Below are 60,948 nucleotides of genomic sequence, written 5' to 3'. Positions count from 1 at the left end.
ATTTACATTTTCCATAATTAATTTGACTATGTTAAACCATTAAAAGTTTGTTGCTGCATAAATTCACTCACAGATGATCATTTTTTTGAGTTCTACTCATCATGAATCGAATCATGAAACGATTCATAGAGAGATGAAATCTTGACAAACTAACCAAGAAAACTTCACTTTCACTTGTTTACATCACATCTTCAAAACATTCTTCAATTTGACAAGGGAATATTAAACTACTACCAATTACTCCTATGTAGAGATGTTTTATATGCGACATTATTGAGACTTGAAAGTATTAGTATCTGTAAACAAAACATACATTGCTATCTTTTAGAGAAAATACATTTTCAATATCTTGGAAGAAACAAATATTCTTGATTGTAAACCAAATGATCCTCATATGTATCCCAATTTGAAGCTTCTACAAAATCGGAGAAAATCATAATTCAACTTTAATAAAAGAGGAGAAAATGAGATGTTGATTGAGTGTTACAAAATTAAAGGTGTCAAAAATCATTCATCTACTTTAATAAAATGCTTCGTATTATATTATTGTTGTTGGACTCTTATTTTGTTTTGATAAATACATTATTTTTGTGCTCCTTTATTTCATTGAATAATTTCTCATAGCCCCACCATTTCTCAAACCACACATTATTCATTCAAATTACACGGTAAAAAAAGCGTACGAAATTCAGTAAATATCATAAAAGCAAATATAGTAGGGGTTACAAACCAATCGGAACAAAACTTGGTTTTGGAAAATACCATTTCCTATTAAAAATCACCTACTCTCTTGCTGTCATTTCTCACATTCCAATCAAACTCTTAAAAATCTTCAACCACATCCAAAGCATTTTGAGTTTGGCTATATTTTATTCGGGTTCAACCCGTGCTACAATTTTTATTTTTATTATTTTTTTAACTTAACTGTTTAATTTGAGTTTGATTATTGAATTGATCGTTTCAACCTGTACGTGTACCTAGTGGATGTATAGAGGTCTAGTTATAGTTAGCTATTGGGAAGGGATAGAAATTAGAACCATTGCACGTGGTGTAAAAAAAGAAGAAAAGGAAAATGGTTACAAATTCAGTAATATTTTAATAAATTATGTGTAATCAACTCTTTAAGAGTATATCTAGTGTTCTTTCCAACATATAATTCTCTCTTTTAGGTTCTTTCACAAATCATAAGTGGCCAAAGACACTTGTTAACGAGTACATCTTTGCTCCATTTAAAGAGCCTCTATTTATACCATTTCATTTCATGGATGTTACCATTTCACTCCTTGTTAACATGGCTAAAAAAATATTATCATACATGGCTAAAAAAGTTGGAGATCATATCATACCCCAAGTTACACGGTTTAGATATCTTGGGTCCATAGTACAAAATGACGGAGAAATAGAAGCTGATGTACACCATCGTATTCAAGATGGGTGGTTGAAATGGAGAAGAGCCTCAGGTGTTTTGTGCGATAAGAAAGTACCACTTAAGTTGAAAGGAAAGTTCTATCGGACAACAGTCAGACCGGCAATGTTGTATGGTACGGAGTGTTGGGCGGTTAAGAGCCAACATGAGAGTAAAGTAAGCGTAGCGGAGATGAGGATGTTGCGTTGGATGAGTGGTAAGACTAGACATGATAGGATTAGGAATGACATCATTAGAGAGAGAGTGGGGGTAGCACCTATAGTAGAAAAGTTGGTAGAAAATAGGCTTAGATGGTTTGGACATGTAGAGAGAAGACCTGTAGACGCCGTGGTAAGAAGAGTAGATCAAATGGAGGAGAGTCGGGTTAAAAGAGGTAGAGGGAGACCTAAGAAAACCATTAGAGAAACCATTAGAAAAGATTTAGAGGTCAATGAGTTGGATCCAAATATGGTATTTAATAGAACATTATGGCGGCATTTGATCCATGTAGCCGACCCCACTTAGTGGGATAAGGTTGGGTTGTTGTTGTTGTTGTTGTGTAATTGAATAATTACATGCCATTAAATCGTGACCTTTAATTTTGTTTCCATAAACTAAATTTTCAATTTATATTACTATGTATGTTAGGTCCCCTTACATCCCTAAAAAAAAAAAATTTGTATGCTTGATTTTGTGGTGATAAGAATTGATTTTAAGTGAGATTTATCTAAAAATGAGTTGAAGTTAAAATGATTTATGTTTAGATAAATTCATGTAAAAGTGAGATGTACCATAAATTTGTGTAAAATTCAATTATAGAATAAAAAACTACAAACTTAAGTAAAATCAATTCTACTAGAAAGCAACCAAACTTGCTAAAACCAATTTTGCCTCCTCTAATAATGGAAACATACGCATAGTCGACTGGGTCAAAAAAATATTGTCTCCATAAAAAATTTACATTACGGAACTCTAGAGACTCGAGACAGCTCTACTTGGTAAAATGCAACAAAATTTCAATTATTGGTGTAGACATTGCAAGTATAACTTCACTAAAATTAGTAGTAGTCGTTTATTCTTTTATACATCAATAGTGTATAATGAGAGTGTAACATCCAAAGAGTATACTGAGAGAATTCCTTTCTTATTTTTACGAACAAGGAGAGTATTCTTTTCTAATTGTCGCTTTTGCAAACAATTTTTTTTTGTCTAATTGATGTTTCTAATGTAACAGTAACATTAACTTTTATTCTGTCAATAATATCATTAATTATTAATTTCAAATAGTAAAGTAAATGGAATAAAATAATAAATTGTTAAGTGCGTACTATAAAGAAAAGATCGTGCTTAATTTTTAACCTTTTGAGAATGTAAGGCATCAAAAAGGAATAAAGAAATCCAAATTAGGTTGGCATCCAAAATTCCCTACAATCATATTATGAACAACCCACCACTGATAATGATATATACAAAATTCATGTTATGTAAATTATAACTACGCTCTGAAAAAGCTAGGAACTCGAGCCAAGAGCAGGCTGCATTCAGATCAAGGTATAAAATGATCATGATCCATCCACATAACCTTTCGTCTTTTGACCAGACGCCTTCTTCCTTGCAACACCGACCCCAACCGCCACAGCCGCTGCAAGTACAACTGCAATACGATGCAATGATAAAATCATTAAACAAAGAAACAAAAGCCACACTTATATTTTCTTGTGATTTAATTTTTTTCTTTTTCTTTTCAGAACTCAAAAGTAGAATTGGTCAAAAGAACATGAAACAAACGGGTGAATAATTGATTCAGATCAAGTCGCCCAATCCCAACAGCAACAGCGGAAACAAAACAGGTTAAATGGGAACACTGGGGGGACCCGTTCAATTGCATAAGACATCAAGGTTATACGTGACAAATCATTGGAAAATCAAAACGAGCCATGAAACCAAAAGAGATAACACATGAACAAATCACATCATCCAAAAGGAACTTAATCAACAACTAACAAGTAAACCTAAAAACTGATATACCTGAAAAAAACATACGAGAGACAAGGCTATGGAACTGCTTGCGGGCTTTTCCAAGTTCAGTTTCTGGAATGCTTAAATGAGGGTGCTCAGCAGCAGTTACAATTCGGCGAAATATACTGTTGAAATCCTCTAACTTCACACTGATTGGCATGGGAGCCTTTACTCCCATGTCCAGACTAACCTACAAAACAGATTAGTATGTCAACAGTTGATGGAGGATAAATCATAAAATGAACTCCAATAATCAGGTTTATAGCTACAATCTGCAACTAATGGATTGATTGAACATGCATAAGAACACAAACCTATATTAAAATGCACAAGAACTGAAAGTTGGCTAATTAATAAAGCTTAGCAGAGCAATCACAAACTACAAATCAATTTGTAGAGTCGATTTAAACTTCTACTTGAAACAGGTATAACAATATTTATGTAAATGAGGTATGATGCCTTATTTTTGTAAATTGAGATATAGCAATATTTCCAAAATCTTAGTTAATAGCTTGAAACTGCCATTCAACGATGACATACAATAAAAATCCTGTATAATGTAAATGCGCAGAAAAAATCACAAATCCAAAACATCTCAATATACAAAAAGCGAAACAAGAAAAATTAACTAGCTTTCAATCTGCATAATCAGTGATTCAAATGTCAATCTGAAGATCAAAGCATACATATACACGGACTACATCCAAGACTTGTAATTCACCACATTAAATATCTATTTATCTAACCTATCCAACAATTACGTACAGCAAAATGCATGCACAATTATGCATATATTATGCATATGACCATGCAAATGAATATGTTAATGAAACATACCCTAGTTGCCTCGTGTATGGCCATTGTAAATGAATCCTGATCATTTTTAGCTGCAACTATAAGACAGGGCACTTTAAAGCCAGTATCTTCTCCATGACGCACAATTTTTAACAAGAGTTCAGATGATGCCTTCCATGACAACTCATCAGACCTAAAATGAATATTTAGTTAGCTGAGCTCTAAACAAACACATTTTTCCAGGCACTTGGTATGAGTTGCCCGAGGTCCATACCACATGAACATGTAATCATGAAATTACATACAGTAGAGTGGTAAATTTGAACATAATGAATACCATGCAGACACAGTGACTTATAAATCTTATTTTTAAGTTGTTTGAAGCTTATGTAAGTACTCCGTTCGATTTCAACTATAAACAAAAAAAAAAAAAAAATTGGTGCTCTAACATTTTTTTTTGAGAGGGTTTGGTGCTCTAACATATAGAAATAAATTTAATTACTTTCACCCCTGTTGAATAATGTAATCCCTAGTTAATATAGCTTTTATTTTCCAACTACCCTTTTGTTCCCGTGGAACACTTTCCCATGAATGAAAGTGTATGAAATACAATTACCGTTTTGATAACATGAAGAAAAATAATTACGGTTAAATAAATTTTTAATTAGTGTAAAATTAGGTATTATTGTTTATAATAGAGACTAGAAGGGGTAATTCACAATTATTAGTTTGAAAAATCAACCCAGAATTTTTGGTTTTCATCTATAAGTTGTTTGATGAAGTTCATCCAAATGCAGAATGAAGTTTTTATAAATCCTTTTAATTTCAAATGTTGAAAAGTTGCTCGTTAATTAAAAAAACACGGAAACAAGTTATGATTTTTCAATTTATATACAGTAAAGGTACCAAGTAATGATTTAATAGTAAAACCTATTCATATAATAACAGAAAAAGGTTATCCATAATTTCTATTATATAACGGCATCATGAACTTTAATATCAGCAGTTGTCACCACTCACCTGTCGTGAACAAACATTGCAACGTCACAAGAGGCCAAAGACTCCTTATTGGTCAGTAGCTTTTCGACTCCAGCTTCAGAAATCTCTCTCAGCACAAGATATTTTTTGTTTTCCTGCAAACAAAATGATAAGCCATGAATTGGAAGATATCAATGCCAAGATATACAAAATGAATACATCAAATGAAGACTTTGATGTGGGATAAGGTGAAAAAAATTAAATGTTTTTCTCTGTCACATTAAGAAGCCAATGTCAAATGTCAATTACGTATCATTTACCGTAAACATATCAACAGCTTTTACACCATAACGATCATCGTAAGTTGGATTGTAAGCTTCAGAATACAGCCTGCATTATGAATTTAACAACAATAAGATGAAGTTCAATAATTAAAGTAGTTTAAGAAGGAATCTTCAAAACAACAACTAAAATACCTTCCAATCAAAGAATTCAATAATGCAGATTTCCCGGTCTGCATAGGCCCAAAAACGAAGCACTGAAATACATTTCTTTTTGATTGTTGTTTTTTGCGATCCACGTGTCGCCTCCTAGTCACATGGATAGCAGATGATGGATCACGAGGGTAGCCGATATATACCAAATTCTCCATGGTAAATCTTGGGTTTATAAGTGTCATAAGTGCCCACTGTTCAGAAAACATAATATGTAATATAAAAACAACGGTGATGCAAATTAAATGCTATATGCACTGAAAAGATACACAGACCAGACATACAGTCAGTCATACATCATGTAAAACTGAGTCGACCTTGATTCTCAAAATTCTTTTCAAATTTAGCGGTAAAACTTACAAACCAGCACACCACTCTTCTACAAACATTGTTCAACAAAATATATGGAAGAGGGACTAGAGACATGATAAAAGAAATGTGCACCTCTGACAAAAATGCATCAAGTGATAGTCCTCCAAATGCAGTCCTTTCTACAGCATCCATGTATGGATTTTCAATCCAGGGACTGCAATTAAAATTCATATAATATCAAATAACATTGCCAAGAGACCTAATTGATATTCAGACTCGGGAAATCAATCTACCTCTCTGGGGCAGTAGAAAACAATTCTTCAAGTTCCCGAGGTTGCAGCGTCCCATCCTAGAGGAATGAAAAGATCTGGTTAATTTGCAAATTGTATAACAATAAAGTCAGGTGAGAAAATGTCCAAAAAATGGCTGGGGAGCAGCATGAAAAAGTGAAATTATTTATTTTTTCAAGGTTGTTTACGCAAATGACATACGTGATCACTATCAAATTCATCAAAGACCGTCTCCAAGAAATCAATTGCTTCATTCGTCAATTCAACACTCTGCACATATTAAATCCAATGAGAATAGAAAATGAAATAAGTTCCCTATAGTCAACAAATTGAATACAAACAGGTATAACATATAAAGAACATAATACACAAGGTCACAGTTCATCTAAAAAAAACACCTGATCAGGTGCACGTTTCAAAGGGGGAATCAAATCATCAGCAAGCTTGATATCATCAGTATATCCGAACTTTCTGAGAACGGTCCAGGTTGTCTCAAGAGGCCCTTTTTCTATGAAAGTGGCATGAAGAAATAGAAATCCTGGTAAAGTAAGTCCTTGTTCATTCACACCTTCAGGCAGATGTTTTTGCACAAACTTCTTTACACCCAAAAGTTCATGTGGTTGGAAAGGAGCTTTGAAACATTTAACCTGCAGATAGTTTTCTTAGATTTTTAATAAATCTTAAACACAAAATAACCTACTATAGCATAACCTACCATAACATGATGTGAACAAGGTTATATTGAAGCTACAAGGTGTCAGACTATTATACTCCGATAATAAGCAAGCTACAAATTTGACATTTAAGAAGAGGATGAAAAATTATAACCTGGAAATTATTCAGTTCAGAATCGTTAAGGGCACCGTCCTTATCATAGTCACAGAGGATAAAAATCCGCTTCAGAGCCCGCCTACATCGAGGCTTTAGAGTCTGTGACTCCTGATCAAATAAAGGTCCTATGGGATACAGGGCAGCCTTTTGTGCAAAGAAGAAAACTTCAAGGACCTTCAACAAGGAAATATAATCAGAATCGTATGAACTTTAAAGTTAGATTTCAAAAAAGGATGAATTCGATTGCAATAGTATGAATAAAAGGTACCTGGATATGCCTAGATGCTGAACACTCAATGTATGTTTCAATCTCGCGGAACTGCTGCATTATTGGTGACATCAACTGTTCTAGGTTCACCTGCTGGTTTTCATCTCGCAGATCAAGCTTACACCCAACCAGTAGAACTGGAACTTTGACCTGTTCATGATTATAGTATACAGATGAATATTCCTCTGGATTATGACAAGGAAAACCAATGATATATTCTCTTTTGGACCTAACTGGTATGTCGGTTTCTATGTTCAACTATATTAAACAAACATAAAAAATGCAATTAAAGTTCTTCTAAGCAAATGAGTAAGACTATTGAACTGTTAGGATTCTTTTAAATAAAGGGAATTATTCATCACCGTAATTTTATTGAAAAGTACACAAGAAATTCTACTCTCTTCACACCGGTTAAACCGGTCTCAATGTCTAAGAATGATAAAAAGATCCTAAACTAAGTTGGGGAATTCTGATTAATAGACTTCTTAAAACAGAAATACAAAAAGGTAAACAACTAACTAACAACCTTAACAGTACCTATCCATCGCGCCTAACACACAAACAGCCACACAACTAACTATCAAAGGCCTAGATTAATTCTTATTTGGCCAAATACATCATGCAGTCCTTTAAGTTAGATGTTTATAACAAATTAATCCTTGAAGTTTTTTTTTTGTAACATAACTTAAAAACCAATTTGTTATAAACATCTAACTCACGGGACTGCAGGATGCACGGCCTTCTGATTTCTAACTATAGAAAATCCTTAGAACCCTTTCATTAGGATCAGTGACATCTTGTATAATAGGAACAATAAGCATAAATGAAATTACAACTTGAAAGGTTATGAAATTGTAATAACTTTATGACGTAACAACCATATAGTAAATGAAATTGTTAATTCAACATATGACAAATATAATACATACTGGAATCAAATTACAAAAGAAATAGGGAAAAAATTCCATTGATTACATAGGCAATGATAATCTAACCTACCCTCCAGAAGTTGAATACAGCACCCAATAAGCACCAAAATGATAATATGAATACAGATAAGCGATACAAACATTTGAACTATTAAATTTTCAAATGATTATACAACTAAAATCGCACATATAATTGTTAACACCAAATAATAGAATAGAAGCTTCTAGGATCATCACAAAGAATAAACTATAAATTTGCAAGCACAACAACAAAAATACACTTAAAAGTCAAAAAAGAGTTAAAGAAACAATCATTTCATAAAACAAAGCCATAAATCAAATGCATTTAGGCCCTGTTTGGATTGAGCTTATGAAAAATAGCTTATGCAAACAAATAAGCTTTTATGTTAATTTATAAGTTCTCACTAACAGAAATTGTATTTTCATAAGTTGTTTTTTCATAAATTACCTTAACAAAATTAAAAATAATACATAAAAGCTTATTTATTTGCATAAGATGTTTTGCATAAGCTCTAAAATAAGCCAATCCAAACGGGCCCTTAAAGCTCTCAGAGATTTTTTAACATTTGGCTAACACTCCTCCGGACCAAATAGCACGAACAAATTAAATGGATAGATGTCCAGCATATTTTCAATTTATTATAGTTTGCGGGATTCATTTGAAAATAGACATTAAGAATTGTTCAGTTCAACCACAGACAGAAGTAATAGCTTTATTATGTAACAACCCTTCGAGGGAGAAGATATAATATAAGAAATGAAATTATGAACACAGTATCTAGTCAATCTGAAACAAACTGCAATTTCATTACAAATTGTTAGGAAAAATCCTCTTGATTATAGAACAATAACCCATAATTTCGAGGGTCATAGTCCTATTCTGTTGTAGTAAAGAGTTTTGGTTAGTTAATGGATTAGTTAGTTGTGTGTTAGCGAGATAGTCGGGCAGACCCGATACTTGAAAGGAAAGATTGTAAGTTATAACCTGTAATTGGCGAAGACGAGGGAGCCAAACTGTGGCTAGATTTTGAAGTGTCTCGGGGCGATCACATGCATAAGTGAGGATAACTGAGTCAGCCCGTTGTAGTTCTTTATCGACTTTGTCAGTCCTCAGGACTGCAACAAGAATAAGAGCATAAGCATGAAATCGCATTTCATGAAGATATTGCAGAGTGTAAAGTTCTAAGTACTTCCTTATTAGGAAAATAGGAAACATAAACTACAAAACATGGAACAGGACACAATTTGAAAAATTGGAAGAAATTGAAACCTAAATAAGTGTCGATGATAAGAAGAAATTGAAATAATAATTTATACCTGGAAGAAGTGTCGATGATAGCGATAGGCACAATATCAGGATAGAGATTTATAGGTAGCCTTTCGAGAGGCAAATCGGAGGTGAAATTGACATCGAATTTATTGAAGACTGCGGTACGGATTAGGCTTGATTTTCCGGTTCGTTTGTCGCCGGCGACGACAATGCGAACTCCGGTAAAACGGCGTGAGTTGATGGAATTAGATGAAGCTTTCAGCATGGTTACAACCAACCCTAGAATCAAAATGCGAGCGAAAACGAGTGAGGGAGTGAGTGTAGAGAATTGAAAACACGAACCTCTTATATATGTGTGGCGAAACCAAAGAATTAAGAGAAACCCCAAAAATTTTGTTTTTAAGGAAGGAAAGATTATTTAGTGGGTTTAAAAATTTAAATGATAAATTTATATTGAAAACTTGTCAAAAAAAAATTATATTGAAAAATAAATAATAATATATATAAGGATATTTAATGATTTACCATTTTTTTTAAAATGATAAAATAAAAATGGTAAATCCTCTTTCTACCTAACAAAGAGATAAATCAAAATAAAACTCGGCTCAACCCAATCAGTCGAACCAGTTGAAATGAAACATATGGATATATCGGGTCAAGCAAGAATTCATATCGGACATCTAATTGATCCAACGAGAATCAAAGAAAATCGATGTGAACTGATAAAAACTCGGAGATTCGATCGGTCTTCGAGTCAAACTTATCTAACATTTTTTTCTTCTTCTTTTTAATACACATTAGATCACCTTTGACTCTTTTACCATGCTAACTATCACTTATGATCATGATCGTTGTTATGATCATGATCGTTGTTTTTACTTGAACAGTAAAATATTCATAGGATCGTAAACTAAAGACTGTGAATCGTGAATCGAACCATGTACGTAAAGTTGGGTGTAAGGAGGCCTTACCACTTCACCATAATGTTTGTCGGGTGAAAATCTAAAATATACTAACATAACATATGTAATTTTATTATATTTACATATATTTTCGAAAGAACATATATTGTTATGTATATTATAGATGTAAGGTGTTTCTATTTATATGCAAATTAAATTATTTCTTTTTTTTTTTGTGGTGGCCGGGGTTCGAACCCCCGGACCTTGCATATATTATGCATTGTCCATTCCAAATGAGCTAAGCTCACAAGGACAAATTAAATTATTTCTAACATTATATAGCAATTTGTTAATTTTTAAATATTAAATCATCTCGTTAAGTCCAATTCAATGTAAACACAATATTTATAGAAATACCTGTCCAGTGAAATATTTGTTGGCTTTATTACTTTTAATTTGTGAGTTTGATTTCATATTGATGGCGTCAAGTAAAATGTGAGATGTTTGTCTAATTTCAGGCGTCAATTACATTTCAATAATTTCACTTTTAATTTAATATAATAATTGTCCAAAATTCTAAATATTTTGATGAGATTAATTGATATACACCGACGTCGCAAAACTGTTTTTTGACTTGGATCCAATCGCATCGTAGTGTTACTTTAATAAGTTTGTTACTAAAGTATCTTCACTATCTACATACCATGATTTGATTGAATGCATTCCTAGAAAAAGTATATCCATTTTTTTATTCTATACAAGGAGCGAAGTCAGCGAACCATATGGGCATGTAAAATGTAAAATGTATAGGTCACCTTGCTTCTTCTCTAGGATTAAGAAGTGATTGAGGTGAATTCTCAAAAGAGATATAACAAGTACCATCAGTATATCTATTTTCAAGATAAGAGCTTGAACTCATGATATCAATTGAGGAATATGCAAGAGACTCCAAAAATTCATCAAACACATGTTGTGGATCAATAACTCCTGAATTACTCAAATCATCAGGCAACTCAACTTCTCCATCCAAAATCCTCATCATCACTTGTCTCATGCTAGGTCTTATAACAGGAACATCATTTAATTTGAACATAACTGTTGGAACATGTGTGGAAATTGAGTAAAAAGACTAAACACAAATTCCCATGTTGGGTAGTGTTGTGTGAATTGAAAAAAGTGGAAGTCCCACATCGGATAGAACACACACATTAGTAATGTTTATATAGTGGGGGTGTACCTCTAATTAATGGGGGTACATAAGCACTAGAGAAAAAATATATATTGATATATATTTTATTATTTGGAAATGATAAATTAAATAATTAATTTAATCATTATTAGAAAGTGCTTTCTTAGTCCCCAAGTTTTGCTAAAATATTTTGGTACATAATATAATATATTTTTGTACTAAATTTAATATATTTTAGTACTCAATTAAGATATTTTTGTACTAGATCTAATATGTGAATTACTTAATCGCAAAGTAATATGTTACTTGTTCCCAAAGTTTCTCATATTACTTGTTCTCAAAGTTTCTCACTTATTAGTTGTGAATTTTCTCTATAAATAGAGAGCTCACACAGTGCATTCCATACACCAAAGAGTTTCATTGAGTTGTCGGGAACTCTTTCTCTCTTCTCCCTTTTTTGACTTGTGTTGACGAGTCTTTCATCTCTTCTCCCTCATTCGACTTGTTTAACAAGTCCTTCTCCTTTTTCTACTCCTTTCTGTCCCTTCGGAATTAAGAGTGTTCTTAAGATCATAGTCCCTTTTCGGTTTAATGTCCCTTCGGAATTAAGAATGGTCTTAAGTTCATAGTCCCTTCGGTAATATATGTCCCTTCGGAATAAAGAGTACTTTTAAGATCATAGTCCCTATTTGGAATAATAATGTCCCGTCGGAATAAAGAATGATCTTAACGGTATATAAATATTATAACAATATATTTCTATTTGAGGAGAAATGGTGGTAACACCATATTTGAGTGGTCGTAGTACCATATTGAAAGTTTGGAGAACTTAAAGGTTAGAATGGTGGAAACACCATATTTGAGTGGTCTTAGCACCATAATAGAATGGTAATAATACCATATTAAAGTGGTTTCAATATTAAAGAGTGGTCTTAGTACCATATTTGAAGGTGTAATTCTCGAACGGTTTTCTACAGTGCAGTAGTTAACTGCACAGTTGTAGCTGGGCTTGTTTTATCCTGGAGGCGGCGTGGTTGATAGTCTACCTTGCACAATTTTGGGTAGTGCCACGAAACGTCTTAAAGAGAGCGACCTGGTCGTGACTCAACCTAGTAACAACTTCGGTAGATAATAGAATTTGGAAATCCAAATACAACAGTATGGAAATCCAAAAACAACATTTTTAAGACGTTTGGTACTGCTATGTCTACCGAAGAAGTTACTTATTGAGATTAAGTTGTCCCTAAATACTTTAAGGATAAATCAAGCTATAGAAATACATTTATCGACTGAAACGACGAAGTGCTTGTTGTTTAAAACAACAACACTAAGAAATTTGCATATGCATTTTAATGGTAAAGCATAAAGTTAATTGAGGATAGCTAAAGGTATCCCTCTGTACATCCATATAGTTTGGTGTTTGTTGGTTATGCAATGAACACCGTAAAAACTAGTAATCACATGGTTATGGAGAGTGAGTAGCGCCTTGCTTCCCTTCACCTTTTGGAGTAGTCTTTGACCCGTCCAGTTCTAATCAAAGATACTTTGTTACCGATCGAGGAACAGGAGGATAATTTACCATCTATATGGTCCCTGTTATATGTACAAAAATATGAACATTGAAAAATCAAGAATGGATCTCAGCGAAAAGATTTTTTGATGAACTAGAAATTATTTGAGAATTTTGTTCCAAATGTTTGAAACAAATATTAGAAAGAATCTGAATTTCAGATTTCTATTGAATAAGACTGAGTTGACTCAGACTTAAAGAGAGACTTGTGTATCATGCATTCTTGTGGGAAAAGACTGCACCTTTGATGGTATGTTCAAAATTAAAATTCTCCTTTGTGTGATTTTAATATTTGACATGTCAAAATTGATCATGAACAAAAGTTTAATTTTAAACTTGAGTAACTTGGACTTAATTCCAAAGTTATATGATTAGACAATTTTATTTATTGCAGTCAAGATATATGAACCAAAAGTTCATATAAATAAGAATTTAGAGAATAAGAATCTCTAAACATAATAAATTATGATATGTGTGAATTTGATGACACATAAATTAGAAATGATAAAATGATGTTTTTATCATATTTATTGATGACTGTGAATTTTGGAAAATAAAATTGACATGTTTGAATGTTCAATTTTTATAACGAAAATTGAAATTTATAGAGTACCCAAGTCTAAGGACAAAAATTCTAATTAAGAAATTTTTGAAGAAAAGACAATCCAACTTGTCTTATTTTTGAACTTGGGATTGTCCGGACTATATTTGGCTTCAGGACCCCAAGAGAGTTAAACTCACTAGTAGTGCCTATGAATGTGTATTCATTAGGTATGTTATAAATAACGAAGCATATAGGTTTTAGGACCTAAATGTTAAAGTGATCATAGAATTAAAAGATGCTGATTTCTATGAAGTAAGTACCCCTGTAAATTAAAGAATAGTGGGGGCACTAGTGGGGGTAAACTAAATTCCCTTCTAAAAATTAAGAACTAGTGGGGGCACTATATCTAATCACATTCATGTAATTAGAAATAGTTATGAAAACATCATACGAGATGTTATAGAACCTCAAGGAGGTAAGAAAGCAAGAATTGCTAAAGAGTATGAACTTGGTTTATACATTGGAAGAAGATCCATTAAGCCTTAAAAAGCTATATCCTTAATGGATGCTGAATTATGGCAAGAAGCAATAAACGATGAAATGGATTTTCTAGAGTCTAACAAAACATGACACTTGGTTGACTTGTCTCATAGTTGCAAAACCAATCGGTTGTATTTGGATTTGAAAAAGGAACTAAAACCTGATGGTACGGTTGATGAATCTCTCCTTGTAGTCAAAGGTTTTAGACAGAGAAAAATATAGACTTCTTCGACATTCATTCACCAGTCACGAAAATCATATCCATAAGAGTACTAGTCCCTTTAGCCGCCGTTCATAACTCGATAGTACACCAAATGGATGTGAAAGTTGCCTCTTTTTATGGTGAACTAGAAGAAGAAATCTATATGAAACAACCTGAAAGTTTTGCGATTCATGGACAAGAAAACAAGGTCTGAAAGTTAGATAATTATTTGTATGGTCTAAAATAAACTCCTGAGGAATGGCATGAAAAAATTGGCATTCTAATGCTATCGAATGAGTATAAAGTGAATGAAAGTGACAAATAATATTTGCACGATCACAAGTCTCTATAAAGACGACTTGCTCATATTTGATTTAAAGATTCATGTTATGAATTATGTGAAATCATTGTTTATCAATAACATTGATAAGAAAGACCTAGACAAAGTTGAAGTTCTTAAGGAAATATTATTATTTCACCGTAAACTTGCAATCATATATTATGATCCAAGTGTAAGAACACTTGAGATGGAGTTAAACAAACAGAATATGCGAGCATCATTGGCAGTCCTTAGGTAACCCACTGAATGTATTAGACCCGACATTGCCGATGTCGTAAAACTCTTGTGCAAGTTTACTAGTAGACGGATGAGAAGCATTGCCATGCTATAGAAAGAGTCATGAGGTGCCTTAAGAAGATTATGACTCTAAGATTACTTCACTAGGAGTAACCTATTGTACTTAAATGGTACAAGATATAAAATAGAACATCTTTCAGATGAATATTTAGCGACTAGTGTTTGCATATTGAGCATCACTAGAGGAGTTGTTTGTTAAAACAAATGATATTGACTCAGTCCACTATGGAATGAATCTGAGATGAGAACACTAGAGAAAACTAGTGAAGAAGCAAGTTGATAAGATACTTGCTAATTGAGATCCCTTAGTGGATAAAACCGTTTCCAGAAGTGTTAAATCATTGTGATAGTCTGCAGCTATTACAAAAATTGAGAATCGTTAGAGACGATAATTAAGGCATGAACACATAAAGGATTAGAGAGCTAGCTACTCTCAAAAGGAATGGTTAAAGTAGATCATGTACGTACTGATAAAGAATTAGTTAATCCTTTGACGAAAGGAATTACTAAAAAGAAAGTCCTAAACACATCCAATAGGATGGGACAAATGCCCAAAGGTCACAAGTGATGGTAACCCGACCTACATGACTGGAGATCCCAAGAAATAGGTTCAATGGGTAATAACAAGTCACAAGTGATAGAACATGCTATGATAAAAGTAAGAAAGCATGATTCCTGCAGCGATAGAAGGATGAGATAATAGAAACTCTTAATGAGATCTATACTCTATTTGGAGTGGAGTACATAGCTACAGGAGTACTCTTGATAGACTCACCTATATGAATGTGGAACTAAGGGCCGGTTCCTATGGGATTCGGGGCAGAATACCTAGAGCGTTCGTTAAAACCGGGATACACGTGCAAGGCCATAAACGCACGGGCTTTTAGAATACACCTTATGAAAAGGTTTGTGTGTGGGTTCTATGTCTGAGATAGAGTTCAATGCTGTAAGCAACTCTTGTTAATCAGAATTTTACTCGCTATGCAAAGGTTCAAGTTGTAGGCGACACCTTTGTTTACTAGCAAATCTTATAGAGACGTTTTTGACGTTATTTATGAAACCATTTTTTAAATTCAAGTGGGGGATTGTTGGAACATGTGTGGAAATTGAGTAAAAAGACTAAACACAAATTCCCATGTTGGGTAGAACTAGTGTTGTGTGAATTGAAAAAAGTGGAAGTCCCACATCGGATGGAACACACACATTAGTAATGTTTATATAGTGGGGGTGTACCTCTAATTAATGGGGGTACATAAGCACTAGAGAAAAAATATATATTGATATATATTTTATTATTTGGAAATGATAAATTAAATAATTAATTTAATCATTATTAGAAAGTGCTTTCTTAGTCCCCAAGTTTTGCTAAAATATTTTGGTACATAATATAATATATTTTTGTACTAAATTTAATATATTTTAGTACTCAATTAAGATATTTTTGTACTAGATCTAATATGTGAATTACTTAATCGCAAAGTAATATGTTACTTGTTCCCAAAGTTTCTCATATTACTTGTTCTCAAAGTTTCTCACTTATTAGTTGTGAATTTTCTCTATAAATAGAGAGCTCACACAGTGCATTCCATACACCAAAGAGTTTCATTGAGTTGTCGGGAACTCTTTCTCTCTTCTCCCTTTTTTGACTTGTGTTGACGAGTCTTTCATCTCTTCTCCCTCATTCGACTTGTTTAACAAGTCCTTCTCCTTTTTCTACTCCTTTCTGTCCCTTCGGAATTAAGAGTGTTCTTAAGATCATAGTCCCTTTTCGGTTTAATGTCCCTTCGGAATTAAGAATGGTCTTAAGTTCATAGTCCCTTCGGTAATATATGTCCCTTCGGAATAAAGAGTACTTTTAAGATCATAGTCCCTATTTGGAATAATAATGTCCCGTCGGAATAAAGAATGATCTTAACGGTATATAAATATTATAACAATATATTTCTATTTGAGGAGAAATGGTGGTAACACCATATTTGAGTGGTCGTAGTACCATATTGAAAGTTTGGAGAACTTAAAGGTTAGAATGGTGGAAACACCATATTTGAGTGGTCTTAGCACCATAATAGAATGGTAATAATACCATATTAAAGTGGTTTCAATATTAAAGAGTGGTCTTAGTACCATATTTGAAGGTGTAATTCTCGAACGGTTTTCTACAGTGCAGTAGTTAACTGCACAGTTGTAGCTGGGCTTGTTTTATCCTGGAGGCGGCGTGGTTGATAGTCTACCTTGCACAATTTTGGGTAGTGCCACGAAACGTCTTAAAGAGAGCGACCTGGTCGTGACTCAACCTAGTAACAACTTCGGTAGATAATAGAATTTGGAAATCCAAATACAACAGTATGGAAATCCAAAAACAACAATAACAATCCCAATCCCAATTTCAACACCATCACTACCTCACTTTCATCAAAATTTCCACTCAATTTAGGATCCACTACTTCGAGTATTCTTCCTTCTTTGTACTTTTCCTACACCCAGTCCACAAACATTAACTCTTCTTGTAATGCCTTAGACTCAATAGGCCTTCTCCCACAAGCAACCTCAAGCAGAAGTGCACCAAATGCAAAAACGTCTGAACTCGTAGATGCTCTTCCTGTTCTAGGCAACTCCGGTGCCAAATAGCCTAAAGGTTCCCACCACTCTTGTGGTCCCTGGATTAGCACCATGTTCATATAACCTTGCCAAACCAAAATCAACTAAGTTTGAAGTTTGTATGTCCCAACTAAGAAAGGATGACAAGAAATCATAAATGAAAAATTGGAAAAATCCAAAAGATGTGATTTGCTGCTAGTCTTTTTTTCTTTCTTTCTTAGACTAATGAACATTGACTTGAGATTAGGTCAATATACATACATGAATATAAACTTATTGGGAAAAGAAACTTGAGATAACGGTCTTTGTAAAGCGGAATTTTGTTTTCTTACATATTTTTGGTTTTTTTTTTTTTTTGTTGTTGTTACATTACATATTTACATAGTTAAAAATAGGCAAACAACAAGCAATAACAACCCCTATACAAATTTCACTATTAGTGTGTGCATGGGACCTGGTCAAGTCAAACATTCCACTATACAAATTTTATTTAATTTTTGATGGCAAAATGGGAGTATATATCAAAATATTAGTATGTCAGTAATGGCAAAGTGTTACGTTACTTTTTCCAAAATAATGGATACACCAAAGTCTTATAATAACACCATTGGACACCAAAGTGCTACGATTTTGTGGGTGATCAGAAACCAATGCCTCAAACTATCGTGGGTCATATTATTAGTTATATGGTGAACTCTATGTACGTGAACTTGTAAATTGGATGTATACATATGAACTGCGATTTTAACAAGTTACTTTTAGCCAATTGAGTTGTAGTTTTTTTTTTTTTTTTTACTATAATATTAATACGAAGTTTCCACTATCGTTGTTAACAATGAATAATCTCATACGGAGAATTTGTGTGGGACACACTAGGTGGATTCTCTCATTCCAAGTCTCAATTGGATTTTTTCCATATGCACAAGCCAAGAATCAAACCCCTACATGGTTAAAGGGCTCAAATCCCTTACCACTTGGATCAATCTATCGTCGATAATTGAGTTGTAATTATAGGATGTCTATGTGATTTCATATATGAAAAAAATATATTTCTACATGTTATATCTAAACAAGTTAAATAATTTTTAGTAATTAATAACAAACACCAACAAATCCATCATGACCACCGATTCCACCATTCCAAATCTTGTTCTCATCCCATGGTCTTGTTTACAAACTCAACCTATTCCACCACCACCCACACCTAAAAACAAAATTCCATCACTAAACACTCATCAAATACATTTGATCAAGCTTTGAGCAATGTTTGTGACATTCCACTAAGCCAATCCTAAAACCCTATGCTAAGGGCGATCATATTGCCATCACCATTCCTGAAGAGGAGCATGAAGTTAGGCTAGATACATGCAAACACAACTTGCAAGGGAGGATCATCTGACCTAAAAGTTCCTCTCCTATTACAATTTATAACTTAAGATCCATGTTCCTTCAAGAGATATTGAAGTTGGCACAAGCACTGTCTAATCTGTTTCTGCAAGTAGTTCACCTGTTGAAGCAGTGCTGTCAAAGAATGCAGATAATGTGGTTCCTACCGCTGATGGTGATGGGTTTCAACTTGTGATTGCAAAATCATCAAAGAAAGCATAAAACAAAGTTGGAAAACTGATAACTGATTACTGCAAAGCAAAGTAAATACTCCACCAGTTCTAATAAGGTTGGTTCACCCAAGCCTTTTAGATGAATTGCATCTATTGGAACTTAAGGGGTTTGGCCAATTCCCCAACAAAAATGGTACGTACTTAAGAAGTTATTAGTTAAACATAAACCTGAGTTCTATTTCATCTCAGAACCATGGATGTCTAGTTCTAATTTTCCTGTCAGATGGTTAAGTAACTTAGGTCTCAAGTTATTTGATGTTAATCATAGAAACAACATGATTCCTAATCTATGGTGTCTTCGTGCTACTCAAGTATCCCCTAGTCTTATTTTTGTGGATGACCAACAAATATCTATCAAAGTGGAAGAGGAAGGGAAACATTTTTATATCAGAAGAAGAAACCTATGGTCAACACTTTCAAATATTCAAAACCAATACAACATGCTGTTACGAATCAGAGAATCCCAAGGATAATAGTCATAGTGATCCGCGAGGAAGAGTGCATAGCGATATTCATGAGGTAAGTAACCATAGAGACTCATAGGAGAATCAATAGATTGATAAAAGATATATGAAATGATACATGAGTGTTCCTATATATAGAGTTTAGTTGTGTAACTAACTCTAACTAACTCTTAACCAAGCTACTAACTCTAGTTTACCTATCAACTAACCATAGTTGATTATTCATACTCTAATAGTCCCCCTCAAACTCAAAGTGGGAATTTTACCAATTTGAGTTTGAAACACAATGAAGATTACAATTTATTCTTACTAAAGTAACTAAGTAAAATGTGGTAAAACTAACAAATGACTTAAAAAAAAATATGAAAACATAGGAAGCCAATATTGAAGCCCAACAATTTGATGAAGCCCAGGCCCAATGTGAAAATCTGATCCTCTCATAGCCAAAGCTCTAAACAGAAGAAAGGAGAAACACAAGACTACTATCAGAACCTTCTGTAGCGTGTACCAAATGTGCTTTTTGATAATCACTTTTCCATAAACTGATGATGCAAAATAACTGATGCAAAGAGTGCTTCAGTAAGGCTTCTGTATAACTGATGCAAAGCGAGCTTCAGTAAGGCTTCTGTAACATGAAACAAGAAAGTGCAATTATCCCCTTGATATTCTGCAGAAGCGCTTTTAAACCAAGAACGACTTATGCAAAACGCACTTCTACCAGAAAACAGCTTTTCCAAAAAAAACTGAATCAAAAGAACTTCTCCATAACACGCTTCAAGCTTCTATGAATGCTCTGTCCAATGCGTAGCTTGCGCTTCCTCTCTGTGATCTCTATCCCACGGTATCCACCACAAACGGAATTGGATTCGTCGAAGAGCTTTGAAAACGAAGAACTGCAAACATGAACCAAATCTTCCGCCGGGATCGAAATCGACGATAAATTCGTCATGTAATTCAAAAATGCGAACCTGATTGTTGAGAGCAGAAACGAGTTGTTCAGCCTGTTTTCCGGCGAACAACCACAAGGCGAAAGGCCTCACGGCGGCGACGCCGTAAACATAGCTCCTCAATCTCACCGGTAATGTGTCGATGACGAAATCTTCCGATTTCGCGAACGCTTCAGGAACGACGAACGGATTCTGTATTTTCTTGATTGCTTCAGAAATCACAAATGTTGTTTCATGATGATTCGTTGTCTTGTCGCCTTCCGAAGCTGCAAAGGCAAATTCGTCGTCATCGACGATGTTGCTTTGGAGACTTCAACACAACCCTTGGTTCTCAACTTCTCATGAAATAAGGAGCAGTTTTCAATCTACGTAGCTGGCTATGGAAGAATTTCAACATTGAAGTGATGCTAATGGCTTGATTCACTTGCCCACTAGGGGTGACGTCTATACTTGGTCCAATGGTAGAAAGGGTGGACATAATATTCAAAAGAAACTTGATAGAGCCATAGTTAATCATGATGGGATAGGTGCTAGCAATTTAGTTAGTGTTACTACTCTAACAAAGATGAGGTCAGACCATTTTCCTATACTTTTGGAGTTCACAAACCATGATATTCAAATTTCATCAAGATTTAAATTTATGACAATGTGGATATCACACCTTGAATGTGTCAATGTTTTTTTTTTTAGAGATTCGTTGATATATGAGATGAAAATCTCCATTGTAATATTATTCACAGATGATAACGCTTTATTGTCTAATGAAATGAGATTAATGTTTTTCTCTATATATAAAAAAGGCTTAATTGCACTTTTTGCCCCCTATCTTTCCAAAACCGGCGGTTACTACCCCTTAACTAATTTAAATACAAAACAGCCCCCTAAGTTTGGATTCTATGGCAGTTTTGGCCCCCTGGTGCTTTTTTGACTTGGTCAGTGATGACGTGGCACCCAAACCCCTTATGTTTGGTGCCACGTGGATATTTGTTTAATTTTTTTTTTTAATATTGCAGTCTTTTTTGGATTTTTTAAATAGGAGGAAGGAAAAAGAAAATAGAAATCACGTGCCCCAATTTCCCAAAATCTTCAATGGTTAGAAATTAGGGTTTAAAAACCCCCAATTTCCCAAATCTGCAAATCGACCTCAATCCACCTTCTTCTTCAACCTCAAATCGATTTCCTCCTTCTTCTTCTCCATTCTTTGTGCGTGTTTCTTTCTTCTTAAATCAATTTCAATTTCGATTTCGTTTTGGGCTCTGTTTGTTCATCTGAATCACATAACTACACAGTTTTTGATCAGTTTTTGCTGGAAACCAAAAATGGTTGAATATTCATCTTCATCCATTACTGGCTCAACATTGAAGCACATAACCAAGTTGGTTTGTCATTGTGGTGTTGATTCACCATTGGTGACTGCTTGGACTGATGAGAATCCAGGGAGGAGGTTTCACGGCTGTGGAAGGTATTTTGTCAGAAGAAAATGCAATTTTTTTAGGTGGTATGATCCTGAGGTACCTGATAGGCAGAAGAAAATAATTCGAGCACTGTTGAGGAAGAATGATGAATTGAAGAAGAAAGAAAGAAGTCTTGTAATTGTCATAGTTGTGTTAGGAATGATGATGTTCATGTTTGGCCTTTTAGCTCTAGGGTTAGCTATGAAACAAGGTTGATAGTTGTATTGATGTTGTTAAGTTTCAAGTTGTTTTTTATTGTAAAGAAGCTGAATGATGTTGAATGTTTGTAACCTTTGATTTCGGCAAGTTAATGAAAATGTTTGTAACCTTTGATTTCGGCAAGTTAATGAAAATGTTTGTAACCATTGATTTTGGCAAGTGAATGAAAAATGTTTGTGGTTATGAGCATTGAACATATGCAAGATAATGACATGAAAATATGACATAGAGGACAGAGTAGAACACATAAAAAAAAAGCCTGATATTATGTCGCAAAATATCATATCCAAAAGTAAACTTAAGTTACAACCAAGCATGTTTGAATGCTAAATAGGTTCCAAAGTAACAGAACTTAAACTAATGTGTTCCAAAATAACACATGACATCAAGTTTCAATACTTCACTATTACAACCCAAAATATAATGCCAACAAAAGAGTACTTAAATTGCAATACACCCCAAAATATAGAATAAGTCTCTAGAGGCATATGAAATAGGTGGCACTACTTCTTGTTTACTGACTGCTGTGTTCCAATAGGCTCCATTTCATCAGACTTTCTCTTCAGACCAATGTTCCTGCACTTCTTGATTTGCACAGAGTTGCTTGCAGATGGCACATTGTTGCTTGCAAGTTGTTTGTTGATGACAGTGTTCAAGAAAGTTGATGGTGGTCTAGAATTGGTTGCAACAGGTGGTGCAGCAGGTGGTGCAGTATTGGTTGCAGCTTCTGTTGCTTCTGTTGTGGTGCTTGCTGATGCAGCTGATGGGCCAACATTTTTGCTTGGTCCTTTCTTCTTAGCTGGCCCTTTCTTCTTGGGTGCAGGTGGTGCTTGAGGTTGCTGAACAGTTGGATTGGTCTGAAATATGCATAATACAAGTTAAATACATATGACAGTTGCATATTTAACACATTACAGTAAAACACATTACAGTTTTTACCTGATTCTCCCCTGGTGCAAGCATCCTGTCACCAAGTTGTTTACCATAGCATGTCCTAGCATTATGACCAAGCTCACCACATCTTCCACACTTCAGACTGTGTTGATTTCTTTTGGGCACAGATTTACTACTACCAGAAGCAGATTGAGAATGTTTCACCTTCTCATCATTACCTTTTTTTCTTTGTTTTTTGGGCCTACCTGGTGCCCTTCTGACATATGGTGGCAAGATGGGTGGAAGGTCAAGTTGTGGCCATAATTTTGGTCCATTACAAGGCAGTATCAGGTTGTTGTAAGTATCCAAAAAAGTAGATTTCCTATATAATTTCAAGTTAAATTGTAAGCCCTTTCTAATGTGTTTAATAAACTAAAATAAAGTAAAGCTAGAGTAAGTGTACTAACCTGTACCAATGAGCCACATAGTCATCAGGATTTTTCTGATTATACCATATGCAAGCAATTGCATGTGGACAAGGTATGCCAAACAGATCCCATTTTCTGCAGCCACATGAATTTTCTCCAAGATTCACAGCATATGAGTCAGTGCCATTATAAACTGTGAATCTAGCATAATTATCATCTCCACTCCAACTTGGAGACCAGCCCTCAGCTTCCTTCTTACACCTATCCAACAGCTTGTTAATCATTGGACAGATTTCACCATCATACCTTAACATATAGTCTCTTAGTTTTACTATCCTATCTGTGATATACATTTTCAGCCCATCAACAAGAGATATAACAGCATTCTCTCTTATATCAACTATTGCACTATTAAATGCCTCACACATATTGTTTACTTGTAGATCACAACAAGTGTAAGTACTAAACCCAGCCCTTGACCAACTACCTACAGCATGCTCACTCATCTCCTTCCAAGCAGCTTCATTAATGTTCTTCAAATTCTCCATTGCCTTGTTAAATTCAACCATTGTAGTACACCTAGAAGCTTTCCACATTGCCTCCTTCAATTGCTCACCTGGATGTCTCTTCTTAAAGTTCCCATACAGATGTTTAACACACAATCTGTGCTCATGAGCATCAGGAATTGATGCAATTGTATTCACAAGTCCCTTCACATAAATAAACAATATTAAAGCATAAATAAATAACAAGACAATTATAATTAACAGTTCAAGAAATGCATACCTTTTGCTGGTCTGAAATGAAAGACCATTTTTTAGTTGCAATTCCATTCAAGTCAACCAATAACAGTTCAAGAAACCAGTCCCATGCATCCTTTGTTTCAGCTTCCACCACTGCAAATGCAATTGGTAACATTTGATTGTTGCCATCTTTCCCAATTGCTGCTAGTAAATGTCCTCCATCTCTTCCTTTCAGAAAACACCCATCTAGACCAATTAATGGTCTACAAGTAGTTGCAAATGCCCTCTTGCAAGCATAAAAGCACACATATATTCTCTGGAAAACAGGCCCATACTCACTATCTTTACACTGAATCTTCACACTGCTACCAGGATTGCTCCTCAACAATTCCTCAGCATAGTTTCTCAGATGCGCATATTGCTCATCTATGGCACCATGGATAAGTTCCAAAGACTTCTTCTTAGCCCTATATAACTGATAGCTACTTAACATTGCTCCCCACCTTTCTTTACAAGCGTCCCTCAATTTCTTTATCCTAATACGAGGTGTGAGTTTCAGGATTGGTATCAACTTCTTAGCTAACAAAGAAGTTCTAATCAATCTAGTTCTCCCACCGTAATGACACTTATGATCAGGACAATAAGTTGTTAAAACAAAGTATGTTTTAGGTGGAACCTTGCTAAACCTCATGTAAAAAGGACAACCATCAGCACACTTAGCCACAACCCTCTTCCTATCACTTTTCTTAACATAAATATTTTTCCTTTGTTGCAAAGCAAACTCTCTCACAGATGTCCTAATTAGTTCACCACTTGAGAATACATGTCCCTTCACAAAAGTAATTTCTTCAGACAATTTGAACTTATGTAATTTTGGCTTACCACGGTCAGTATCCTCATCAGAAGAGCAGATGCTATCTAAATCAGATGAATTTCCATTCTCATCATCAAAATCTTCAAGTCTTGCTGCAACAGGGTTCTTTGAAATTTGAAAAGCCACCAAAGCTTGAACATTTGAAGTAACCACAGGTTCAGGATTTATCACTTGGTCAAGCAGCACATCTGTCCAGTCAAAGCCCTCGTCATAGTCACTGTCATTCAGAGACCCCCCATCCTCACTATCTCTTTCAGACTCATCACCTTCAGCTGCTACAAACTCAGGATCTGTTCCACTTTCAGATTCAAAAGGAGAATATGAATGTTCCTCATCCTCATATCTTGCATCAAGATCAGCTAAATCAAGATGTTCCAAGTAAAAAGTCACACTATCCTCACCCTTATACTCAGCTATGAACCTTACCACATCCTCATCACTTTTAATTGCTCTAAGACCATCTTTGAGTTCTCCTCCAGCCACAGCATACCACACAGTATAGTCCCCCTTTACACCCAACTCCCTCACCAGCTTGTCCAAGTCAACTAGGTTAACTTTATCTAATACCCACGTGCCTCCATAGTCATAAGTATCACCCCTTTTGTATTCAAAGTTAGGATCCCCACTAAAGTAACCATTGTATCTAAACCTTATCCTCACTGAGTGGTCCTTAGTAGCACTGCAAGCAATATAATATTAGCTAAGTTAAAAAAGCCCTTAAATGACATTATTATTGTATTCAATACACTCACCAACCAAACCAAAATCAGTAGTGTAACAACAATAGTATGTGTACAAGAGTATTTCTACAAAGTGTGTGACTTTATATAGTATACGAGTATTTATACAATGACACAGTATTTCTACAGCACAAGAGTTATTATACAGTCTAATGTACAAAGTATTTGTAAAGTATTGCTACCCTAAATTCAAGCAACATACTTCACATAACACAACCAAAAAAGAGAAGACCCCAGTTACAATATTATATGCAGTAGACATCACACAACAACCAAAAAAGACAACCCAATATTCAACCAAATACAAAAACGAATCTTGCTTTGTACTTTTAGGCATCACACAACAACCAGAAAAAGACAACCCAATATTCAAGCAAAGACAAAAAACGAATCTTACTTTGAGGCATTGTTGTCAGGATTCGTCTTCTCTTGTCGACGAGCAGAGCTTTCACCATTGTCCATTCGATTGAAGCCTTTATCCACCCACTTCATCTTCTCCGAAAATAGTAACACAAACCCTAGTTATCTGATTTTCACGGAATCGTTTTCTGGAAGAACACAGATTTTCGAGATTATGCGAACAATGGAGACGAACACAGATTTTCGCCCTCAAACGTGAGAAATTGGAGAAGAATGATGATGAAACAAAGGGGGCCGAAATTAACCCTAAGTTATCCAACAATGGTGAAAAGCAGTCACGTGACCTGACTTTTTATTTTCTTTTTCCTTTTTTTTTAAATTTCCTCCTATTTAAAAAATCCAAAAAAGACTGCAATATTTAAAAAAAAAAATTAAACAAATATCCACGTGGCACCAAACATAAGGGGTTTGGGTGCCACGTCATCACTGACCAAGTCAAAAAAGCACCAGGGGGCCAAAACTGCCATAGAATCCAAACTTAGGGGGCTGTTTTGTATTTAAATTAGTTAAGGGGCAGTAACCGTCGGTTTTGGAAAGATAGGGGGCAAAAAGTGCAATTAAGCCTATAAAAAAAAGGGAAATGCTAACTTGTGCCCTTAGGGCACAAGATAAGAATCTTAAAATAGAATTAAACAATAAATATTACATTGGAAAGATAAGTTTTTAAGCTTTTAAGGTTATGAATGCACAATTTCCAAAACTGAATTTCTATATTTAGTTTCTTATCTTGTGCCCTTGGGGCACAAGTTAACAAGACCCTAAAAAAAAACATACATAATAAATGTTAACATGGCTGACCTCCAATACCTCCTAGTTGACCACCCTCTCGTTTTCATTTTCTTTCCTCAGGTCAACCCTGGCACTCACTTCATTCTTATGAACCAAGTCTAGTATATAACATTTTCTTTAGTGTGTTAGTTAGGAGGGAGAGAAAAATACATTACTTACATGGGGGGCTCCAAAAGGTTAATTAACCCAAAAACAAACAAACTATGAATTCTTTTGTATCCTAGAGTTGGGTATCTGTACATAAAATTAGTTTCTAAATTCAAATTCACCTTAAAATAATTTAATATTAAAAATAACATTTGATTGTTGAATATTTAATATCTTGCTCAACAAAACTCAAGACTTTTTCATCAAGAAGAAGAAAAAAAAAACTTGGAGTGTCTGCCCAAAAAAAATCAATGCCTTTTGCACATATGGTAAATGTTAATTAGTGCTTCATGTGTACTTTTAAGTACTTTAAATAATAAGTTTTAATGAAAATTTGTGTATATTTAATATATTAAAAAATTGAAGTATTTTGACCTTCGACCCTCTTTGTAACAATTTTTGTTGAAGTGTTTAACCTTTTTAATATTAATTTTTTAATTTAAAATTCTTAAAGAGCGTCTCCAGAACACTCGTTAGCAAGATCCAACCGTAGATTTTTTTATTTTTAATAAATTTTAATATAATATTATTTTTGTTCTTATTTTTTTTATATAAAAAATGGGTAAGCAACCACTTTTAAACCATTTTTTAAACACATACTCTATGTGAATCTGTCTATAGCTATAACAAACCCCAACAAAACCAAAAATAAATAAAAGATATTGTGATATTTATCTCTTCCTTCAATGCAAAAACGACACACACACATATACAACCCGCAGCAATCATCATGTCTTCTTCCCTCCTCCCTTCATCATCATTATTATTCTCTCACTGTCATCATCACTACGGCATCTCCTACCTCCCACCAACCGCACAAAAGCCATCATCCATCTCTAATAAGGTCAATACCAAAACAAGTACAAGAAAGAAAAAAGATAGAGAGAAAGGTTAGAAGATGAAGAAGATGGCTTCACACAACAAGAAGAAACCCTAGCTTAGCTATCAAGGGTGATATCTTCTATTTTCTTGCATATCAATATCATCATGCTACTTTCTTCTCTTCTCAGGGAATTGAAGCTATATGGTCCGATTGTTTGCTAGATCAAGCATGTCTATTATCGTTACACCTCTCTCTACATATATATAAATGGATTTATTTTTATTTTTCAAGCTTTGAATTTGTATATACTATAGCTCATTATAATATATGTATTGATTTTATATATATCAAGTGTGCAACGTGTTTTTTTTATTTTTTATATTGGTATTTTCTAAGGTAACAAAAGGATGAAAATTTGTTTTGGTTGTTGTTAACTTTATTACTTTGTGGACTCCTTTGTTTGTAAATTTGTTTTCAAGACTTGTGAGTTGTGAAAGTATATAGATCTGGATTTCCATATCTATGTAAGATAATAAATGTAATTCTTCATAAGAGTGCTAAGGTTAATTTTATTGCTCCAAACTGTTTTTTTTTGTGAACTGTAGAGAATTTAGACTTTAATGTTTGCGACCCCAGTTTCATCATCATGCTCTTTGCATTTCCTTTTCTTCAATTAGGGTTCCATTTATGATATTCTTTTTTTCTTTATTTGGGGTGTTTATATATCGTTTATTTCTAAGAACTCCTCACCCCTAAACACTTTCTTATCTTTTATTGAGAACAAATTTGAAGAACATGACAATGGATACAATAAGTAATTAATTAGTATTATAAGATCAATATGTTTTGATCAGTTTTGAAGTTATTATTTCCTTGTTTTTTGATAATCTTTCATCCCATTAACAGATGGTTTTAAATGTTTACCATGAAGATATAACATTCTTATTTTATTTTTTCCACGAGTTTTTTTACCATCCCCTATGTCGAGCTCAATATTACATAATAATTAATTTATATATTTGTCAACATAGAATTCAAAGCCCTCACGTCCAACCCTCACTTCATTAAAAATTCTCTTGAATATGATGTCAATTAAAATGCGTGCATAATGAACAAAAGCTTTCTTCTTCGTTGCATCATCAACCAACAATGGAGTATCGACCCCAATTTCAATTTCAAACAAAGTTTGTGAAAACCAATATTCTTGGGGAATATCCATTATTCTTATCCATACCTGGATGGGAGATTGTTTTTATGCGTACATATGTGAATTAAAAAATAATCTCAACTTAACTATCACATTAAGTACTCATTTATGAGGCGAGATCATGTCATTGATTTTGTAGCGGTCAACTAATCTTAGTCATTGGATTTGTAACTTATCTTTGTCTCCTCACCTATAAATAGAGTCCTCATTCTTCTTTTGTGAAGTTTTTTTTTAGTTGTCAAAGAACTTTTCTCTCTTCTCCCTCCTTTAACTTGTGTTGACGAGTTATTCTTTTCTTCTTCCTTCTTTCCCGTCCCTTCGGATTGAAAGAGTGTTTTTAAGGTCAGAGCCCATTCGGTTTATAATGTCCCTTCAGTAACATAGTCCCTTTGGTAAATTTTTCCCTTTCAGAAATAACAGTATTATTAAGATCATAGTCTTTTTCGATATATATTGTCCCTTTGAAAATAAGAATGATCTTCATAATACAGTCCCTTTTCTATACTTTATGCCCTTCAAGAAGTAAGAGGTTACAGTGGTGGAGACACTATATTAGAGTGGTCATAGTACCACATTAGAGTGATCTTAGTACCATAATAGAGTGATATCAATACCATATTGGAGTGGTCTTAACACCATATTTGAAGTGTATTTCTAGAGTGGGTCCTACAGTGCAGTAAGACTTTGATACAGTTATAGCTTGAGCTATTTTATCCTGGGGCATCGTGGTTGATAGTTGCACAAATTTGGGCAGTGTCACGAAACGTCTTAAAGAGAGCGACTTAGTCCGTGACTCAGCCTAATAATCTCTTCGATGATAGAAAATATTTTTAACTAATTTTGACTATTGTTTTAACAGAAAGTCTTAACAATCATGGTCGATGATTGTATGCGCCAATGGACCAAGCCTTCACTTTATCTTCCGTAGTGGCAAATTGAAATTCAAAGAACCCAAAACCAAGAGATATTATTCATTGGCGAAGGTATTTCCAAATTGACTGTAATTTTAATGAGAGATCACAAACTTGTTAATGTCTTGTCTCCCTTGCTCTTTACTAATCTACCATGCAAGTTATTCTTGCAAGCTACCACACCTCAATCATACACCTCATATGTGATTTTTATGGAAATTGAACCCCCTTTGTTGCAAGGTTTCAGTAATTGTATGATAAAAAGATCATCAAATTTAATTGCGGCTTGTGTGTAATAGCGTTTTTGAAATGTAGGTTTTAGTGAGGAACCGAAACATGATCTATTGAGAAAAAAAAACTTCCTTTTGCATGCATATAGGAGGTGACACCACCAGGATGGTCAAAACCCTAAATAAAGTCAATAATTGGCAGTGCTCTAAACCAAAGCCACCAAATTGAATGGCGAGGTAGAACTTTTATGGGTGCCGATAAAACCAACATGAGCTAACCAAACATGTAAAGTAAACCAAACAAATTGGCGATTGTGGATTTTGTGATTGGGAATTTGATGAACATTGAACCACATATTGTCATCTCTAAGGGTGATAACCAAATGGTAGAGTGGAAACCAATTAATAAAGCACCGAATGAATTACATAGTAGCTAACAAAATAGTCACTATCATGAAGAATGATGAGATGCTAAATGACGATGCCTATGAAACCCTAGCAGAACCCCACGAGAGCCACCATAATTATAGCCTAAGCCACATAGTTTCCATGTACTATCTCAGTTACAAGTCATTAAGGAAGGTTTAGACACAAAATCATCCAAGTTCTTACAAAGAAAACCAACAAAATAAATTTATAAAGTTGTTACAGATGCAGCCTTGGATTACGGCTAGCTGTAACATCTTCCGTCTTTTAATGTCTTGATCTCTAGCTTCATATTTAAAGGTGATTTTGATTCCTCTTTATTTTTCCTTATGATAAGTCCTACTCAATTTTAATGAGTTAATCATTTTTTTGACAAGAATGAGTTAATCATTTAAAATCAATTTTTTATTTAAAGACAAAAATAATTTTTTTTGACAAAAAAGACAAAAATAATTGAAAAACCAATCTGGCCCAACCACCAAAAAAAAAAAGATCCAACGGTTCTAGTTCAATCCCACAGTCATCATTTTCCTGCGCACAAACACTACTTCCAACCCCATTTCAAAAAACTCCGTTCTCCACCGTTCCCATCACCGCACCCTCTCAACTCCGCCACACCGCACCCAATTCGCGGAAATGAAATTAGGGTTAGGGTTAGGTTAACACTTCACAATCCTCAAACCGTTTCTCTTCATACCTCGTATTGTAGTTGCAGAAATTTTCGCTTAATTGTTAATTTAGGGTTTGTGCATTTGAGGTCGTTTCATTTTTAGGTGATATGTCTAATTCTTCGAGGGGTCGAGTTACCATTACTCTTGGACGCAGTGGTCAGGTACAAACAAATTTGTGCTTTTATTCAATTAACTTCTTTCACCCATTTTTGCTACTTTGATTTTGCTATATTTTTGGTTTTGTTGTATTTTTTTGGGTTTTGAATTGCTTGATCAAACAGTAGTTGATTATTTTTTTATTCTGTTAATTGATGATAGTATTTGTAGTTGTTGTTGATGAATAAGAAATTTTGGAATTAGAAATGATAGCATAAGAGAGAAAGTTGGGGTAGTACCTATAGTAGAAAAGATGGTGGAAACTAGGCTTAGGTGATTTGGGTTTGTAGATAGAAGACACGTGGATTTTGTAATAAGGAGAGTAGATCAGATGGAGGGTAGTCAGCACATATACTTCTCAGATTAGGCCTGTCCCGGTGGTGTCGGATACGTATCGTGTCTTTGACACACGACACGACACAAACATATATGATTACATATTTACATAGATTTATGATTGACGTGTCCGTGTCTGGTGTCAGTGTCTGAGTTTGTGCTTCATAGCTAGAGGCAGAGGACGGCCTAGAAAAACTATAAGAGAAACTATTATAAGATTTAGAGAGAAATGAGTTGGATAAAAACATGGTATATGACAGAACATTATGGCGTCGTTTGATCTATGTAGCCGACCCTACTTAGCGGGATAAGGCTTGGTGATGGTTGTTGTTGTTAGTTTTTTTTTGTTGTTGACGTCAAGTTCAATGTTTTCCATTTCTGTCTTTTTTTTTGCCTTGTTTAAGTTATTTGTTTAGAATTAAAGGAATGGAGTATAATTTTTTATTCTTACCACTGCTTATGGATTTGAACATTGGAATGTAGAGTTTTAGTTTGATGTATGATGAAAGGGATTTTCGTGTGAATGACATGATATTTTTCACTTGAGTTTAGGTTGTGAAGAGGGATGTTACTGCGGTGGATGTTCCTTACTCTTCTTCTATGTCTTCGGCTGGGACTAAGCGGTCTGTACGAGACAGAATTGGAAATAGTGGAGATAGTTCCATGAGGCATGGAAATGGAGTCAGCGGCAATAAACGGTGTGTTTGTAACTTTTCGGTATTTATAGCTAGTGTGGTATTGGTCATTGGACCTGCAACATTATATTTAGGCACATTCACACACACCCCTAGCAGGTTCTCAGTTTGTTCAGAAAATTCACCAGGGATAATGTTTTTGACTATGAAATGATCAGTGCTAGAGTCAGAACAGTTTGCCTTTTTTTTTTTTTTTTTTTATGATGCAATGCAATCAAAGTTAACTTTCATGATTTATGTTGTTTGGATTCTCTGCAGACAGCGAGGAGATGCAAGCATGCGAAATGGACCTGACGGTAGTACTCTCCCTCAGCAGTGAATTTACCCTTCCAAATTTATGTTACTCAATGACTTCTTTATTTTAATTTCGTTTTCCTTACTTTACTTAGATGGGCGTATTGGCAAAGATGATCTCCGATTGAAACTCATGCGAAAAAGTGCGTCGAGGAGAGATGAAAGTAATGACAATAACAGGAATGTCGATCTCCGTGAAAAATTGAAAAAGACAGCTCACCCTCCGACAAACAGTTTTAATTCGAAGCAACACATGCCGGAACCAAGGGAACCAAGCTTGTTCAGGCCAGTTCCTTCAGCTAGAAGTTCTGATGATATAATGCGTATGGAACCCATGAGAAACTCATACTCTCCTTGGACACTGGATCAAATTCGGCAAAGATCACCCGAAGAGTATCCAAGTACTTCCAGGGGGATTTCCCCCCAAAGAAATGCTGGAGACCCGCAGAGAAGGCCATTAAACAGGACATACGATGGTGTCAGACCAGTTCAATATGCAGGTAGGGATGTTCTTGAAACTTCAAGGCCTCCAAGTGCTGCACCTTCATCTTTCATGTCAAGATCCACAATGTCTACCTTGCCTCCAGTAACTGCCAAGCCTGTACCATCTCATCCTGGCCGACTTCCTCCATCAGGCAGTGTTCCACAAAGGCCTCCATTTGTGGTGAGTTTTACTTATTCTCTTATCTCCAGATTCATTCTATCAAACTTTATTGTTTTATGTTGCTTGGAGAAAACTTTCCCATGACCATCTGATGGATGTATAGGCTGAATCTGTTATGCACTTTTGTCCAAATCACATGCCCTTCAAGAATTCCGTTCTAAAGCAATGGTGACAGACAAATTAGATTTTTTTTTTTTTTTTTGGGGGGGGTAAATTAAATGAAATCACTAATTCATGATATTCCACTATGGGGAATGTTTTGAAGGCTGATTTTTCACAACTGGATGTTCAATCTGCCTTATAATAACTATTTTACCGTGTTAGCTGTGATTTCTCTGCAATCTGGATATTCTGATTACTCATAAGGTCTCTTTTGGGCAATCATAGTTTCTGATAAATTAGTGATTGCTTCAGTGAATGAATTAGGCATGAAAGGTGTATTGGGAAAATTCAAGTCCCACATTGGCTGGAGATATGGCCTACAATTAGGTGCTTACAAAGCTTAGGAAATCTTCACTTCACAAGTTGATTTTGTTGGGTTGACTTGCACCTAAGTACTAAGATTCTTTTATGAATTTTCTGCCTATTAATGTCAAATTTTGTTTGAGTTTTATTGCTATTTTATTTGCCGAGTTTGTGTTAAAAATTTAGTCATAAATTGATTGAACAAAGAGTCAGAGTTAGCCATTCAATAGTATCATAGTCTATCATGGGTACTCCTAAATTCAAGTCGTGCACATACTGGGTATGTTGGTACGTGTTGGGTACTTGTGGTCTCATTCCAAAAATAATTTTCAAACAAAATAATTGGGTTTTCAATTTGGGTGTGTACTGTATCTGAGAAATAAATTGTTGTTCACTAATTTTTTATTTTATTTTTTATAACAAAACTAGGTTTTTCCATTCTTTTTGTTGATAATATCTATATTACTTGTGGCATTTTTACCTATTTTCTACTATTTACATTTTTTTTCCTATTGTCTGCTATGTAAATATCCTCTTTCCTGATACATTGCTTGATATTTTTTTTTTATGATTTGTGATGTATTAAATTTCGAAAGATTATGGGCAATAATTAGATAATTAATCCCTATAGTCAACTGTTTAATTTTGTACAGAAGTTAGTATAAATTCAAGTGATTGGATTTAATTGATAAAACATTTCTGTATCAATTCTAGCCTCTTATTCATATAAGGGAAATGACCCTTCATATAATTCAAGTTCTTTTTCCTCTCAATTTTTTTCGTCTGTATACAATTTGGTCATGCTTATACAAAATATTAAATTCACACACACACACACACACACACACACACACACATATATTAAAAAAATTATATTGATTTACCCCTTAGATTTTCTATAGCCCCGTACAGTACCTACATGTTTATCCTATGGAGTGTTAGAAGTAGTCAAAATGCTTATAATACTCATGTTAAATGAACTTAACTTGAATCTTTGATATTATGTAACATCCTTGGTTGAATTGAAGATGTTAAAGATAAATGATGTGCAAGCCTAACATTATTTTTTATTTAAAACTGGAAGAATTCTAGTAGAGAAACTCTCCTTTTTTATATTCCATTGATATGCATATATAAATTGCATTGTGTTTTCTGTAATGTAGAAGAAAAATTACTCTTTCCAATTAGTATCCTTAGATATGTTGATGCTGGTGTTAAAAATACTGATTCTTGACTTCCCAATTAAACAATTGGAGCAACATTGTCCGAGTTACTGTTGGTATTTGGAGTCTGGTCACTAATATTCTGAACTACTGGAAATTTATGTAAATTACTTTTATAGCTATCATAGTCTCTATGATTTGTCATGGAAGGTTGTGGTGTATAGATGAGGATGAATTTTCAGTTCTATTTAATTCTCTGAACAAATTATGTGTGCAGTTCATTCTGACTCGTGGTATTCCTGCTTACATGCAGGGCAATGAACAGCAACCACAAACTGTTGATGGCTTATTACAAGTACTGGGATTACAAAAATATCAAATTCTTTTCAAGGCTGAGGAAGTATGTAAATCCTTTATTTATGTTGATAAGAAATTATATAATACTGATTTTTTTTCTTCCAAAGTATTTGAATATGTTGTGACATGATATGTTGAATGAAATGTCAAAATTGTTTACTCATTTGGCTGCTATAGGAATTCTAACCTGGAATATTATTGGGGAAGACAATTTATTAATCAAGGGATAGTTTTACACAGTATTTTGTCATTTGACTTCAGATGGTTTGATCTATTCAGCCTCCTGTCCTCTTTCCTTGTCAGGGGAAACATGTTTCAAGAAATTACTAACTTGTTTAATACTCTTGCATGTGTGTGTGTATGCTATCTGCTCTAGTGTTAAACTATAAGCATAACAGAATATTTTTGTTTAGTATGTCTGATAGAAGGTGTACAAGTTTAGAAAATATTAATAAACTTTTAGCTTCAATTGACTTTAGATGTTCCATACACCTGTACTGAACTTTGCTATAGATAAATTTGAAGTTTTTTTTGTTGAGTTCTCAAGTGATCATATGTTGTCATACAAAATTCTTAAATATTAGTCTTGAAATATGACCGACCCCACTTGGTGGGATAAGGCTTTTGGTTGTTGTTGTGTTGTATTAGTCTTGAAATATGAATAGTTAAATACCAAAATATGGTATTTATTAAGTTATTATACATTTCTGCTATGAATATTTTTAACTTGGCACTACCAGTTATCTTATACACTAATATGTCCTCGCAGGTGGATATGACTGCATTGAGGCAGATGGGAGAAAACGACCTCAAAGAGCTTGGAATTCCTATGGTAATTTTTGTCTTCATTTAAATTTGTGGCTTATATTCAGGTGTTGTTCAATGAGGCTTAAGTTTTGAATTGAACAGTAGACTAAATATATGAATTTAGGCATTTGTATTCTTTTGTTGTACATATCTGAGACAATGTGGCACGGGTTCCATTAGTGGAATTGCATTGGAGGACCTCTTGCTAAGTATTGTTAATTTTTTATTTTTTTTGCATCCATCTTCTTAGTACTAGCTGCCTTGTTCAATACCACCCAATTCCTACTGATAGGAACTAGTATCTTTAATATATTAGAAGATTTAGGGTTGAATTTCCTTTGTAAAAGTATGGATTGCAGAACAATGTCGATTTTCACATCCCAATGCCCTGTGCCATAACTGTCTCAGATGACCAGATGCCCATCTCTCTAATTTCTAATCCCTTTCTCATTTATATACATTACTGCCTAACCCACTACCAAACTCACTAACTGGCCATGTAAATGGCTTACCTATCGATACTCCCACGGAACATTCCTCTTGTTCTGTCCTCAATGTGAACCGGATGAATAAACCAAAAAGCCCCTCCAGGATCCGTCTGTATGAAGCTTAATTAACGTAGTTCTCAATTTTCCCAAACCCTCTTTTTCACAGCTGGAATTTGGAGGTTTGGTGTCTATTGAATCGAGAAATTATGTAATAAGAATTCGTCATTTTTTCTTTTATCAAAAGATGGAACACTAAAAATAAGGAAAAGTAAACTAGTCGTGTTTAGAAATATCCAAACTTTGATTCTGGTTCTGATGGTGGTTGAGGTCTAGCTGGATTGCCCTAATTTTAGCCTGTGTCCCGTGTGTCCAACAAGTTGTTGATGCTGGGAAAAGTTCCAATACGATTACAACCTTTAGGCAAGGCTTGCTATGAGCTAAAAACTATACAGTTTTTTTCCTTTAACATGAGAATAAAAAGTAGGAAAGTCGTGTGTAAATTATATTCCTAGGAATAAAAGGTACCTACCCTAGGCATTATTTATGAAAACTTGAAACAAACATGGGAACCAAGGATTTTCAATGTCATATTCCTTGGTGTAAGTTTGCAATCCATGAAACAAACACCCGCCAAGTATTGTCAAGTTCCCCCTTTTATTTTCTGCTATGGCGCGACCTACGGAAACAACTTCTCTTTGTTCTCTACCTTCAGCCTTTTAAGTTTTGCATTCCGAATCTTTTGAAAGTTGACAATCTAGGTATTCTGCTTTTACATTTTTTGCTCTTGTTGTTTTCACTCTTTTATGACTGAAGTTGCTTCTATATTAGCCTGTAACAAGAACAAGATTAGAATGGTGTGAATTTGTACGAAAAGAATGTGTTGTTTTCATGTGCATGTGTTGAGAACACTATTTGATTATTAGATATTTGTTATCTAACTTACAAAGGCTGCTTGGGTTGCAGGGTCCAAGGAAAAAACTTCTTCTTGCACTCTTGCCTCGTAAACGTCCACAGTGATGACTGTCTATTGTGTTTGGTGCTGAAATTGACCAATTGTTGGATCTCAGGATTTTATAAAAAATATTAGGTGATGGTAAATTACACATCTGAGAAATTTTAGTAGTATACATGTCTTGTTCAGTTTGGGGTTCGGATGACCCTTGTATTCACAGTCACATTTTTGCATTCAAAGAACAATTAAGTATCGGTTGAATTTTTTGTTGGAAATATTGGTCTGTAATATATTGTCGGTACTTATTTTAATCAAAAGAAGTAGGAACCCGAATCGATTTAACTCCAATCGTGTTATTAGTGCCTTCTTTCTTTTCTATATTGCCATAGGAAGGATTTCTATTAAGATATCTAAGTTTTTCTTCTTTGATATCTTTCCTTACCTTATTTTCCTTGTTTGTTACGGTTCAGCAAATGTTTGCTTTTTTCTTAACCTTGATTCATTGCATGAATCACGTGTTGGTAATCACTCAATTGGTCATAGATACGGAAAATGATTTTTGGTAGTAAAAGTCGTATTTTTTTTTGTCTATTAAATGTTGGTGACGTTATAATACTAATTACTTTCATGTGTTTTCTTGAAAAAACGTTGCGCTCTTTTTTGGTGCGTCACATTCACATGTTACGGCACTAAAACTAAGAATTAGTTCGTTGTCATATGTTTTTAAATTGGGGTGGGAATTACACCCAGTCCATTAAAATGTAATGTAAAATATTTATTAAATTAAAGTTTACACGTTATACTATTCTTAGATTGACATGTATCTTAACCAAGTGATTGCGCTTGAATTGTTAGAGAGAATCGGAGTTTAATTTTTTGGTGAAACAAATATTGAACAAACTTTATCTATTTTTCAACGGAACTCAGATTACTATAGCTCCTTTTCCTAAGAAACCGTAGGAGAGCTAACTCAAACTTATGTTTACTTTAGTACACTAAATATGTGTTTGGTTCTCTTCATAATCATGCCAACTTTCTTTCTTTTTTGACCGAACAGTCATCCCAACTTGTTTTCAACAAAAACTACATTTTGAAAGTGCGAATGGCCTTGAGGTGGAGGTGAGTCACTGAGTTTTCAAACATGTACTAGGATATATGCTTTTTTTCATTTTGTTATCAATGCAAAATACAGTTTTTAAGAAGAATTAATGTCCTTAAAAAATAAAAGAATTAATCTAAGAGTTCCACATTCTCATGCGTTTTGTCGAAATTGCTAGGGATTACTATGTATTTGTTTTGTAACTTATTTTTCAAATTCTTAAGTTCTGTCAATTTGCGCAAAGCACTTTTTCATTTTTATTTAGTCAGTTTAAAAGAAATGGCAAATAAACACGATAGACACTATTAAATGACAACACTTGGGTTTGAACTTCGGAACTGGTGTTTTGATGTCGCTGAAATTGTCAATACCACCAACAATGGAGGACAAAGATGTTTTTGATGCGCAAAACACTTAAAATTCATGCTCTCAAAATGAATATGAGTGCTTCAAAATTCAACTCACATTAATCTTATTTTTGACCAATCATCAATAAGATCATTTTATATCTCATAAGAATAACATAATCATAGACTTACCACTGTAAACTACTTATCAAAGTTTTTAGTTGTAGAATTCATCATTTTGCTTTTACAATTTCAAAAGTTGAAAAACCTTTTTCAATAGAAGTACAACTATTAAAAAAAACATTAAAATTGCTTTAACCTACTAGTATTATATAGAAGTACAACTAAATTTAGGTTTAATTGTAATTTTGATTCCTCACTTTTATTCACTTATAAACTTAGTCTTTATTTTTTATTTTTCTAGTCTAGTAGCCTAGTGGTTAATGTTCACACAATTAAATGTAGAGAAGTGATGTGTCCGGGGTTCGAACCCCCAGCCTTGCATAAATTATGCAATGTCTATACCAACTGAGCTAAGTTCATGGGGACAATCTTTATTTTATTTTTTAAAATTCTATTTTTTGATCTCTCACTTATGTTTTTGGAGACCAAAAAATGTGTCGGCTAAGATCGGGGCACTGGTGTGTTAGCTCTAAAGTTGGCCCTTAAATAGTTTTGGTGTGTTACATGTAGTTTTCCACTACCTACCTACCAACCAGGTGGTCTTGTTTCAACCCCAATAGTTTCCGACAATGGTACACAATTTGCTTGGGTTACTGCTCTTGATGATGACCGTATCCTGAAACATAATTGAAGATGGTTAAAAAGAATAAAATAATGTTGCCAACGTATATTTTTAAGCAAAAATTTGAAGTTCAAAATATCACTTGACATAGAAGGCATCTCAACTATGTTAACACTGAAGGTGAGAAAAACACAAGAAGGGGGGTTGAATTGTGTTTTGAAAAATTCTTCGTTTCTCCTAAAACTGAAACACACTGGTCAGAAGCTAAGTGAGACAGCTTCTGAAGTGATAATCAGAATCTGAATGCAGCGGATAAAAACAGAGAGAGAGGAAGAAAGACACAAAGCAATTATACAGGTTCCTTCCACAAACCGGAAGTAGTCCTGTCCCCCTTGCACTTCCAAGGAGAGTTCATTAAAATGTAATATCTGATTACAATTGCTCAAGCACACACCAAGAGACTTCCTTTGCTCAAGCACACTTTGCAAGAGTCTTCCTATGCTCAAGAACACAATCAAGAGACTTCTATGCTCAAGCACAACTGCAAGAGACTTCTAATCAAACAAGATTACAAAGAAAAATGTTTGAGGTTGAACACTTGATATACAATCAGAGGTGTTCACAAAACAAATCAGATACAGACTCTTAAGACTTTAGAATTTCTAAGATAAGACTTTAAGAACAGAAATTCTAAGTGAACTTTTGGATGCAGAATGATTTCAACAGAGTTTTGACACTTTCAAATTGTTGTAGAGTCTTGTTCATTCTTCAAGTATTCACTCCTATTTATAGAGGTGTGAGATGAACGTTGTAAGTGCCAGCACATCCAAAAAGAGTCGTTGTTGAAGCTTTGATCAATCACCAATGATCTTTTGCCTGATTTGGTTGTTGTCCTATGAAGAACCAATTTGAAATCCATTCCCATTGTGAAGGAACATCTTTGCAGGCGTAGCTGTATTCTGGAGCTGTTTTCTTGTCTGTAGCGTGGACACAAAACAGAGTAGTGGGGATAGTGGTTGTACAGTTCGTACATAGTACAATGTCAACGCTCCTGAAGATAAGCTTCCAATGCCTTCAAATCTTCACCAAAATGACCGTTGCAAAGTTCCACTAGTCTTCTGCATTTCTTTCGAATCAAATAGACAGCTTTTGAAGTGTTAATTCTTGATCTTCAGCTTGTGGTGATAATCAGCTTTTGATGAGGTCGCTTCTGAACTTGCTTCTGATGAACTTCAGCTTCTGATGACGTCATCCATCTTCAGGAGCGCTTTGTCTTCAGGAGCATTTTTGACTTCAGGAGCACTTCTCTTCAGATGCTTTAAAGCTTCCTTTTCTTGATTCCTTAGCTCTCTTTTGTTCTTCAGAACCTTTGTATGATGTAAATTTTTAACTATGGTCCTGTACACTTGAACAAATATTAGCTAGTCCAATTGACAATTTTTTAATACCTTGTTATCATCAAAACTTTCTAAGGTTTATTGTTAAACACATTTTGTTCCAACAAACACTTATAAAATTATAAGCTATTGTTTGCAATGTCTCGATAAATATCTTATAATAAAAAGTGAGTATATATTATAGTGCACTAAGTGAATATAGAATACCGCCTCATTGAGATTATGGTTGGTATCAGTGAGTATGCCAGAATCACGGTGGTCAATCATGATTTTGCATAAGCTGTAAAGTGTAGTTTTTGAAAAATTACAGTGAATTATTGTGATTCTCTCATACCCACTATGATACCAAATATAAACTTAAGTGGTTGTTTGGTTTGACGATGGATGAAAAAATCTTGCGCCTACATGATCGTTTGCAATGAATTTTAACTAATGTTCAAATGGTAGCTTTGGTGAAACTTGCGGTGTGGTGGTATTTTACCACTTAAAAAGACATACTATAACAACCTTATCGGAAAAGTCTTAAGGTCTCAAGATCTCAAGTTTGATTTTCTCAGGTACTAATTTGGGTGGGTTAATTTAGGCTTTTCAAAAACCTAATGAAATAAAATTACAGTGAAGAAAAACGAGTGCAGTGCAATAAATCAAAAACATCTAAAAGGACAAAAAGAAACAAAATTGTTTTTCTTTTTAGTCCTAAAATTGATTTTGTGAAAGTGAGTTTGATATGAAGAAATTTAAATGATTTTATTTTAAAAGTAATTTTGATGTAAAGTTTGTACAACTTTCCAAACTAACACAAAATATCACTTATGATCAATATGAAATTTAGAAACAAAAACAACTTTGTTTGAGAGTAGCCAAACATAAAATTTATATTTGAAATAAAATCATATTTGGCTTTTTAAAAAAGTTTTTTAAAAAAAGTATATCTATAACACTAGTTAAAATTAGGGTTAAATATGTTTTTGACCGCTATAAATATGTCAACTTTTCATTTTAGTCCTTCTAAAAATTTTCTTCAACTTTTAATCCCTCAAAAATTTCCCATCTTCACTTTTGGTCTCTCCTTTAAAGTAAACTCATATGTATAATTCATATTTTTTAATAAAATTTTGTAGAAAAATTCATAATATTATAAGAATCTCTCCCAAAAAATTTTATAAGTTTTTAACAAAACATGAATTTAATATAAATTTTTATATGTTTTACGGTTAAAAATTCATATTTAATTTGTGCTTTGTTAAAAGAAATTATATTTTTTTTGAGAATTTTTTACACATTTCTGCACAATTTCATTAAAAATAAATATAAAAATTAAATTAAAAATAGGGACCAAAAAGTAGTGATTGAAAATTTGATAGGGACTAAAATTTGAAGGAAAATTTTAGAGGAACTAAAACGAAAAGTTGATATATTTATAGAGACCAAAAACATTTTTAACCTTAAAATTAATTCTAATAATTGGTCAAAAGAATAATATGTACTTTTTTTTGGTACGAACTAAATGACTTGGAAAAATTTAAACTAGACACATACCTAATCTATAATCACAATTGTATTGATGTGATCTTTTATATAGTATACTCCTATCTTATAAATTTTCAAGTCCTAACTCTAAACCCTTTAGACCAAAAATTCCTTGATCAACTCCACATGCTGCCAGAGGTTAGGGACAAGTCTTGTAAGTTACGATCCTGCGAGTCAGCAAATAGAGACATGGTTGAATCTTCCTTGTTGCTACATTAACTTTTAATGCCCAAGTTCATTTGATTTATGAGCGCATTTGGCATAAACAAATATTTCAACTAAAACATGTTCTTTTTCTTCAAAAAAAATAATCTAAAACATGTTCTTTCTCAGAAGCAACATATATAGTATTTTGTAATTTACTATTATAATATGACTGCAGTCAGTTTTGGCATTCTATAAGGATTAAGGCCCCATAAAATATTAGAAAACCACTAATATGAATTTCTCCAAAAGTGAAGGCTAATATATCCGTATACCGTGAGGGCTGATACAAACCTTCGGGCTATCTAGTATTGACATTTTAGATTGAAGGCAAGTTTAGTGTCTGACATATCTAGATGGTTGACACTAACATGACATGGACATATATAATACATTTAATCACTTCTAATTTATCCAATTTTGACATGTATCTATATATGAGTTGGTGTCTTAATTGTTTGTGTTTGTGATCGTATTTTATAGGTCGTGACTTAGGTTTGAATTAAGAAATTCTTTTGTTCATAGGCTATTGATTGGAGTTGGATTGAAAATGACGTCCGAAGTTGGTGGTTGTGATGGAGGATGGTCACGCGGCTTCTCGGAGAGAGTGATGTATCTGCAAACATTTCAATGTTGAATTCAATATTTGATTGAATATATAGTGTGAAGTTTATAAGAATTGATTGTGGACGTTTCTCTAATGCATGTGTCTTTTATAAGTGGAGATTTAGGCAGAAAATTAGATTGAGTTGCGGTCGTTGAAAGATTTTCGACGCAATCGATGGATCTAAGTTTGATGGTGATCATGCAGTGATTGATTACCGAAAGGGATACACTTTGGTACATTGGCGGAGCAACGTTTTAGCATATGCCCTTACATTGAAGTCTATTATGGATTAGGACTTGGATCTGTGCATAAAAGCTATATATATATATATATATATATATATATATATATATATATATATATATATATATATATGTGAACTATATAGGAAATTCCCAGCTAAGTATAATGGTTCTCCTCAGAGTATTGGGGTGTTTAAAATCGAACCAATCCAATATAAAAACAAAAAACCGAACCAATTCAAATCGAAACTGCAAAAAATCAAATATGGTTTGGATGTATTCTGGCCATCTTTTTATTCAACCGCACGGTTGGTTAGGTTTGCGGGTTTTTTATCAACCGAACAAAACTGTATCAAACCGAACATAAGAGAAACATTAATTAAACTTATGTCACACAATCCAATACTCATATAAACTCAATGTGAACCTTTATATAATGACATATATTTTTCTCTTGTTAAGTTTCTTCTTTACTTTTTATTTTAAAAAAATGTATATGTGTGCTTTAATTTGCTTCAACGCGATCTGTTATGTTAGATATATTTTAAATCAAAGAAACTCAATGAGAACTTATAGAGAATGATAAAAACTTAGTCTTTTGCATTTCTTACAAGAGAAAATTACTTTTTGGACCATGTTTTTAATTTGAGAAATGATATTTGAACAACCATTTTTGACAACTTTTGTGACAACTTTCTCTCTCATACTCACATTATCTTTTTACTTTATCTCTCTATTGCTTTGGTTTTTGTGTCAATATCTCATTTCCTTTGTAAAATTTTGGTTGTCACAAAAGTTGTCACATATATGGATGTTCAAATAACACAACTCTTTTAATTTAGTCCATGTTGTTGAGTACATTGTTGGATGAAAATAAAATTGTAATGATAGATTAAATTTTAGTCTTTTGCATTTCTTGTAAGAGAAGCTTACTTTTTGGACCATGTTTTTAATTTGGACTATGTTGTTGAGAACATTGTTGGATAAAAATAAAATTATAATTATGGATTAAATTTGAAACATTGTTGGAAATAAGTTGTTTTTAACTTGTTGGGAACAAAAAAATTGTAATGTCTCGCAAAAAATCGCAACTGAACCAACCCAAATTGCATTTGTTTGATTTGATTTGATTTTAAAAGGTAACTGAACCAAATCAAACTACATATTTTTTAATCTTACATTTATGATAACTTTTAACTTCAAAACCGATTTAATGTGCATCGCCAACAACCGGAGTATACCCCTTTTATGTAAATATTTTCATTGTAAAAAGGTAGAGTATATCCAATGGCTAGAGAGCAAGTTTTTGAAGCTGATGGGTAGGACCATGATTTGATATTCTTAAACCAACGTGTAATGAAAATGGAATTGGCTAAAATCAATCAATCATCCAACCCACCCACTTATTAAGCCACCATAACCCAATTTCCTCCCACATGGCTTCTTTTTATTCCACATGTTAGGATAATGAAATATGAAATGGTAGATGACAGCATGCCTACTTGGAATTCTCCTCCTAAAGCAAGAATTCTTTTATTATTTTGAACTAAATTAAAGCATGAAAATAGATAAAAAGGAGTGGGAATTGATGAGCATGAGAAATTTATTGGTGGAAGAAGTCAACCAATGGGAGATCAAATTAAAAGACAATAGAATAAAACACAATCTAATGATTTTTCTAAATTGTCCCAAAAGCAAACAGAATGTAGGCCCAAATAGAACAACTGTCCAACTTTTATTTGTAGAATAATACTATAGTTGATGACTTGATTCACCTGAAAAATATAATTTGTATAAAATATAGGCTTTGCCTGCTCTATGAAGATATGCCAAGATCTCATGGAAGACTATTATTAGACCATTTACAATGGTCACCAACATTAAACACCCTTCAACACCTACTTTTTCAATTCCCAACACTCCACATCATCTTCTCTCTCTTAATTCAACACCCATTCAACTTTAACCTCTCCAATGGTTTTTTTCATTCAACACTCTACCCCACCACCTTTTATTTCTTATTCTTATTTAATTTTATATTTTTGTTTTTATAATTACGTAAAATTACAATTATCGATTATAATTAAATTAAAATAAAGAAAAACTTAACAATTTTTTTTTGTAAAAATAAAATTTATTTAAATAATTTATTTTTATTTTTCTTAACTTCAAATGCAATACAATATTTATAGAGGAAGAAGATAGTATGGTATCATAAGAAGAAGATAGTGAAAAACTTGATTTTTTTTTCTGTGTCCAAATCAAATGAACCAAGTCTCTATTTATAGAGGAAAAAAAATCATGAATTTTGATATATTTTTTATTTTTTTTAAAATTATTTTACAACAAAATAATTGAGGTTTAATTTTTAAAACAATTAAAAACCGGGCAACCAATAACATGCCAACACGCGTCCCCCTGCATTCCAGATTTTCTTCTTCTCTCTCCGTCCAAATCTATTCACGCGCGTTGTCTGTGCGTGTTGTACACGCGCCTGAATCAGACGAATAAAATTGCGCCACGTGGCATCTGGTCTGCTTTCAATTGTGTTGAACCGGTTCAACTTCTCTTTCTTCCACCTCAATATTAAGCATGCATTAAACAACCCATTGGAGTGGTATTTTGTGTTGAATCTCATTTTCAACATGCCATTGTAAGTGGTCTTAGTATATATGCTTACATCATTTCCCACTTCTTATATTCCATCATTTAGTTTTCTCCCATTACAAGACCATTCATAAGATACGATAAACGATCAAATAATACAATTGGCAAAAAATTTAGAACATCTAAATAAGTTGTTTGGAGTTCATTTCTTAACTCTTACATATAAAAAACATGATTAGAAAGAAAAAATTTATCTTATATAACCGATCAATTTTTTGACAAAGATTAAACAGTCACCGATAAATGGTGTAATGGATACTTTGTATCTATAACAATGTTATTGAAAACATGGTCAAAAAATACATATTAAGGTTGTTTTTTAATGTGATTGTGGGTGGTGGGAAGATTATAAAAAGAAACTATATTTAGTGCTGAATAATCAAATTTGTACAGATGTTAAGCATTTTATAAATAACTTGAATTGAATAACTCTATTAGATGGAACTTGGCTATAGCTTAGCACCCATTATAGCAATATTAATTTGGCAAACTTTTTCTTAATATATAATAAGCTTAGGTAGAGGACAATACATTAAGGCATAAAGTCATTGGCTGGTCACTAAAATAATGTTAGATATGCAAATTTTAGTACAATAGTAGATACGTTATAAAGTTAGTGCATCTTTCCTTCGAGATGATCACATCTTTTTTCCTTTGACTTTTTGTAGCTACAGTTATTTAAATAACTTTAATCATGTCTTAAGCAAAGAATATATATTACTTTGTTAATATAAAAGAAACCCAAGTGGAACTATATAAATATTATTAAGTGCACCCTTTAATTAATTATACTTTTAATAAATTAATCAATGTTACACAATAGTCGACATTTTGACCATTTCACACAGAAGGAAAAAACAAATATATATATATATATATATATATATATATATATATATGAGCGAGAGAGAGATAAAATATTATTATTGTGGAAAATATTGAATTTGGAGTGTAGCATATATAGTATTAATTAGAGTATAAAGTTGAAAGAAAAAAATATAACTATAATATCATCTTGAAAATTAAAAATGACAGTCATATTTTGATAAAAAAAAAAAATTACAAATAGCTCAACTATTCTAAGATGAGGAGTGCAATGAATCTCCTATGTTTGAGAACCTTGAGGTGTATACTATAACAATTAAAATGCTAAATAGTCTTTTTTTAATAAGAAACATTGCATGTAAGACTGCTTCCATTTTATCCTATTTTTCTTTTAAAGCTTGTATTATAATATATATTTATTGACCTTAGCTTCTCTTATGCTGTCCAATGTGCCATAAAACTATAGTATTAATATTTTTTTAATTAAAGTACTGTGCATGTTTGAACCTAAGAGCTTATACTATAAAAGGAAGATATGCATAACAACTAATCAATGCAATTCTACCTCAAAAAAATATTTCTTTCAATCATCTAAGAGAAATCATGGAAAAGGAAATGTGTGATATTTCTGTTGAGAAGAGGCTTAGGCTATTTGGTTTTGAGCTAAATCCAACAAAGAATAATAATGAAGGACTTGTCAAAGAGTCTAATGAAGGAGATGAAAGTGTGAATTCCTCTAACTCAATTTCATCTGGAGGAGATAAAATTGTCCAAGAAAAAAATTCATCTAGAGACCAAGATGAGAGAAAATTTGAGTGTCAATATTGTTTCAAAGAATTTGCAAACTCACAAGCATTAGGAGGCCATCAAAATGCACACAAGAAAGAGAGAATGAAGAAAAAAAGATTGCAACTTCAAGCTAGGAAAGCTAGCATAAACTATTACTTACAACCTTTTCAAAAAAATCATCATGGTTTTTCTTACCATGGTTCAGATACTCATTGGTTTTATGACCCTTCTTCTTATAACTCTGAATTCTCTTTGAGTGAAGAATCTCAAATTAGTTTCAAGTCAAAAAATGTTCATGATACCAACTCTAGTTGGTATTCTCTTCCTTCTCATGTTTCTCCTTCCCAACAAGATACTTGCATGTTTACTTTCTCCAATGATGATAAGCCTTTCATTTTGAACCCTTCTTCAAACCAAAGTCATAGTAAAGCTTTAGATCTTCAACTAGGCCTCAATTTGCAGTCAAATACAATAAGAAGCTCTTTGAAAAGGACATAGTTTCCTTGTTTTCCTTGAAATTGTTTGATAATGATCAATTCTCAAGCATGAAGGAAAAGGAAATTAGAAAAAATATTCACTATTCATTTGAGTTGGCTTGTCCTGACTTGGCTCCTATATAGAGTCAATTATTGTAGAACTGACCAATGATTGTTCAGACATTAATATATACAATTCTTATGGTGTATTTATTTTATGGTATATATATAGCCATTGGCAATTATATACAATGTTTTAGATTCATATTACATTTACAAGTTGTCTCCTTTATTCTTTCTGTCAATATTCATTCCTTATTTCATTGAGTTTCTTAAAAACAATTACTATAAAAACTAACACAAATAGAAACAATTACTATATAAACTAACACAAATAGAAATTGTAAACTCACCAATGATTTGATTAGATAAAGTAACACATAGGCTGTTAAAAATTAGTTCTAGTTGATATGTCACATGTCAAAGGTGTGAAACAAATTTAACTTCAAAGAGAAACTAAATAGAGCATATTGATTGAAAATATATGGCTGTTCAATTCTGAAAACAAGTATATTTCAAGATGGAACATGGTGATAAAATTGGGATATAAAATTAGGTTTCTCCATTACATGAGTAGTTAGATTAGGTAGGATGGTAATAGAGACTATTGTGATAATAATTATTTTTTGTATTTTGGTATGTCCTTTAGTATCATTTCACTTGAGAAATAATTTTCCCATGTGTAATTGCTTGTCTAAGAAAACAAGTTAACCAATGAGTACCTATCAAAAATAAATAAAAGCCAATCACTGATCTCTAAAATGAATATTTGTTCAATCAATTTAATGTTAGGGCACAATTGTATATCTAAACCTCTTGTTGCAAACCATTAGAATTAGCTTACATTCTGGTGATAAAGGTAACTAATGAGTAATGATGTTGCACATCAAATTAATTTGGATAAGTATACCAAACTTTCAAATGTCTAAACCATTCCAACTTTGGAAGTACGTAACTACCATTAAATTGTTTTTCTGAACATGAATAATCATCATTATATATCAAACTTTGATTTCATCTCTTATTGAATTTTCACTAACTACATTAATATACTCAAGTCTATTTTGGAGGTGTCATCTTTTGTTTTTATCAACATCGTGTGACGCAAATAATTAGCAAGTCTTTTAAGAACATGTCAAAAGATATCATCTCTTAAATAAATGAATTTCAGTATCTTGAGTAATTAGGTCATGGCTTTCAGCCAGAAAATACTCTTGAATTCATCTAATTTTGAGGTATAACTTGGTTAGCATGCTGGCGTGTATATATGAATGTAGGATATATAGAATGTTTGGTATATAATATAATGCACCTAAGATTTTGATTTTGTAATCTAATTAAATGGATTGTAAAATGATAGTTAGTGTATTTTATTTAATAGTAGTTTTCTCTCCCCAATTTATTTAAAAACAAAAAGTATGTAGCAAGAGTTGCATTTCTTCTAAAAAACACATGTGATCATAAGCTTCATCACCATAATAAGTTTAATAGGGGATTAATCCTACTTTTTTACATTGTCACTATTCGCTGACATTATGAAATATATAGGAATATGAAATAAAAAATAAATTTTACTGTTAATTTGACTTTACTGTTTTTGATAGGCTCAAAAGCATCATTTTCTTTTTGTCATAGTGCTTATCCTATTCTAACCTAAATATTGGTTTACCTTTTTGCTTACCATATCTTCATTTTTAATGTCCTAATATTTTAATGCATCCTCCTCCTTCCCATCATCAATTAACTATTACATTACAAGCAATTAACAATTACAAGCAAACTCTCATTGTAGCAAACACCATATTAAACTAAGCATTTAAATATCTATCTAATTGTTTTCTGTGTTAAAAAAATTGGTGTGCTTTGTCTTATTTCTCCTATTCATTGATATTAAAACGAAGATTTTACTATTGATTCGTTGCATCATGGTATATAGGTAGAACTAATGCCTTATTTTAGGGTTCCATATGCTTCTAGAAGAAGAAACCTAGTCTAAGCTTTTACCATTGAAATTGATTCGATTATTTGCTTCAAATGAAATTTTGGAAACATTCATGCATGTTGGTTACATGATAAACCTAACCCTATATTAGATCCTTAATTTAATTAGTCAGTATTTTAATTAAGCATTAAGACGCTGTCCAAACACTATCTAAAATATTTTTTTTAAATTTTAATAAAATATATTACACGAACATAGGATGAAAAGAAAAATATTTCACACGTATATATGTTTTTATTGTCAAACACTAGAAGACAAAATAGAGCTCTCAATGTTTTCATCATTTTTAAACAACCAGCCGCCAGACACATGCCTTGAACGGCCTTATTTCTTGATATTTTATTAGCTTTTAAGATTAATTCAAGTGAATTTTAAAATGAAGAGCTTGGAAGGAAGGAGAAAAAAAAAAAAACCTCCATAATTTCAAAAGAAAAAAAATACCAAATCATCAATAAACGGAACTGGAAAAAAAAATAAAAGTCAATTATTTACGTCTTTTCTAATAATATTTGAATATTGATACATAGTGGATAGTAAAGTTTTCCTTTATTGGGTCAGTACCGGATAATTGAATTAATTTATCTAGAAAATTATGTTCATGGTCATATATTAACATATTGAAGTCCTCGTGAGCATAGCTCAGTTGGTAAGGACAATACATAAAATATGCAATGTCCAGGGTTCAAATCCCGGCCACTACCAAAAAAATATTAACATAAGCAGCATACTCTTGGATGCGGTTGATGCTGGTTGGACCTAAATCATATGTAAATTTCATCATAAATCAATGCATATGTTTTCAACTGTGTCAATTGGTTAGCAATATAGTAGTTTGAACCCTTTAATCATATGACTAGGGTTTGAACCCTTTAACACATTTTTTTTTCTTCGGATTTTTGGGTTGGGTCGGGTTGGTTACACTGAGATTTAAAAGGTTGTATGATTTGTCCACTCATAAGGACTTGACGGAGGGTGAGATAAATGCTTTAGGGTGGGGTAACGAAGGGGATGCTTCGGGGTGAAGGCATCAGTTGATGGCTTGGGAGGAGGAGTTAGTGGGGGAAGTTAAGCTTTTACTCTCTAACGTGTCTGTACAGGATTCTAGTCCGGATGTTTGGCTTTGGCACCTGAATGCAGGAAAATGCTCCACAATTGGGTGTATCAAATGCTTATGCGGCAGGAGATGCACGATCATGACTTTGGAAGCGGTGTGGCATAAAAGTGTTCCTTTAAAGGTTTCTATCTGTGTGTGTTGTCTATTCCGCAACAGGTGGCCTACAAAGGATAACTTAGGGCGTCGTGGAGTTATTCCCCTTGACTCTCAATTGTGTGTTTCAGGGTGGGGCCAAAATGAAACAGCAGAACATCTCATAGTTCATTCTCCTACTTTTGGTTCTCTTTGGCAACACATAAAGAGCGGGCTTGGTGTGTATTATGTGGATCCCCAACATGTTATGGATCATTTTCATCAGTTCATATATATTTGGGTTCATTCTTTGGCAACACGTGAAGAGCTGTTCATTCTTACATATGATTTTGCTTTGTTGTATTTGGGTTCTTTGAAACGAACGGAACCAACGGTTGTTCTCTAATAATGTAAAATCGGTTATACAGCTTATGGAAAAGATAAAAATCACTTCATTTTGTTGGTTGAAAGCGAAAAATGTTTGATTTCCTCTTGGTTACCGTATGTGGTGGCAACAATCCCTTGTTTGTTAGGGGATTGACTGACCGTTGGTTACCACTGTTTTGATTCACAAGGATTGGTTGTTGTAATTTTGTTCTGCTTCTTTATGTAATCCTTGTGCTAAGGAGCATAATTATTTGTTAATATATCTCATTTTGGTTTGTCAAAAAAAAAATTTAAAGGGGAATAGATATTTATTATTTATTGGAAGAGCAGTTTCCCTTCAATTGATACTTTTATATCATTTAAAAAGTTAAGATGGGTGGCTTTGTGTTTTGCTTTGAAATAAATCCATTAAGTTGCTTTCCAATTTTAGTCACAATTTTATACGGATTTTGTCCCACGTTATCATTCTAGACCATTTTCATATTATAATAGAATACAAACCAAATGTGTTTTTTTTTTCCCTTGACTAAAAAATGAATTTTGTTTAGGATATTAATCATCCACTAGTGCATTATATAAAATATGGGTGGTGTTAACTTGTGCCCTTAGGGCACATGTTAAGAAATCCCAAAAAAGAAATATTCCCTTAAATTTTGTGCATCAACTCTTTAAAACATTAAAGATTAAATTTAATTTATGCATTCCAATACAGTATTTCTACATTTGGCTTCTAAACTTGTGCCTTAAGGGCACAAGTTAACATTTCCCATAAAATATATATAGCTAGTCGGCCCAATGAAGGACCCTGCTTTTGATTGGTCTTAATTGGCATTGTCTCCAAATTATTATTATTTTGTGATAATGATGATGGGAAAAACATCTCAATAAGTACTTACGAAAGATTGATATTTAGTTTACCCCTATGATATTAGTGAGGACTTAAATCAGCTGTAATTTCAGCAAAAGCTTGTAAATATATGTCGAAGAAATGAAGTACCAGATATACTTATACTCCATCCAATAAAAGAAGGCATGGGTAACATACTAACATAGCATAATACTTTGCAGCTAGGCATGACAATGGGCGGGGTGGGAACGGGTTTTACATTCCCCGTCCCATACCCGATTCTCATATACTTACCTGTTATTAACCCGTCCTCATACTCGATTCTCATATACTTACATGTTACCCAACCCGTATCCAACGTGGATGAGAATGTGAACCCCATCCTCGTCCCTGACGGGTTCAGGTGTCCCCGCCCCATCTCCGTCCCCGCATTGAATAATTTTTTTTAATAAAAAATAGAAGTTTTTTTCAACCCGAGAGAAATGTTGTAATGCATTATCCAGCAATATTCTCACTTTGACATTTGTTAGAGCGATTGATTTAGTTGCTCCTTTAAATATCAATGGTAGTTTTTATAACACAACAGTTATCAAACAAAATAACATGACATAAAGTAATTTTCTGCATTAGGGGCGAGTTTAGGTATGAGTTATGGGTGGGTACCTGTATACCTGTTACCTGTCCCATACTCGTGTTTTGAAATCGGGGAAAACCGAAACTCATACCCAAACCCAGCCAAAACGAGGAAAGCCCATCAAATTGAATTTGGTTCGGGTGGGTAAACGCGTGTATGAGTTTAATAACATAAAGTAATTTTCTGCATGAGGAGCGGGTTTAGGTATGAGTTCTGGGTGGGTACATGTATACCTGTTACATGTCCCATACTCGTGTTTTGAAATCGGGGAAAACCGAAACTCATATCCAAACCCAGTCAAAACGAGGAAAGCCCGTCAAATTGAATTTGGTTCGGGTGGATAACCGCGGATATGAGTTTTGTTGTCATGCCTATTTGCAACTATAAAATATATGTTTTTTTAAGCAAACTATGTTATGAATTGAGGACTAAGGAACTTAAATTGTTATGGTTGAGGTATTTACGAAATTTCTGAGGTTCGAGAGACTATTCTCCGATGCTGTTTGTGTAGAGAATATCCAGTTCATATCTAAAGAAAATTATGTCTACGTGCATTAGGATGATAGGGAAAAGGAGTAAGGCGTATAAATAAACAGGGAGTGTGAATAAAACATACTATGTTTATTTTCGATGCATTTTATCATGTCATGTTTTAAATGATTTATCGGCCTGACTTATGATTGGGCTAAATAAATAAAACGATGTCTGCAATAATTTACCTCTCCTACCCCTTATTTTTGTACTCATACCAAATATATTTTCAAAATTCAGATTTAACTTTTTATCGTCAGGTTATTTTCTATCTTTCTTCGTGATCTTAGCTCAGTTAGTAGAGACAATGCATAATATATATAAGATATGAAATTCAAACCCCGACAACAACCAAAAAAAGATTATTTTCTATTTGTGAAAACTCGTTTTTTAGTTTTCTTTGTCAACTATCCTAATGGTTAGGAATTCACTTTTTTAAGATAAATAAGTGGGATGTACAGAGTTTCGAACCTCAACCCCAATATATATTATATAGTGTCTCAATCAACTAAGTTAAGTTCACAAGGGTTCTAGTATTTCAAAACACAGGGAAACTGGGAAAGGATGAAAAATATTTTTTTAAATTGATTGATTAGTCGTGGTTAAACCATTAACCACGTATGGTTGTGGCAAATGTTTTTAAAATTAAAATTAATTTATTGAAATTCAGTTTTTTTTTTTTACTTTTTTGTTCAATATTTTGTGTAGGAAAAGCACCCAAGGCCTTCAAACTGAGTATAATGCTCATTTAACGAACCATGAAGAGTCGTAGAAAAATCTAGCCAACCGAATATCAAAAGGCAAAATTAATTTACTGTAAAAAGCACAAGTAAAAAAGCAAATGGTCTTGATCCTCCATCATACCACAAGGAGCTGTGCACAAAGAATCATTGTAATCCAAAATATTTGTCCTAAACAGATTCATTTTAGTTGCTAATATATTCATGAACAAGCGCCAAATAAAAATATTGACCTTTAATGAAATTTGTTTTAGCCACAAAACATGATTAAAACGGTCATCAACACCAACTTCAGAAGTTGTCAAAAGATTATAAGCATTTTTTACTGTTAATCAATGGGAAGAATGAAGCTTCCAAATCAACATCTCAGTCATACCAACCTGCAAAACAACAAGTGACAGCTGCTCCGCACACTCCCTCACCAACCCCTCTTCCCATGCAAACAATCTCTTACACCACTCTCACACCACACCATTTGATTCCAACCTCAAAGAAAACATCTCTGCAACTATAGATAATTTATTGATATGAAGAGCAAACGACCTAACATATCTAACATCAAAAGATACATCATCTAACCATTGGTCCTTCCAAAACAAAGTAGAAGCATCATCCCACATTTGTCTAATAATATTATCCGACAACCAGCTATCATCTAACAAACCACATCCCGTTCGAATGTTATGCAAGTGTTGCCACCACACTGAACCCTCACCTCGACCAAAACATAACTCCATTCCCATCCTCTCCCTATTGTTTATAAATTAAAAAGACTATTTTGACTAACGAAATACATAATCAAAGCCTATTTTAAAATTTTGATACATTAAAGATTATTATGATTGCTTGTTACACATTTAGGAATTAAAATGATTATTACAAAAAGGGAAATGTTAACGAGTGCCCCCGGGGCACTCGTTAAGGACCCAAAGTAGTAACTTTTTATAAAAGTTTGTGTAATCAGTGCATTGAAAATTGAAAACTTTTAATTTTTGAAAGAATAATTACTTTATTTAGCATGCTTAAAGAGTGTCTCGAGGACACTCGTTAACAAGACCCTTTTAAAAATACTTTTATTGTTAATCTTTATAAATATTTCTAGTGCAATTTTACTCCCCTCAATTTTGACATTCAGTGTAAGAAAATAAATTGAACAACATTACACCATTTTTCTCTTCGAACCAAATAAATTCATTCATCAAAAGTTGTTGCCATACATAATGATTTTAGACCGTTGACATTTTAATGGTTCAATAGAGGAAAAAAAAAAAAAACTTAAACAAAGATCCTAATTTAAAAACATAAACAACGAGAAGGTCATAACCTTAACATAAGCAGAATTAAAAGGGTCATAGCCTTAAAATAACATAACATAAACAATTAAAATTAAAAAGAAACATCATTTACCCTAAAAAAAAGCCATCAAAATATCATATAAATTCTCAAGCACGATCAGCGGAGGTTGAAGGTGCCTCATAACCAAGAACAGATGCTAAATATTCAGGTACAGTAGGAGGTGGAACGAGACCAAATGGAGTTTTGGTGCACAACTCTTCAATCCATTTTCGTATATTGGCATTATCCAACGAGATATAGTAGTTCAAGGTTTGAATTGTTTGCAAAGAAGTGTCTTGTAACCAGAAACTATCAGCGGAGGTTGGAGGTACCATGTAACCAGAAACGGATGGTAAGCCTTCAACTACAGTGACAGGAGGTGGAACAATACCATAGGGAGTTAATTTAGGGCACACCTCTTCTGTGATCCATTTTCGCAGAATGGCTTTCTAAACCAAGAGATAGGAGATCATGGTTTGAATTCTTTGCAAGTTATAATAAATATCCTGTTGTGATGGTTCAACAGGAGGTGTTTCAAGATTATTGGGTGTGTTTTTAGTTCTAGTTTTGGCATGTTTGAAAAACAGTTCTGGCATGTTTGAAAATGAAAAACAGTGGGTTTCTTCAATATCGTGTAGAGGATGAGTTAAGAAGTGTCTTTAAATACTTCCTCCGTCCCTCAATAGATGATCTAGTTGACTCCGACACACATACCAATGCATATGTTTTATCTTTGATATCTTCAATTCTCTACTAAAAAAATTATGAAAATTTAATATTTTAAAAATATCTATCAAAACGAATCTAACATCTTATATGATATTATTTATCCCTATGAATTAGTAGAAAGATATGGTCAAAGTATGTCAAATCAATAATATATATTGTCAACTAGATTATCTATTGAGGGACGGAGGGAGTAACAGTGTTGGAAATGATGAATTAATTTGTGTATGTAGAGTATGCTGTGGAGAGTAGATATGATGATTAGTGTTGAAAATGATGAGTACAATTAATGTCTGATTTTGATGGGTGAAGGAAACGAAAAGACTGGAGGCAGAAAAGAGGTATAGAGGCGAGTTATAATATCTTTGCAAATCTTTAGAGAAAAGTAAAATTAATTAATTCTGTTAACTAATTAAAAGGGTCTCCAAGGCTAATTAATTAACAAAAATTGAAAGGATGGGAACGAGTAGGGGTGTATGTGGATTGGTTTGGCTTTGATCAAGCCTAAAACTCGAATCATATAGAGTACTTCGATTTAGGTGAGGTAAAATAATTACATGTTGTATTATTGGATGGATTTATACAAACCCGCTAATTTTTTGGTTTGGTTGTATTGTGTTATGGATTACCCAACTTATTTTTTGTTTTTTTAATATTAAATGATAAATACTCATAATTTTTCTTAAACATTACTCTACTTTTTAATTTTCTTAAAAAAATGGTTAACTTATCTTTACTATAATTTTATACATTATATAATAATAAACTATAGTATTAAATAATAAATTATATCATGACTGTAAAAAAAAATTATATCATAAAATATTTGCAACAAACTAAAGATGAATAACATAATATTGTATTAGTCTTGTCAAAAAAAAAATTGTATTAGTATTAAAATAACCAAAAAATGAAAAATCTTGATTTGTAACTCTACCATGTTTTGATTTTCATCATATCAGGTATAATGTGTATGTTTTGGAAATATAACTTGGTTTATGACCATAACCTTTAGTATTTTTCTTCAACCCTATGGAATTAAGTGCCCGTTTGGTTCAGCTTTGAATATAATTGATTCTGAGAGAATTGATTCTGATAGAATTGATTCTGACAGAATTGATTCTGAGAGAATTGATTTATGTTTGGATGCAATTATGTAGAATTGTTTTTGAATGTATAATTACTAAAATAGACATAGCTAAAGGAGAATTGATAAAGAATGAGAATTGATAAAGGGCAATAAAGTAAAATAACATGTTGTAATAATAAAATATACAAACCTATACACGTTGTTCAAGGAGAATTGATTCTAGAAAATCTAGAAGCTATGATTTGTAGCTTCATGGAGAATTGCTTTTGGAGGATAAAAGCAATTCTGAAAAGCTGAACCAAACACGTTGTTTTTGGCTAGAATTGCTTTTGGCACTGTAGAGAATTGATTTTGGGCTAGAATTGCTTCTCAGAAGCCAAACCAAACAGGCCCTAAATATAGAAAATATTGATATTATTGGGTAAGTGAGTTTTTTTGGGTCTGAGTCTGGTTTTACCCGAAACCCATTTATTTTTATGAGTTTTCAAATTTTAGAAACCATATCCACCTAATTACTCAACTCACCCCATTTTTTTTGGATTTTTGGATAGATTTGACTGAGTTTTTTAGGTTGACTCAGCTCATATACACACCCATGGGAACGAGAGACTGAGAGACTGAGAGACTATCAAATGGGTAGAAGAATAGGAGTGAAAAGTGGAGATATTTTTAAAAACAGACCAACTTTTTAGATTATATAATATTTTCTCCCTTTTAAAATAATTGACATGGTTAATCATTTCACACCTATTAAAAAAAATTGTAAATAATCAATTATTTTTTTGAAATTGTAACTTTCTTTTTTTTGTGGTGTCCAGGGTTCGAATCTCAGACCTTTGCATATATTATGTATTGTCCATACCAACTGAGCTAAGCTCACGTGGACTTGAAATTGTAACTTTCATCAATAACTTTCAAATTTTGTGAAACTTCAAAAACCCTTCTTAATTTGTTAAACGTTAGTCAATTATCACACTTCGTCTATTTTGGACATTAAACCCTGACGTGCCAATTAACTGTACATGTGGCACCTCCATATGGATAAAATTTCATGTCATGTCATAGGGGATAATTGACTATTTTTAAAATAAAAAAAATTGCTTTTCTTTTTTCGTTAAAAAATCTATGTAATTATTTATAAAAATAGGCAAACACCCCTTCCAAATTTAGCACTTATATGCAAATACCTCCTTCAAATTTAGAACTTTCTTAGCAAATACTCCATCAAATTTAAAACTGATGAGCAAATACCCCTTACAATTTAAAACTTATGAAAGGCATATATATTTACTATATCCTAATATTTACTATATACTATCAAAAAACCTCTCAGGATGTTTACTATTTAGTTATTTTAGTACACTATCATAAAATCTATCTTGTTGTTTAAATGGTCTTTTTTTCCATCTTGCGTTTGCTGCAGCACCTCCAAAATAGAAATGATTTTGTTCAGGTTATGGGACTTTTTTGTGTCTTAGTGTTAGACTTACACTAGATAGGAATTAGAAATAGTTAACTTCAAATAGAAGTAACTCAGGAGAAACTCTTTTATAGAGAACCGAGATAGATGCTCAAGTGTTGACTAGAGCAACGATGCTCAAGTGTTGACTAGAGCAACGACTCTTCTAGAGGATTGGAAGTCAGCTCAAATCAATATTGTTGGAATATTTATTACTAATAGATTTCGAAAAACACAACTTTTTACTTTTCAAGATACTCCCTCCGGTCATTATTATAAGCAAATTTTTACTTTTTAGATTCATTTAATAAATGATGTATGTGACCTATAATATAGACCACATACATCATTTATTGAATGAACGAACCTAAAAAGTCAAAATTTGCTTATAATAGTGACCGGAGGGAGTATTTATTTTTAGAGTAATGATATTTTGACATCCATTTGATGACAACTTTGTTGACAACCTTGTTTTTCTCACTTTTTATTGGTCAAAAACAATGGAGAGAGAAAAAGGAAGAGAGAGGATAACAACATCATGTGAGTATGAGAGAAAAAGTTGTCCAAAAGTTGTCAAAAAGTGGTTGTCAAAATATCATTTCTCTTATTTTTATCCCAACAAAGTGAAAGATTGTTGGAATCTTGTGGGTGTGGAGTGGGAGAGCTTTCTTTTTATTAAAATTAAAATGTTACAAAAGGCTCTCTCGTTGGAAAAGTCGTCTTGTCTATGGAATATCGTATGGTTCATTTGAAATATGTTATGTCCTCTTTATCAGTCTATTGTATCTCTTTCTTCAAAGCTCTCACATGCATAATCTCTTCCACTGAATCTTTTATTTAAATGTTTTTTTTGGGGTGGGTGTGACA

At 33.2% G+C, this 60,948-nt stretch overlaps 6 protein-coding genes, 1 long non-coding RNA gene and 1 pseudogene across 9 annotated transcripts; 5 read left to right on the top strand and 3 right to left on the bottom strand.

Moving 5' to 3' along the window:
* Nucleotides 1-2,733: 2,733 nt before the first annotated feature.
* LOC146921188 (mitochondrial Rho GTPase 1-like) lies at nucleotides 2,734-9,934 on the bottom strand. 2 transcript variants are annotated; one of them, XM_085714596.1, is made up of 14 exons: nucleotides 9,660-9,934; nucleotides 9,328-9,458; nucleotides 7,393-7,542; nucleotides 7,122-7,298; nucleotides 6,692-6,940; nucleotides 6,495-6,563; nucleotides 6,297-6,352; nucleotides 6,136-6,217; nucleotides 5,674-5,885; nucleotides 5,518-5,587; nucleotides 5,240-5,352; nucleotides 4,262-4,412; nucleotides 3,434-3,614; nucleotides 2,734-3,059 (listed from the first exon to the last, which is right to left on the bottom strand). In XM_085714596.1, exons 3-14 carry the CDS (start codon nucleotides 7,462-7,464, stop codon nucleotides 2,968-2,970), a joined length of 1,524 nt encoding a protein of 507 aa, XP_085570722.1. In that variant the 5' UTR covers nucleotides 7,465-7,542; nucleotides 9,328-9,458; nucleotides 9,660-9,934; the 3' UTR covers nucleotides 2,734-2,967. The 2 variants fall into 2 exon arrangements, with proteins under 2 accessions (XP_085570722.1, XP_085570723.1); XM_085714597.1 differs by having other exon boundaries at nucleotides 9,328-9,451.
* Nucleotides 9,935-11,325: 1,391 nt separating this feature from the next.
* Nucleotides 11,326-18,468, bottom strand: LOC146921187 (L-type lectin-domain containing receptor kinase S.4 pseudogene; annotated as a pseudogene).
* Nucleotides 18,469-19,852: 1,384 nt separating this feature from the next.
* On the top strand, nucleotides 19,853-21,471 carry LOC146921186 (uncharacterized). The gene is made up of 2 exons (XR_015012035.1): nucleotides 19,853-20,461; nucleotides 20,499-21,471. It is a non-coding gene; the product is annotated as an uncharacterized LOC146921186 (long non-coding RNA).
* A 672-nt stretch (nucleotides 21,472-22,143) lies between these two features.
* Nucleotides 22,144-22,494, top strand: LOC146921185 (uncharacterized). The gene has a single exon (XM_085711261.1). It carries the CDS (start codon nucleotides 22,144-22,146, stop codon nucleotides 22,492-22,494), a length of 351 nt encoding a protein of 116 aa, XP_085567387.1.
* A 357-nt stretch (nucleotides 22,495-22,851) lies between these two features.
* On the bottom strand, nucleotides 22,852-26,647 carry LOC146921184 (uncharacterized). Its single transcript, XM_085711259.1, has 5 exons — nucleotides 26,553-26,647; nucleotides 24,585-26,094; nucleotides 23,838-24,508; nucleotides 23,437-23,752; nucleotides 22,852-23,336 (listed from the first exon to the last, which is right to left on the bottom strand). The coding sequence occupies exons 1-5, from the start codon at nucleotides 26,645-26,647 to the stop codon at nucleotides 23,001-23,003; spliced, it is 2,928 nt and encodes a 975-aa protein (XP_085567385.1). The 3' UTR covers nucleotides 22,852-23,000.
* Nucleotides 26,648-31,660: 5,013 nt separating this feature from the next.
* Nucleotides 31,661-38,504, top strand: LOC146921183 (Sterile alpha motif (SAM) domain-containing protein). Of its 2 annotated transcripts, none has more exons than XM_085714594.1 (7): nucleotides 31,661-31,940; nucleotides 32,824-32,969; nucleotides 33,225-33,262; nucleotides 33,356-33,924; nucleotides 35,878-35,952; nucleotides 36,679-36,741; nucleotides 38,168-38,504. In XM_085714594.1, the coding sequence occupies exons 1-7, from the start codon at nucleotides 31,887-31,889 to the stop codon at nucleotides 38,219-38,221; spliced, it is 999 nt and encodes a 332-aa protein (XP_085570720.1). In that variant the 5' UTR covers nucleotides 31,661-31,886; the 3' UTR covers nucleotides 38,222-38,504. The 2 variants fall into 2 exon arrangements, with proteins under 2 accessions (XP_085570720.1, XP_085570719.1); XM_085714593.1 differs by having other exon boundaries at nucleotides 35,866-35,952.
* Nucleotides 38,505-48,365: 9,861 nt separating this feature from the next.
* Nucleotides 48,366-49,297, top strand: ZFP5 (zinc finger protein 5). The gene has a single exon (XM_085714595.1). The coding sequence runs from the start codon at nucleotides 48,423-48,425 to the stop codon at nucleotides 49,104-49,106; it is 684 nt and encodes a 227-aa protein (XP_085570721.1). The 5' UTR covers nucleotides 48,366-48,422; the 3' UTR covers nucleotides 49,107-49,297.
* A 3,042-nt stretch (nucleotides 49,298-52,339) lies between these two features.
* LOC146921181 (uncharacterized) lies at nucleotides 52,340-52,738 on the top strand. Its single transcript, XM_085711258.1, has one exon. The coding sequence runs from the start codon at nucleotides 52,340-52,342 to the stop codon at nucleotides 52,736-52,738; it is 399 nt and encodes a 132-aa protein (XP_085567384.1).
* Nucleotides 52,739-60,948: the final 8,210 nt, after the last annotated feature.

This window comes from Medicago sativa, chromosome 5 (assembly GCF_051527215.1).
Source record: "Medicago sativa cultivar Bolivia chromosome 5, Bolivia_mono, whole genome shotgun sequence".
NCBI classification, from domain to species: domain Eukaryota; kingdom Viridiplantae; phylum Streptophyta; class Magnoliopsida; order Fabales; family Fabaceae; genus Medicago; species Medicago sativa.
Note: the sequence above shows the minus strand (reverse complement) of the source record. Positions and strands in the feature narration are given on the sequence as shown.

What these genes read in the sequence shown, in the direction of transcription:
- LOC146921188 (XM_085714597.1), bottom strand. Translation starts at nt 9,877, where the DNA reads ATGCTGAAAGCTTCATCTAATTCCATCAACTCACGCCGTTTTACCGGA. An exon ending in TTGATGCATTTTTGTCAGAG is followed by an intron (nt 5,886 to 6,135) that starts GTGCACATTTCT and finishes TTTTCTGAACAG; the next exon opens with TGGGCACTTATGACACTTAT. An exon ending in AAGCTGTTGATATGTTTACG is followed by an intron (nt 5,353 to 5,517) that starts GTAAATGATACG and finishes TTTTGTTTGCAG; the next exon opens with GAAAACAAAAAATATCTTGT.
- LOC146921185 (XM_085711261.1), top strand. Translation starts at nt 22,144, where the DNA reads ATGGTTGAATATTCATCTTCATCCATTACTGGCTCAACATTGAAGCAC.
- LOC146921184 (XM_085711259.1), bottom strand. Translation starts at nt 26,647, where the DNA reads ATGAAGTGGGTGGATAAAGGCTTCAATCGAATGGACAATGGTGAAAGC. An exon ending in TCATTTCAGACCAGCAAAAG is followed by an intron (nt 24,509 to 24,584) that starts GTATGCATTTCT and finishes ATTTATGTGAAG; the next exon opens with GGACTTGTGAATACAATTGC. An exon ending in TATGTGGCTCATTGGTACAG is followed by an intron (nt 23,753 to 23,837) that starts GTTAGTACACTT and finishes GAAATTATATAG; the next exon opens with GAAATCTACTTTTTTGGATA.
- LOC146921183 (XM_085714593.1), top strand. Translation starts at nt 31,887, where the DNA reads ATGTCTAATTCTTCGAGGGGTCGAGTTACCATTACTCTTGGACGCAGT. An exon ending in CACAAAGGCCTCCATTTGTG is followed by an intron (nt 33,925 to 35,865) that starts GTGAGTTTTACT and finishes GCTTACATGCAG; the next exon opens with GGCAATGAACAGCAACCACA. An exon ending in TTCTTTTCAAGGCTGAGGAA is followed by an intron (nt 35,953 to 36,678) that starts GTATGTAAATCC and finishes ATGTCCTCGCAG; the next exon opens with GTGGATATGACTGCATTGAG.
- ZFP5 (XM_085714595.1), top strand. Translation starts at nt 48,423, where the DNA reads ATGGAAAAGGAAATGTGTGATATTTCTGTTGAGAAGAGGCTTAGGCTA.
- LOC146921181 (XM_085711258.1), top strand. Translation starts at nt 52,340, where the DNA reads ATGACTTTGGAAGCGGTGTGGCATAAAAGTGTTCCTTTAAAGGTTTCT.